At 32.5% G+C, this 53,819-nt stretch overlaps 4 protein-coding genes and 1 long non-coding RNA gene across 8 annotated transcripts; 2 read left to right on the top strand and 3 right to left on the bottom strand.

Moving 5' to 3' along the window:
• The first annotated feature begins 860 nt into the window (after nucleotides 1–860).
• On the top strand, nucleotides 861–1,598 carry LOC111420755 (complex III assembly factor LYRM7). The gene is made up of 4 exons (XM_023053794.2): nucleotides 861–947; nucleotides 998–1,141; nucleotides 1,195–1,276; nucleotides 1,328–1,598. The coding sequence occupies exons 1-4, from the start codon at nucleotides 924–926 to the stop codon at nucleotides 1,390–1,392; spliced, it is 315 nt and encodes a 104-aa protein (XP_022909562.1). The 5' UTR covers nucleotides 861–923; the 3' UTR covers nucleotides 1,393–1,598.
• LOC111420754 (uncharacterized) lies at nucleotides 1,416–21,250 on the bottom strand. 4 transcript variants are annotated; one of them, XM_023053793.2, is made up of 5 exons: nucleotides 20,863–20,954; nucleotides 1,963–2,270; nucleotides 1,869–1,909; nucleotides 1,614–1,813; nucleotides 1,416–1,566 (listed from the first exon to the last, which is right to left on the bottom strand). In XM_023053793.2, exons 2-5 carry the CDS (start codon nucleotides 2,042–2,044, stop codon nucleotides 1,533–1,535), a joined length of 357 nt encoding a protein of 118 aa, XP_022909561.1. In that variant the 5' UTR covers nucleotides 2,045–2,270; nucleotides 20,863–20,954; the 3' UTR covers nucleotides 1,416–1,532. The 4 variants fall into 4 exon arrangements, with proteins under 4 accessions (XP_022909561.1, XP_022909558.2, XP_022909559.2 ...); XM_023053791.2 differs by lacking the exons at nucleotides 1,416–1,566; nucleotides 1,614–1,813; nucleotides 1,869–1,909 and adding an exon at nucleotides 2,341–2,435 and having other exon boundaries at nucleotides 2,045–2,270; nucleotides 20,863–21,250; XM_023053790.2 differs by lacking the exons at nucleotides 1,416–1,566; nucleotides 1,614–1,813; nucleotides 1,869–1,909 and having other exon boundaries at nucleotides 2,039–2,270; nucleotides 20,863–21,250.
• A 70-nt stretch (nucleotides 21,251–21,320) lies between these two features.
• Nucleotides 21,321–22,105, top strand: LOC111420753 (Proteasome assembly chaperone 1). The gene is made up of 2 exons (XM_023053788.2): nucleotides 21,321–21,406; nucleotides 21,454–22,105. Exons 1-2 carry the CDS (start codon nucleotides 21,327–21,329, stop codon nucleotides 22,067–22,069), a joined length of 696 nt encoding a protein of 231 aa, XP_022909556.2. The 5' UTR covers nucleotides 21,321–21,326; the 3' UTR covers nucleotides 22,070–22,105.
• Nucleotides 22,106–36,777: 14,672 nt separating this feature from the next.
• On the bottom strand, nucleotides 36,778–38,760 carry LOC111421944 (humpty dumpty). The gene has a single exon (XM_023055137.2). The coding sequence runs from the start codon at nucleotides 38,511–38,513 to the stop codon at nucleotides 36,885–36,887; it is 1,629 nt and encodes a 542-aa protein (XP_022910905.2). The 5' UTR covers nucleotides 38,514–38,760; the 3' UTR covers nucleotides 36,778–36,884.
• A 12,496-nt stretch (nucleotides 38,761–51,256) lies between these two features.
• LOC139429393 (uncharacterized) lies at nucleotides 51,257–53,097 on the bottom strand. Its single transcript, XR_011640036.1, has 5 exons — nucleotides 52,563–53,097; nucleotides 52,037–52,160; nucleotides 51,866–51,981; nucleotides 51,584–51,761; nucleotides 51,257–51,523 (listed from the first exon to the last, which is right to left on the bottom strand). It is a non-coding gene; the product is annotated as an uncharacterized lncRNA (long non-coding RNA).
• Nucleotides 53,098–53,819: the final 722 nt, after the last annotated feature.

Below are 53,819 nucleotides of genomic sequence, written 5' to 3'. Positions count from 1 at the left end.
TTAATTTAAATCGATTCTAATTAAGAGAAATAAATTTTTTGATTCAATCCACTTACCTTGTTTATAATTCCTTAGATAAACCAATTTTGAGTGAAATACAGCCTTTTAAACCAATTAACTAAGACTTTTTCCTTAAAAAAACTTAAATTCAATTTCAATTTTGACAAGCACCTGCAATATTTGGATCTTAATCACCATGGTAACCGAGTCAAGTTGGATAACCTAACAATAATAAAATTATAACCGTTAATATTTCGCTTTATATTTTAATATTGGTTTTATTTTATTTTATATCTTTTTTTTATATTTTAATATTTTTGTGTATTGCTTCTTAAGTGAAATACACTGTATAAATAAAAACATAGAAATGTCAATTCATCCAATGACGTCACAGCAAAGCTTTTGCGGGGGGATACGTTCATAACGAACCTTGCGGTTGCCAAGCGATTTTAAAAACAATTGAATCTACAACAAACAATCGTCGCCATTATTGTAGCTGTTAAGTTGTGCCAAGAAGTGCTTCGATTTTTAGTGGTGTTAAGTGAAGTTCAACTTCGATTTTTTATTTGGTACTTCATTCGATTACAAAGTAAGTTTTTAAAATACAAAATCAACATAAAAAAACGAACCTATAAAAATAATCGTAAAGACGCGGTTTAAATTTTGATTGTCAAATCTCAGTGTAACCAACCTAAAATATTTTCTAACAAATTTTCTTTTTGCAATTAATTCATTTTAGTGAATTATTTATAAATAAATTTATTGTTATTTAAGAATTATCTTCTTTATTATATGTATAATTAATTTATTTAAAAATTGTATTAAGTTATATAATCAATAACGTTTCCTTAAAATGACGTTTAAGGTTATGTTCAAACATAACCTCAAATTTATTTGTCAACTTAACTTTTAAGATTAAATAAATGTCTCAAAATCTTCGAAAAGAAGTAAGTTAAGTGAGAATACTAATAAAGGTTGCTTTAACGTAGTAATAAAGGTACTTTTAGCGTTTAAACGATTGCATAAGGCGCGTAAAAAAGTGTTTGCAAACGACGATAATGCTTTAGAAAAGGGCAGGATTAAAATAAACGAGGAATTTAAGAAAAATAAGCACGTAAAAGACCCCGTAGCAATAGCAGAGGTGATATTAATGCTTTTATTGGTGTAATTTTTTTGTATAAAAATAATTTTTAGTTGACAAAATTAGCTAATGAAGTACAAAAGGAGCTTTTAACAACTGTTATACAAGCTGTAGAAGTATCACCTGGAAAATATGGTGTGGAATCTTATTATTTGATTTGTTTATATTTAATTCTTTTTATTTTAGAGATGAGGATTTTGCCAGAAACTTTAAAATTGGATAACGTTCCATTTAAAGATTGCCCGAATTAAAAAGCTTAAAGAAATTAGTCATGTTTAGTTTAAGTAGATGTTTTATTTATAATAATAATAATAATGTTTACTCCAAAGAAGACATTTTTACTGTTAACATGTAAATATCCCGCTGTCTTTATTAATGCTTTTTTTTTGTTTTAATGTGACGGTGGTGGATTATCCATATGATATCTTAAAGAAAATAAATTAATTTTGATTTAAAAGGAAGGATAACTTACTTGATTGCTCGTGCCATTTGAGTTATTTGTGTTATCGCAACAAAAACGTTTACTGCAAATAAGTTATAATTAACCGGATTAATAACTAGGGAATATCGGGACCAAATTAATCCGGTTGCTGCTAATGATATTGTTTGAGGTATGCTAATATCAGCTGGTTTTCGGGAAATTATATCGGCCAATCCAGCAAAAACCAATCCCTTTAACACAAAGAATAAATAATAAATAAGTAAAATTAAAATAAAAGTATTTTACCCATTTAAACGTTGGCGCCCAAAAAAATACTGTTTTTGGTCCTAAAATAACAAAGAATTGAATAATTTGCAGAAAGAACAAAAATAATTAAAACCTGCTGGATGATTCCACATAGGTTGTAAAGAAGCGGGTACAAGTTTATCAATTTGGCTCGAAATTGCTTTAATTACCCCCATTGTAGTCGAAATAAAAATATTCTTTTTTGCCTTTTTTTGAAGTGTTTATTTCACCATTTTTTGCGCGTCAATATGACACTAAATACATTGTCAAAGTATTAATTCAAATTTTATTTTTTGAACCAATTAAATTTGGTTTCTCTTTGCACCGGCCGGGACATGATTCGGCAAAGATAACCAGTTGGGCGTAATAATACGAAAAGTAAAACCAAAACGACCACAGCAACTATAATAAAAAAAAAAATTAATTTAAAATAAAATCAAAAAATTACAAAGTTTTATCTTTAATTTTGTACCTATTACAGCGGGTAAAGTAATAGTTTTCCAATAAGTCTCAACATTTTCGTAGTCATCGTCACTATAATCATCATCATCATCGTTTTTTGATGATCTGAAATCCCATTTGTTATAGTATGGTATTGAATTTTTTGATGTTTTATTTGAAACTTCTTGCTTTAACTTTGATATTATAGATTTTAAATTGTTTTCATCGTTTGTATCATTTAAAACTGATTTACTCGTTATTAACATTACCGGAAGGATTAAGAAAAAAATTATTGCGATTTGAGACATTTTAATTTGTTTTTAAACTCAACTTATTGTCAAAAATTGATTTATACTTATTAACCCATTTATATCATTCAAAAGATATGATAAAGTGGACCACACTTTTTTTTTATTAATAATAATTTATTGCTCTGCAAGAAAATAATATACAGTATGTCCCCGGATCGAGTTACAAAGAGGAAAAAAAATTTTATTACTGATTTTTCAAACTTATCTCAGCATAAATAATGCGTCGGATATGTTCAAACCACTAAATCGCACGAATTTTATATTCTAACTATAGAAGTTAACTAATTATTCCCGTTTTTATGTAAAAATTGGACTTTTTTTCGGGGGTAAATACACAAGAGCTTGTCTTTTAATCGGATAATTTTATTTTTACACGAACGTTTTGTTACCATCACAGGTTACCATTGAAATAACTCGAAATTAAAAGCATTCAGCTAAAGCTGTCGCGATTTTATCTTTTGATTTTGATTGAGAGTTATTTCCAAAGGGTAACAAAACTTGAGTAAATTAAAAATAAAATTATCCTGATTTAAAATCAAGCTCGAGCGTATTTTAGGGAGATTAATACACGACAATTGCACAATTTATTAACAATTTTTAATTATTTATTAACTATTTTTGACTTAATTACACGTGTCAAAAATGTGACAGGTAAACAAAAGTATACAGGTGTACAAAAAGTATGGAATAATGGTTCTACAGCCTAAACTTCAACTTATATTAAAAAAAGTTTTAAATAAAAGTTACTTGAAACTATTTTTCGCATATCATGGCGTAGAAATAAAATAAAAGTCTTGACGGCAGTCTGAGTTACGACATGGTGAGTGTTTTTTAAATGGAACACCTGTATATTTTAAGGCTTTTGGATTCCTTTTGACAATGTGTTGCAAAATGCCGTAAGGTTTTAATGCTTTAAACTGCATAGTTTTCGAGATATTGAAACTTTTATTTAAAAAGATTTGACGTAGCGACAACCTAAGCCTTGACGTCACAGAGGTGGGCGGAGCTTATATCCCAGTTGCTAAGATAAAACGCCATAAAAATGTCATCTAAAATGTCACTTAGTTTATTTTATTTTATCACTAATAGACAACCTGAGCCTTGACGTTATAAAGATGGGCGGAGCTTATACCGACTCCAAACATTTTCGTTGCTAATAGACAACCTAAGCCTTGACGTCACAGAGATGGGCGGTGCTTATAATGACTCCAAACATTTTCGTTGCTAACGGTAAATCACCATATGCAATTTTCAATTAGTAATAAAATAAACTAAGTGATGACATTTTTTGGCGATTTATCGTTAGCAACTGTGGTTAACAACGAAATTGTTTGGAGTATAAGCTCCGCCCATCTCTGTGACGTCAGACTTAGGCAGTCTATTGAAAAATTGCATATGGGGATTTTTTGTTAGCAACGAAATTGTTTGGAGTCAGTATAGGCTCCGCCCATCTCTGTGACGTCAAGGCTTAGGTTGTCTCTTCCATAATGACGCCATAACTTGGTTGTCGCTACATTAAATCTTTTTAAATAAAAGTTACAATATCTCGAAAACTATGCACTTTAAAGCATTAAAACCTTATGACATTTTGCAACACCTTGTCAAAAGGAATCCAAAAACTTTAAAATATACAGATGTTCTATTTAAAAAACACACTCATCATATTGTAACACAGACTGCCGTTATCATTTTTATTTTATTTCTACGTCAAGATATACGGAAAATAGTTTCAAGTAACTTTTATTTAAAACTTTTTTAATATAAGTTGAAGTTTAGGCTGTAGAACCATTATTCCATACTTTTTGTACACCCTGTATACAGTGTGTCCCCGGATAGGTGAAACAACTCTTATAAAAGGTAAATTTTTTTCGATATTAATTGTCATTTTTTGGGGTTTAGCCCTGCTTGATTAAAGACTAATTTTAAACATATTTTCAATTTTTTAAAAACAAATGAGCCTTGACAGTGAAAGAAAAACTTTTTTTGTGGCAGGTAAAGTACCTTTTCTGTTTACAGTACGTGAAAGTGTTACTAAGAAGTTTTGTTCAGATTGAAAAACTATTGCCATATGCAAATTTTCGGATTGATCGACCTACTTTGAAAAATCCATATCAATCAATTTTATTTTTAACAAAGACTGCCATGGAAAAACAAAATTGCTTTCTTGTCACTGTTAATCTGTCAAACTGTAATTTTGTAAATTTAAAGTGTTTTTCAAATACATGTTAACATTAGAGGAAAAAGTTTACGTGATTCAGTGTTATGGAACCGGGGAAAACCCGATAAATGTGGTTATTGCTTTATTTAGTGAAAAATTTCCAAATACTGGAATTAAAAGAAGTACTTGTTGGCGTTTAATCAAAAGATTTCTTACAGCAGGAAGTATTCATTTTAAGAAAAAAAAAATATGATGAAACTGATTAACTGTTAGTTATAATTAACTGTTTTCTTTGGGGGCGAACACACATTTAATTTTTTGTGAATATTTTAAGAACGGTTTGTTTATTTTTTCCGAATAATCTGATTCTCAAAACAAAAAATCGTAAGTTATTAAATTGACGAAAATAATAAAAAATGGGTTTTATCAAAGTAGGCCGATGATTCCGAAAATTTGCATATGGCCATAACTTTTCATTCTAAATAAAATTTCTGAGTAACATTTTACCATACTGTAAATAGAAAAGGTACTTTACCTGATACACAAGAAGTTTTCGTTTCAGTGTCAACAGTCACTTGTTTTTAAAAATTTTAAAATATGTTCAAAATTAGTCTTTAACCAAGCAGGGCTGAACCCCAAAAGATGACAATTAATATCAACAAAATTTTACATTTTATAAGAGTCGTTTCACCTATCCGGGGACACACTGTATATGGTAGTCGCGTTTTTATCAGTTATAAAATATCACGTGTGATTTATTCAGTTGAAAAACCTAGGTAACTTTTATCCACTTAGAAATTCACGTTATTGGTCGAAATTTTAAACGATCCTACTCTGATCGGTTGTATATTATTGGAGTGCATTAATCAAGTTTAATTTATGATATGTAACCATAGAAACCATAAAAGTTACTACTTATGTTAGTGAAAAATATACGGACAAATCAAATTAAAATATGGCTAAATAATTGAATAAAATATTTTAAATGTAAATTTTATGTAATAAGTAATAACACACTATGTAAGTAATAAATATTATTTATTTGTAACTGAACAAATCAACTATTCATTCAAACAAATCACCTCATAATTCGGCACACATTTGAAGACGACTTCTAAATTCTTTATAAGAATTACGAATTTCCGCCAGTGGTAGTGATTCTATCGCATTAATTATTCTTACTTTTAATAGTTTTGCATTGTCTTGAAGTGGTTCACTGTAAACAATTTATTTCAATCGTCCCCAAAAATAAAAATCCATAGTTGTAAGATCAGGACTACGTGCTGGTCATAAAATAGGGCCATCTCGTCCAATCCATTTTTGACGAAATTGTAAATTTAACCATTCGGTCACAATGTGTGAATGGTGAGCTGGGCAAGCGTCTTGCTGAAAATACATTTACAGACCGTATAAAATTTAAGGGTAATTCATCAAGTTGTTCATTAAAACAATTTTGTAAGATATGCAAATATTTCTGTTGATTTACATTTCCATCGAACAAATATGGCCCAATTACCCCGTGATATGTTATAACACACCACACATTTACTTTTTTGAAATGTTCACTTCGTCTAGTGAGTGTAAAATTTGGATTTACATCACTCCAATAACGGCAATCTGGGGAGAAATAATGCCATTTGTTGAAAAGGCGCTTTCATCCGAAAATACAATAAATTTATGAAAATTTCGGTTATTTAATATTTCATTACCAATCTCAAGACAGAAATCCAAACGTTTGGCATCATCGCCGGCATCCAAAGTCTGTCTAAATCGTGGTCTAAATGGTTTAATTTTATTTTCTTTGTAAATTTTGGAAAGGTGCGATTTACTAATTTCAGTTTATAACGGACTTCTTCGAAGTGTAAATTTTGGAGATTCTTGAACGGAGTTTAATGCTATTAGAGAAGCAGCGTCTTCCTCGTTTAGTCTCCTTTTCTGCTTCTTTATGGTTTTTATGGTTACATATCATAAATTGAACTTGAAAAATTTTCAATTTAGAAAAAAGTCCAATTTTTACATAAAAATGAGAATAATTTAGTTAACTTCTATAGTTAGAGTATAAAATTTATGCGATTTTTTATTACACCGTTTAATTGTACGTAAAAAAATAGGTTGACTTTGATAAAAGTTTATTTATTTATTTATTTCCAAAATAAACAGGGTTTCCCCTAATTACAGATTTCGGAATTACTACATAATAATTAAACAAAATTGAACTAAATATTAAACTAAGCCGTACTCGATTTGTAAGCAAACAATAAAAAAAGCAAATAAGTAAAAAGAAACAAAATGATACAAAATAAAACAATAACGTAAAACAGAACAGAGAAATGGAACAGAATGCGCGAAGAATTATGAACTATAATAAGATTCTATAAGATCAGCCACTGCACTGGGCGGTTGCAACGTTCATCACACACATTCTTTTTTACTGTTTTTACATCAACGCCAAATAGTGGGATGAAGGAAGCCATAGATAGTTTGTTATATAACAAGAGAATTCTAATAAAAGGAGAATTTCTTCTGAGTTCAGTGGTAAAGCGGGGAATGTAAAATAGATTTTTCAATCGTCCACAATATGCCGGCACGTAAAAACCAATCTTTTCCAAGATTAAAGGTGCATCTATTTTATTGTTTAATATTTTACATAGAAAACAAAGCGATATGATTTTCCTTCTAATAGATAACTTAGTTATATCAAATAATGTACGCGCATATTCGTACGATCTGAACCCGATAAAGGCATTAAATTGTTTGTAATAAGTATACCGAATAAACTTATTTTGAATAATTTCGATTAAGTTTGAATAAAGGTCTGATCCAGGATCCCATACAATTACCGCGTATTCTAATTTAGATCGCACCAATGAATTGAATAATAATTTTAACGTCTCCACATTTGAAAAACTATAAGCATTTCTTATAATAAATCCTAAGAGTCGAAGTGCTGCGGAAGTTATGGTTTTCACGTGCTCGGCAAAGCATAAATTGTTGGTAAAAATAAAAGATACACAAATTGGTCTCGACAGAGCGGTTAGGAATGAATCCGTGTTGGTCAATATGTAACGCAATTTTAACATGATTAAATATTCTGTGATAAATTATTTGCTCGAAAACTTTTGCGAAACAAGAAATTACCGAAATAGGTCTGTAATTCTTTATATCGCCCGTGTGGCCTGATTTATGAATTGGCGTAACCCTTGCAAGTTTCCATTGATTTGGAAATGTATTTGTTGAAATTGATAAGTTAAAGATGATATATAAGGGTGTTAGAAACGATTCTTTGCAGCCTTTAATAATATACGAGGGAACTCCGTCTGGCCCCTCTGTACGTTTTGATTTTAGCTTAATTATAGCATCATCAATCTCCTTCATTGAAATAGGTTGTAGACTAAATAAATTTAAAGCACTATTACTGATAATTTCGTCATAGAAAGAAAGAGAATAATTCGATGTAGGCCCATACACAGATTTAAAATAATCCGCAAAAGCAGAGCTGACGTCTTTAGCAGATGAGATATCCCCGTTAAGTTGAATCTGGCTTCGATTGAAACTATCTCTTTTGTTAGAAACATAGTTCCAGAATGCCTTTGGGTCTGCCTTAATATTGTTTTCCACACTTCGTGTATAATTGTCGTATGCTACCCCAATATTGCGCTTGACCCTGGCCCTAATTTCCTTATATTTATTTAAATGGTGATCTGACTCGTTTTTGCGCTTAAGAAGAGTGTTTTTCGTTCTAATATCTTTTATTATATCCCGGCTAAACCACACTGGGTATTTATTAACTCCGATTTGTTTTACCGGAACGCAAACAGCCAGAATCTCGTACAATATGCCATAGAACGCGGCAACTGTATTATCAACGTTATCATAGATGCTTAATTATCATCTTATCTAATCACCTTATCATAGGTGATGTAAAAGCAAGAAATTCGAGTTCTTATAATCATTAATGTAATGCGCTGGTACCGTTACCTTTTTACAAGATTTAAAAGAAAATTTAATTTCCAAGGAAGGATGATGATGGTCTTCCTCAACTAACGGGGAATCAAAAGGTCCAACGTCAAGCACAAAACTGGCTAAAATCAAATCTAAGGTTCTTCCATGCATATTAATTACATTATTGTAAGACCTACAATTACATATATCAAGAAGGTCACCAATTTTGTTATATTTAGTATTATTGACGGAATAAAAATCAAAGCCAGACTCATTCACCAGAGGTAAGTTAAAGTCTCCAAGAACTACCAATTCAGCGTTATGCGACATATGTAAATTGCTCATCAGCTCAACAAACTCGCGATACACCTCCAGCCCGCTAGACGGCTTTATATAAACAACCACTATAATTACCATTACGTTAAATAAATGTGTCTTAACGGCAACAACCTCCAAACCCTTGTCCAACGGAACCAATGATGACAACAATTTCGAATTGATAGCACCAAAACGCCGCCGCCCAGCGAACCGTGCCTGCTGTCAGTTCTAAACACATTATACCGCGAATCGAATAACTCAGTATTATGGATGGACTCATTTAACCATGTCTCAGTGAGACAAATTATGGAAAAATTATGACCAAGCACATTCAATAAAAAAGTAATTGTTTTTGTTCTCAGCCCTCGCACATTCTGATAATAAATTGAACATTGTTTCATCAAGGCAAAATTACGCAATAAAGAAATCAAATTTATTTAAATGTATTTATATAAAATAATAAACTAAATTAGCAAAACTCAAAGAATAGTATAAACAAATCGCGAAGTTATTGGTACCTGGCGTTTTTCGTTTTCGAGTTATTTTGGTTTTAAGCTTTTTTTGGTAAATTTCAATATGCTCTTTAAAACTCCATATCTCAGCCCAAGGACAGTAGAATCTAACAGGACTGCTACATCCATTGTATTTTTGTAGTCCACTAGGGATTGGTTGCCCGCACTCTACGTCACACTATTTGCCACGCCTGGTAACTCTCTGCGTTTTTAGAGGTTATATGATAGACATTAATACGTCTAAAAACATAAAACTTCAAAAATAATATGAATACGTCTAGGATAACCTCTAAAAATACACAGCAAACGCATAGACCATAACAACAGCTGGGCGTGGAAAATGGTGTGACGTAGTTTGCGGGCAGGTTGTCACAACAATGGATGTAGCAGTCCTGTTAGGTTCTACTGTCCTTGATCTCAGCCAACATTCATTCAAAAAAGATCTACGTTGGCACGATTACTCTTCAGATGTTGTCAAATAGATTGTCATTTGTTGTATCGAAGTATCTTATACAGGGTGGTCAAAAATTGAATTACTGTTTCTCCATATTCAATGGCGAGAAAGTCGAATATTTTAAATGGAACGCCCCATATTTTTTTAGCCTATCAGATAGAGAATTTAATTCTCTACAAACATTCCCATACCTATTTATTGTAGTTTGCCTCATATTGCGAAATTTATTAAAACATGCACGAAATGCAGGTTTTTTTATTAGAAAGCTATGGAATTTTGACAATTTTTGGTCCATGTTTGTATTATTGTTGTCATTAGTTACATTTGACGCCGTCATTGAACATCATGGTAAATTATTCCAACGCCGATATTTGAAATTTATTTTGTATTGATGGCGAATATCATAAACTTTTGGACAGTACGTGTCGAACACTTAATGAGAGATGCTTAACAAACCTAACGCCCATCACAAGGAAAAATTTCAAAAAATTGATAAAGAATTTCTTAGTTCTGGATATATCGAGACCAAAAGAAATCGCATATTTCCGGTCACCAGTGATGAAGACAACGAAATAAATATTTTATCGTATTTTATTGCATTTCCAAATTCAATTTAATAACAAATTTATATTATAAATTTATATTTTTATTCAAATCTAATTTTTGTCATTAACCTTTTTATCTGTTTATTATTTTTGGCAAGTAAAAGCTAGTAAAGTAAAAGATTATCAATCGTAGTTAACAGTACAAATAATAATAGAAATAAATTAAACAAAAAACTATCAAAGTGTCATGGCCTTCTAATAAAAATACAAACGGTTCCTGCATTTCCTGCAGGTTTTGATAAATTTACGAATATGAGAGAAACTACAATAAACACGTATAGGAATGTTTATAGATAAATTGTAGAGAATTAAATTCCCTTTCGTGTAGGCTAATAAAATATGGGGTATTCCATTTAAAATTTTCGACTTTCTCCCCAGTGAATATGGAGAAACGGTAATTCAATTTTTGACCAATCTGTATAAGATACTCTGATACAATATATGACAATCTATTTGAGAGCTTCTGGAGAGTAATCGTGCCAATTTAGAGCTTTTTTGAATGAACGTTGGCTGGGGTTTTAAAGAGCATGGTGAAATTTGCCAAAAAAACCTTAAAATCAAAATAACTCGAAAACAAAAACGCTAGGTAATAATAACTTTTATGAAAGTCAACATATTTTTTTACGTACAATTAAAAGGTGCAATAAAAACTATAGCAGTCCATTTAAAATAACGAAGTTATAGTCTACTTCCGGTAGACCGGAAGTTGCAGCCATCTTGAAAATATTTTAGATCGAAAGTTCCGACTGAACAACTCATACTACTAAAATTTCAAAACTGTACGAATATTGGAACCTAAAAAAAGTTCTAACGAACCAGTTACGTGAGACACCTTTATTTAAAGAATACCATTTGAATGTGACAGCGTTCATGATTGAGGCTTACAAAAATTACTTTGGTCACACACTAGAAATGAAAGACAAGTCTTGGATTCCGCGAAAGGTATGCAAAATGTGCGTTGAGTTTCTACGTTTGTGGACAAATAAGAAAAGGAATAGCTTTAGGTACGAAACCGCTATGATCTGGACTAAACCCTTGAACCACCGCGACGACTGTTATTTTTGTTTGGTGACCATAACTGGCATTAACCGAAAAAATCGAGCCAAATGGGAATATCCTTCCATACGGTCGGTACATAGACGTGTTTTGAGCCTAAAATATCACTTGAACCTCAAACTGATGCTTCACAGGAGGAGCCTATGCATTTTGAGGCGAAAACAGACAGTAGTGATAGTGACTCTGAATGTGACCTGAAAGCGCCAAAAATATTCAACCAAGATGATTTAATCCAGCTTGTCAGAGATCTGGGACTGTCAAAGGCTGCTTCAGAAATTTTGCCTTCTACACAGGAAAAAATCGTGACGTGTAAAAATTTTAGAGTAGTTGGTAAAAAGAATTAGAGTAAAAATTGTAATATCACATGGTAAAAATAACTCTAATGTACACTATATTTAATATTAATATAGAGTTCATATATTATTCACTTAATAGAGTAGTTTTTACAGTTCTCTAAAGGAGAGTTCTTTTTTACTTATGTTAGTGAAGTTATGTAATATATAAAACATTTTAACCTATAGGTTAAAATTTCTTATTACCGCACAAGAGAACAAAATCTCCTCAAATATTTTGCTGAAGAAAATAAGTTCGTATTTTGTAAAGATGTACCTGGTTTAATGCCTGCAATGGGACTTCAAAATTACGTTTCTAATTAGTGGCGTCTATTTATAGACTCATCAAAACGTAGTCTAAAATGTGTTCTCTTATACAATGGGAATAAATTAGGGTCGTTGCCTATTGCACATTCCACAGTTCCTGTTTTCTTTACTTATGGGACAGTAGAGCTAAATATCAAAAAGTTTCCAAAACTGAGTGCAGAAAAGATAATATCGGAAATTTTTGACGGGTCACAAATAAGATCATGAATAAAAGACTCAAATTTTACGGACACTATGACAGAGATTGACAAACGGCATGGAATGAATTAAACTAAAATTAGAACTAACACTAGAAACTTTCGGGTTTTGCCGTGCGTCTTTTATTAAAAGGTTTGACGTTTCGGATGCCATGTTGCAACCTTCTTCAGAAACTGGTTCGAAGTGAACTTTTTCTTTGTCTTTAGTTATTTGAGTTTTTTATGAAAACGACAATGTTTTTTAAAAAATAATAAGAGTAAAAAAAGTTTTAGAATTAAATTCCACATGAAATGAGGTAATAATGTAGTAAATCCACCAAAAGGTGAAAAAAATCTGTCAAAATTTAGGGGATCATCACTCTTAATCAACCCTTTGAAATGCCTCAATTGGCCTCAATTTGCTACCAATTAATACCTTCGGTACACTCATAACGTATACCAAATTTGGTTTTTCTAGCTTAATGTATTACGAAGATATGTAATGTTTTAAAAATTTAAGAGCCAACTTTGAAGACCTACAGGTGTTCATTTCAAAACTTTCCACCTCAATTTCTGTAAATCCGGAAGTTTAAAAAGAATATCGCTGTAATAGGTAAAGAATAAAACCAAGGGGGACAACTTTTTATGCAAAAATTGACTCACTCACTTCAACCCCCCGCCGCCAGAAACCAACCCCTTAAAAATCTTACATGGAAAGGGGTGTCAAGTGATACCTCATTTTAAAGGTCTTTTAAGGTACTACATGTTAGCATTTATTTTTTTAAATTGATCGATTCGTTTTCGAAATTTTTGCGAAAATCTTTGTTTTGTATTTCCCGCTTTAATTAATATTAAAAACTTTAATCACCTTCTTAAAAGCAAGAATAAGTAATCTTTTATTATTAATTTATAAAATTAAATTACCATGTTCGTTTTTACAACGACCATTAAACCTTTATTGTTTCGGAGCAATCCGAAATCTTTGATATTTAGGTTATTTTGACAATGATATACCTACGTTGGCTAGCTTGCCTGGCGTCTGTCAGAGATATTTAGAAAAAACGATTTCTGTTTCATTTTTCTTATCTTTTAGGTTTATTTGGTTATTACTTAAACAACTTTTAACTGCTTGAAACGTTCTATTTTATTTTCAGTTATTTAATTATTTACAAAAACTTTTTGCAGAGAAAATCAACTTAATAATTGTTCAAAGTGTTGTCCGTTATTAGCTAAACAATGGTACAACCGTTGTTCAAAACTACGGCGCACATTTTCAAAAACTTCCCTTTGAATTCCACGGCAAGCTGCAGTAATTCTCTGACGAAGTTCTTCTAAATTTTGAGGTTGAGGGGTAAATACAACAGACTTTAAATGACCCCATAAAAAAAGTCTAATGGCGTCAAATCTGGTGATCTGGCTGGCAATTGCTCTTCGTCCTATCCATCTGTTTGGAAACGTATTATCTAACCACTGTCGTACTGGGAGAACATAGTGAGGAGGAGCTCCGTCTTGTTGAAAATGTAATTTATTCTCATCAAGTAAGGCATTTTCTTCTCTATCCAACTGATTCTCGAGAGCTTCCGCAATTAGTGGATTGATAGTATTTTCTAACATATCCAAGTACACTTCGCCGTTTAAATTTCCATCGATAAACACTGGACCAATCACTTGGTCTCCCAAAATGCCGGCCCATACATTAACTTTTTCAGGATATTGTGTATGCCTTTCTACAGTCAGATGAGGGTTTTCATTACTCCAATATCTGCAGTTATGTTTATTTACAAATCCATTTAAAGAAAAAGTGCATTCATCACTAAAGCAGATATTTTTCACAAAAACGTTGTTATTATTAATAATAGTGGTCACTTCTTCACAAAACTGTATTCTCCTGTCAAAATCGTCTTCAGTTAGCTCTTGATGTATTTTCAGTTTATAAGGATGGAATTTGTGAAGTTTTACAACTTTATGAACAGAACCCAAGGATATACCAGTTGCACGAGATACCTGACGCAATGAAGTATTGGGGTTGATACCGAAATGACCCAACACTTCCAGTTGAGCGGTTTCATTCAAAACTCTCGACTCATTATGTTTTATGTTGGCAACGGACCCAGTCTGAGTGAATTTCTTCATGAGATTCAGGACGTATGTATGAGATACGTTCTTATCTGGATGCCTTTCATTAACAACTGCGGCAGTTCGTCGAGCACATTCATTTTGGGATCCATACATTAATACAATTTCAATCCTTTCCTGCAAACTGTAAACCATTATTGCTGTTTTATTTAAATAACATTGTTAAGTGGATAACACAAAGTTGTTTAAGTAATAACCAAATAAACTTATGTTTAGAATTGCACTTTTATTTTATTCTTTTCTCGCACTGTGAGCCTGCCTATAACTCGTTTATAGAAAGAGAAAAATTTCGTCTCTTTTTTCCTTTTTTTGGCCATTCGAGTCAAGAGTAATTTTCATACAGGTTTAATGTAAAATACTTTCAATAAAATTTAGTTTAATTCATAGTTTGTCTGGACGCGTGATTGTAGAGTTTACGTCCGTAAGAATGAAACTGCGCGCCCTATACTAATTAGGAAAGTCACCGATGTTGATAAACTTTAATTTTTCTGCTTTTTACTGTATATTTTTTTCTCGATGATATTATTAGTACAATGGCTTTATCTTTTTATTATCAGAACGTTCGGGGTCTTCGCACCAAACTGCAATCTTTGCATAATAACCTCTTGAATGCGGATTTTGATGTCGTGTGCCTCACTGAAACGTGGCTACATCCCGGTATTTATTCGTCTGAAGGGTTTCCTTTCTCCTTTAATGTTTTTAGATGCGATCGCCCGAACGTCGCCGACAACAGTTTGCGCGGTGGGGGAGTTCTTATTGGAGTTGCAGCGTATCTTCCTGCAATTCTTCAGTCCGCTTGGTTCACTGGTGTTGACGCTGTCGGTGTAACGTTGCGCTCGGGATGCACGACGATTCATATTTGTTGCGTTTATATTCCCCCTCACGATATTACTTCCCTAAATAATTTTTTAAATCAATTAACATTAATTATCGAAAGTAAACCTAATGATCGTTTTATAATTTGTGGAGACTTTAATTTGCCTGAATTAAACTGGTCACTTGACCTGGATTCCGGTTTTGCCACTGCTTCCGGATCCGTCAGCGCCCGCTCCAGTGTATTTCTGGATGTTCTTTCCCTTTGCGGACTTAACCAACTAAATTATCATAAAAATTCTTATGTAAACACACTTGATCTTGTTATTACGAATTCTGCCGATGTACATCAATTATCTCTTTGTAGTGATCCATTGCTTCCTGAGGACAGTGCACACTCCACTCTAAAGTTTTCCTGCTCAATTTCATTTACTCGTTCATTATCTATACATCATGGTGATGCTTTTTGTTTTAGAAAAGCCCGGTTTCCTGAATTGAATGAGTACTTTAATGGAATTGACTGGGAATCAGAGCTCGCTGGTCGTGATATCAATGACGCTGTTCAAATTTTTTATAACTATGTTAATACTGCTATTCGCGAATTTGTCCCTTTAAAACGAAAAGCTATGACGGGTTTTCCCAGTTGGTTTTCATACAGTACCATTAAAGTAATTCGAGAGAAAAGGAGGGTGCACTGTAGATGGAAGCGTTTTAGAAACCGACTTGACTACCTTACTTTTTCAATTCTAAGGAGTCGTGCAAAGTATCTAATCCATCACAATTACATGGAGTATGTTAGAAGAGCTGAAAGTAATATGCAATCTGATCCAAAGGTGTTTTGGGCTTTTACTAAGTCTAAGAAGCGTGCGGATGTCATTCCTTCTACGATGTCATGGAATGAAACTGTTGTCGGCGATGGTGTCGGAGTATGCTCATTGTTTGCTGATTTCTTTTCTTCGGTTTTTGTGGATCCTGCTCCAATCCAGCAGAATGTAGATTGTATAGAAATGGATACCCTTCCTTTGAGTCAGATGCAGTTTGACAGAATTGAGGTTGAGGAGGCCCTGATGGGCATCAGGGTTACAGACAGTATAGGTACTGATGGTATTCCATCAATTTTAATCAAGGAATGTTCACACTCTCTGTCCCTTCCTTTAACCATTTTATTTAATGCTTCATTGATAATGGGTGTCTTTCCTTTATTGTGGAAGCGGGCTTTTGTTCTTCCCATTTTTAAATCTGGCGACCGTGGTGCTATATCCGATTACCGCCCCATATCTATTTTGCCAGCATTTGGTAAAGTGTTTGAGAAAGTAGTTCATGCACGTCTATTCTTTGCCCTTAATCAATTCTAGACAACATGGTTTTTTTGCTGGTCGCTCGGTGGAGAGTAACTTGCTTCAATATACCCAGTATATTTTATCTACTCTGGATGATTCTTGTCAGGTTGATTCAGTTTATACGGATTTTAGTAAAGCTTTCGACCGGGTGGATCACAACTTACTTCTGTTCAAACTAAAGAAGTTTGGTGTTCAGGGAAATCTTTTGCAATGGCTTGCTTCCTATCTGAAGGAGAGATGCCAGATTGTTTCGGTTAATGGTTTTTTCTCTAATCCTGTGTCGGTTCCTTCTGGTGTTCCGCAGGGTAGCCATCTGGGTCCTTTACTGTTTAATATTTATGTTAACGACATATTTGACGTCGTTAATTATGCCCAATGTTTAATGTATGCTAATGATTTAAAACTCTTTCTCCGTATCTCCTCACCTCTTGATTGTTCTAAGCTGCAATCTGACTTAAACAATCTACATGCTTTTTGCTTAAATAATCGCCTTTCATTAAACTTATAAAAGTGTAATGTTATTTCCTTCTCTAGGAAGGTGAACACAATCCACTACAATTATAGCGTCGCTGGTGAGAGGTTGCAACGTGTCTCATTTATTAGAGATTTGGGTGTTACATTTGATTATAAATTATTATTTGATAAACATATCGATACTGTTGTCTCCAAAGCCTGGCGTATGTTAGGATTTATTATGAGATCAACGGTAGCTTTTTCAAACATTGCTGCAATTAGAAATCTCTATTTTGCCTATGTTTACAGCACACTTAACTTCTGCAGCGTCGTTTGGAATCCTCAGTATCTCTCGTATAAATCTAGAATTGAGCGTATTCAATCTAAATTCCTCAAACACCTTTGTTTTAAATTTTCCATTCAATACATTGATTACGAATCAACTTGCACTTCTTTTCGTATGTTAACCCTCAACCAGCGTCGCTCAACTTTTGAACAACAAGTGTGATTCTCCAATGCTTGGTGGTTCTATATGTGTTCACGTTCCTCCGAGATTACTTCGCTTTGATTTTCTATTTATGACACCTACTCCTAGAACCAATGCCTGTCAAAACTCTCCTTTATTGAGAATGGCAAGATCGGCGAATCGTGTTAACATAGATCTGTTTCAGCATTCGTTCTATGCATTTAAAAAACTGCTCTTTGCTGCAGTTGGTGTGTTGCCTCGAGCGTTCATTTGATATTTGATATATGATATATTTATATCACCTAAACTTTGTTTTATTTTTTTTTCCTTTTGAATCACTTTTGTACCATTAATGTTAATTCATTATTATTAGTATTGTGAACTGTAATTCTATTTTATTTGTATACAATTGGTTGTTTGTGGTACTGTATTATTGGGTTCGACCTGTTTCTGTACCCACATGAAATAAATAAATAAATAAATAAATTATACGTGTTTAGTTTTCTTAAATATTTCCGATTGCTCCGAAATAATAAAGGTGTAATGGTCGTTGTAAAAACGAACATGGTAATTTAATTTTATAAATTAATAATAAAAGATTATTTATTCTTGCTTTTAAGAAGGTGATTAAAGTTTTTAATATTAATTAAAGCGGGAAATACAAAACAAAGATTTTCGCAAAAATTTCGAAAACGAATCGATCAATTTAAAAAAAATAAATACTAACATGTAGTACCTTAAAAGACCTTTAAAATGAGGTATCACTTGACACCCCTTTCCATTTAAGATTTTTAAGGGGTTGGTTTCTGGCGGCGGGGGGTTGAAGTGAGTGAGTCAATTTTTGCAAAAAAACTTGTCCCCCTTGGTTTTATTCTTTACCTATTTCAGCGATTTTCTTTTTAAACTTCCGGATTTACAGAAATTGAGGTGGAAAGTTTTGAAATGAACACCTGTATATACAATTTCTTTGGCTAGATTGCTATCAACTTTTAGATAGATAGATAGCCATACTTTAGTAAATTAATACCAAAATCAAAAATTTAACAAATTAAAATTTCATCTTCGCTCCTTTTTTTGTTTTAGTGACTTTTTCGGTGTTAACCGTGGCTTTCCCATAATGGAACTGAGTTCGTATGCTCTTGATATTAGTCCGTGTAAAGCCATACTTCCTTGTATATCTCCTTTATTCTCTTCCATTCTTGTCGGTCCCAAGCTACCCTGTGCCATGTTATTCCTCCACAACTCCTCTTAAACTCATCTTCCCAGCTGGTGGTTGGTCTTCGTTTCCTTCTCTTTTTGTCTATTGGGTACCATTCTAAGATTGTCTTGGTCCATCTCTCATCTTGTACTCTTATAATATGAGCCGCCCAATTCCATTTTCGATCCAATACTATTCTTCCAATATCCTCGATGTTTGACTTTTCCCTTATCCATTCTTTTGTTTTTTTATCTTTCTTCGTAATGCCAATCATCCTTCTATGCATTGCCCTTGCTGTTACCCTAATCTTTTTAATTATTTTGTTTGTTAATATCCATGTCTCGCATCCATAAATCATGACAGGGAGGACACACATTTCCCACAATTTTTTTTTCCATTTCTATGTTTGATTTCCATATATTTTTGTATTTGTTAAACATTTGCCTTCCCATTGCCATTCTCCGTGTTATTTCTTCTCCTGTGTTTTTAGTTGTAATCTTTTGTCCTAGATATACGAAATGCTCTACTTTGTCGATTTCCTTTCCATTAGCAATTATTTTATTTTTTTGTTCACAATTTACGTACATTGCTTTTGTCTTGCTCATATTTATCTCCATACCAGTTTACTTTCCTCTTCTCGATATTGTTTCCAGCATTTTCCTTGCTTCCGTTTTGTTTTTTCCTATAAGGACTATGTCTCTGCAAACTTTAGCCTGTTCAACCATAGCCTATTTATTCTTATTCCCAGGTCTTACCATTCTTCTTCTACAAACATTGTTTCCAATACTGCATTGAATAGCTTTGCAGAAGTCACATCACCTTGAGTCACTATGAACTTTTATTGAACTAAAACTAAAACTAACACTAGATGTAGAACTAGAAACAGTCGGGTTTAGCTGTCTTAAGCACGCAGACCCGAATGTTCCTAGGTCTAGTGTTAGTTTGTTTTACTTGTTATTTAGTGCCAGCTTGTTGTATATTTGTATTAAACTCTAGACCTAGAACTTGAAACATTCGGGTTTAACCGTACATCTCTAAAGACGACTAAACCCGATTGTTTCTAGTTCTAGGTCTAGTGTTAGTTCTACTTGTGGTTCAATAAAAGTTATACCAGTGGTATCCACTTATTTTTGACCAAGATTGATTTTTTATATAAATGTTTTGCCAAGAACGACCGAAGGGTTTAAAATCTTTTTTTACATTTTAAAACTAACCTTTCTTTTTTGGCTCTTAAGACACGTTTAGTAATTTAGTCGAGTAGCGACGGAGTAGCCACTTACCACTGGAACGTTTAGTAGATTGCAACCATTGCAACTGTCCACATTTAATACGCTCAAGACACTTTAGTGGTACTCAAAATAAACAGACGACGTCATCGCGCGCAATACAATTGCTAATTCACTGGCAGTTGTGAGTAGTGGGGGTACGCTACTCGACCGAAAAAATAGAATCAAATGGATCTACTCGACTAAATCGTTTTAGTAAACTACTCGACTAAATAGTACTGTCCGCACATAGCGAGTTACTAAATTACTCGCTACTCGACTAAATTACTAAACGTGTCTGTACGGGCCTTAAGGCCCAGATATAGATATTTCAAATTCATGATTTTATTGGCGATCGACCAGTCGATGGCGATCGACGTTATGGACACCACTGCTGTATACAATAACCTGACTATCTAGTACTACTTAGCGCAACTTAGCATTGTTACTAGAACTAACACTATATAGACCTAGAAACATTTGGGTTTAGTTGTCTTTAGAAATGTACAGCTAAACCTGAATGTTTATAGTGTTAGTTCAATATAAATATACAACCATCAAAAACTAGAACCAATCCTAAAAAACGGATTATAGATTCGGATTCAGCTTCTCTAATTGCTTTAGAAGTAATATTTAGTTGATCAGTTCCAAAACTGATAGCTTACGATGCAAATTAACGTTTAAGACGTACCTAAAATTGTTGGTAAAGTTATCGTAATCCATCGAGATAGTGGTCTCTTTTTCTCTTCGTGTTCACTTTCTGCTTCCGGTTGTTCATCTTCGTAGTAATAATCTTCATCCAACGGTTTTGGTATTCGTAAAGTTTTTGATACCTTGTTGAGTGCTCCTTCTCTAACGCGAATTCTTTGCTTGGGGTTATTTAAAACTTCCTCAAAATCTAGATTAATATCCGGATCTTTCGATTCTCCCGCTTGATAAAGTCTTAATAAAACGTTTGGATCTTCGTCATATTCGAATTCGGATTTTTGTATTGCAGGGTTGTTATTAGATGCTTCTAAAGAAAATTGTAAAAGAAATGTGATAATAAAGATTATTTTATCGTTTAAAAGAACTGTCATTTTTAATGTCAAGTTGTTTGAGGTTATGTTGTGGTTGTAATCGTATCGTTTAAATTAAAATTAACGTCTTTCAAAAATGGTTTTTGGTGAAATAATAATTCCTTCGAGTAGATCACTATACGGTGATGACTTCCATGATGTGGAACCTTACACCCCGTAAGTTAAAATAATGGAAAAATTAAAATTAATTGTAATTTTTGTAGAAATCCGTTTAGATGGGACGATGACTCAACATTAAACCTCTCTAAAATTAAAATAGATGTTTTAATAATAATAAACACGAAATCAATTATAGAAGTATTTAAACAATGCGTCTACGAGAATTTAAGACCATTCAAAGTATCGACAGAACAAGGATTAAGTTTATATAATTTAAATATTAATACTTACTTGCTTGTGTGTGAAAATAAACCCAATTATAGTAGTGGAGAGATTTTTTTGAACATTATGGACATAGTTGGGAAATCAACGAAGATATATGGAGTAACTTCTTCTGCATTGACTATGTTTGAGGGAGATCAACCTTTGCAAGAGGAAAGTTGCACAATATTTACATTGAAAACTCCTCAAATTAATGATACATTTTTTTATGAAAAACTACCAATCCCAAATTTTATAACGGGAATTTGCGCTGATTTACTCACTTACAGTTTATGTAACAATAAATCTTGTGCTGTTTTCATTGGATTTTTAGATACAGCTTCATTAGATTCAAAAAACACACTTAACCTAATCCAATTGATGAGACAAATAGGGATACAAGGAGTTAAAGGATTTTCGTTAAAAATAAGAACCCCAGAAAATAATTTATATGCATAAATACGAAATATTAATAAAATATAATTAAAAAAAGAACTTTTTTCATAACTTTAATATTATTTGACAGTTATAACCTTAAATAAATGAAAAAGTGTATAATACATAAATTAATTCATATCCAATTATACAACTTAGAATAATTACAATACTTTAAATTATCACAATTAGCGGTACATTCTGATTTATCACAACAAAAAATTTCAAAAATCTCCTTCAGAAATCTACAATCGCCTAAATTTTGAGTGCGGGAAGTTAGCCCCCATTTTTTGATTTTTAAATTTTTTATTGTTGTTCTAGTTATTGTTCTAGAAAACCAAAATTAAGGGATACAGCATTACGAAGTTATAACTAAAAATAGGTTTGGCCGCCGAAATGTCTAGTTGATTGCTGTGACCATAGTTTTTCTATTATCAATTCCATATTACAAATATATACTTATTATAGCTCACGCAATCTGGAACAGCTATTATTTTCACTAGAACAACTCTCTAAAAGGCACTTTACTCTTTGAAAATTAAAGTTTCTGAAAGTTTCAATCAGTAATTCTGGTGTCAGCGGTTTTATATTACACAATAAGAATTAAAAAAACATAGAACAATCTAAAATAACTCAAACTTTGCCGATTCAAATTGTTCTAGATGTGTTTTACGTTTAACACCGACATTAATTTTGCAAAATCACATATTTTTTGTTACTCTAAATTGTTCTTGTTGTACTAGGTACTTAAAATGTTTATTTATTCACTGCGGCCTTAGTTCTATTAAAGTTTCATATTAAAAGTTAGTACTTATAACAATTAAAACAATTCAGAACAGCTGTTATTTTCACTAGAAAAACCTTAAATTTGAATTATTGTGATATCAGACAGGTTTTGTTGAATCAGTGAACCCAACCTTTAATATAATAATACATAGTTTTAAAAAATTAAAAAATATGGAATAATCTGACCATCTAATTTTCTAAAAATCACCTTTCTCTTCAAACTTATAATAATAACATATAAGTTGCGATTTAAAGTGTATTTTATTTTGTAAAACTAAGTAATAAATTATTAAATAAACTAAACTAACAAAACAATAACCATTTTTTCACAAAAACTGTACAAAAATTTATTCTAAAGTAACGTATAACTAAATAAATTAAATCATCTAATAGACTAATATCACGGAACTTATTTACACGCATATATGCACATTTGTGCATTTATTTCTGTTGCTTCTTCAACTTGTATGGATTTTTTCTTAAATCATTAAATAATAACCAATTGTGTTATACAAAATAAAATACACTTTAAATCGCAACTTATGTTTTACTATTATAAGTTTAAAGAGAAAGGTGAAGCTTGTGATTTTTAGAAAATTAGGATGGTCAGATTATTCCATATTTTTTTAGTTTTTTAAAACTACTATTATATTAAAGGTTGGATTCACCGATTCAACAAAACCTGTCCAATATCACAACAACTCAAATTTAAGGTTTTTCTAGTGATGTTCTGAATTGTTTTAATTGGTGTAAGTACTAATTTTTAATATAAAACTTTAAAAGAACTAAAGCCGCAGTGATTAAATAAACATTTTAAGTACCTACAACAACAAGAACAATTTAGAGCAACAAAAAAAAGGGCGATTTTGCAAAATTAATGTCCGTGTTAAACGTAAAACACATCTAGAACAATTTGAATCAGCAAAGTTTGACCGGTGTGAAGATAGCAGTAAAAATTTCCGATGATACCCGAACGCCCATAGACGTCCGTAATACCGGACAGACGGGGGCTCAATTTTTTCGAACAAAATAACATTACATTATCAACTTAAGAAGTTAATTACAGTATATTAAAAGTAATTAATATATTTATCACTAATATCTAGGTACAATCAGCAATTTTAATTAAAATAACTGGCTCCAGCTCCCTTATTGGTTCGAAGATCCGCACCAAACTTTATATACGCCTTCTAGACATGATAAGAAATATATTTATCGAAAGAAGTTCCACTTGCAAAGGGTCCGCGGGGGTGAACTCCCCCGCAGTAGATTATAATTTGCTCTACCGCCCTTATTCGGTCAAAGATCCGAACCAAACTTTACACAAGTGATCTAGACTACCTTAGAATCAAATATCCGTTAACAATTTCCACTTGCATAGGGACCGCGGGGGTGAACTACCCACCAGTAGATTTTAATTACCCCTACCGCCCTTATTGGGTCGAAGATCCGAACCAAACTTTACACAAATCTTCTAAACTACATTAGAATCAAATATCCGTTAACAATTTCCACTTGCATAGGGAACGCGGGGGTGAACTACCCACCAGTAGATTTTAATTACCCCTACCGCCCTTATTCGGTCGAAGATCCGAACCAAACTTTACACAAATCTTCTAAACGACATTAGAATCAAATATCCGTTAACAATTTCCACTTGCATAGGGACCGCGGGGGTGAACTACCCACCAGTAGATTTTAATTATCTCTACCGCCCTTATTCGGGCGAAGATCCGAACCAAACTTTACACAAGTGATCTAGACTAACTTAGAATCAAATATCCGTTAACAATTTCCACTTGCATAGGGACCGCGGGGGTGAACTACCCACCAGTAGATTTTAATTACCCTTACCGCCCTTATTCGGTCGAAGATCCAAACCAAACTTTACACAAATCTTCTAGACTACGTTAGAATCAAATATCCGTTAACAATTTTCACTTGCATAGACTTTATCCTTTCGGGTAAAATTATATGGGAAATAATTAATAATTAATTAATGTTGCTGATTGTGGGTTTTCCATTGATCAAGCAACATTTATTGAGGTTCGTAACATAATAAACTCGCTAACATACATGGATGATTGCCGTAGGTCCTTTACAAACCATAATATACTGACCTTTCCGGCATTGTACATTTTGGAATGTGTAATATTTGTAAGGCGAAATCTCGACGACTTTATTAGTCATGACTCATGACACTTTACATAAATATCGGACTAGAAACGGTACCCAACTGAGACCGACCTTTTGTAGACTAGGTCGAAGTCAGTGCCATTTTAAATTTCTTTGAGTAAAATTCTATAACAAAATACCGAACGACATTGCTCGGTTGCCTCCTGAACTGTTCAAGAATAAAATTAAAACTTTTTTAATTCGGAAGGCCTACTATTCGTACTCTGACCATTTGTGCGACACCATACACTTGCGTGACTTTGGTGGTTAATGTTAATGTTTTTGTTCTGTAAACAACTGGATGTTCGATGATTTTTTTGTTAAGTACTAAAGTTAAGACTGCTGACGTATTTATATAAATATTGTTAATATTTATACTAAATAAATTCGAATTTGAATCCTCGTTTTTTTCAACAATAAATATGGCAGGAATAAATGCCCATATTTTGTACAGTTTCAGCGACAAAATAAAAGCAAAGCCGCAATTTAGAAAAGATTTTCTAAATAATTTGGCATTGAAGATGAACGGATTTTTGATTGAAAGAAGCCAAATAACTACCCTGAACCAACAGGGTAGTTAAAACCCAAAAGGGAAAGCTCCAAGAACCAACAGATATAGACACTCCATCGACATCGCAGCAAACAGATCCACGTTCAAGTAAAATCAGAGAACGATGCCAATTATGTGGTAGGGCTAAAAATAATTATACAACAAAAAAATGTGATGAGTGCTATGAATTTATGTGCAAAAAGCATCTGATTAGAAAACAAGTTTATCTCAAATGTAATGATCCCAATAATTCAGATGACTCATAATAATATTAATTTTTTTTTAAATTATTTTAGAATGTCTTAAAATTGTTAACGGATATTTGATTCTAATGTAGTCTAGATCACTTGTGTAAAGTTTGGTTCGGATCTTCGCCCGAATAAGGGCGGTAGGGGTAATTAAAATCTACTGGTGGGTAGTTCACCCCCGCGGTCCCTATGCAAGTGGAAATTGTTAACGGATATTTGATTCTAACGTAGTCTAGAAGATTCGTGTAAAGTTTGGTTCGGATCTTCGACCGAATAAGGGCGGTAGGGGTAATTAAAATCTACTGGTGGGTAGTTCACCCCCGCGGTCCCTATGCAAGTAGAAATTGTTAACGGATATTTGATTCTAAGGTAGTCTAGATCACTTGTGTAAAGTTTGGTTCGGATCTTTGACCGAATAAGGGCGGTAGAGCAAATTATAATCTACTGCGGGGTAGTTCCCCCCTGCGGACCCTTTGCAAGTGGAATTTCTTTCGATAAATATATTTCTTATCATGTCTAGAAGGCGTATATAAAGTTTGGTGCGGATCTTCGAACCAATAAGGGAGCTGGAGCCAGTTATTTTAATTAAAATTGCTGATTGTACCTAGATATTAGTGATAAATATATTAATTACTTTTAATATACTGTAATTAACTTCTTAAGTTGATAATGTAATGTTTTTTTGTTCGAAAAAATTGAGCCCCCGTCTGTCCGGTATTACGGACGTCTATGGGCGTTCGGGTATCATCGGAAATTTTTACTGCTATCTTTTACTGCTGTCTTCACACCGGTCAAAGTTTGAGTTATTTTAGATTGTTCTATGTTTTTTAATTCTTATTGTGTAATATAAAACCGGTGACACAAGAATTACTGACTGATACTTCCAGAAACTTAAATTTTCAAAGAGTAAAGTGCCCTTAAGAGAATTGTTCTAGTGAAAATAATAGCTGTTCCAGATTGACTAAAAACTAATGGTCACAGCAATCAACTAGACATTTCGGTGGCCAAACCTATTTTTAGTTATAACTTCGTAATGCTGTATCCCATAATTTTGATTTTCTAGAACAATAACTAGAACAACTAGAACAACCCAGAACAACAAAGAAAATTTGATATTTCCAAAAATGGGGGGCTAGTCAAAAAACCCGTTTTTTCGGTTTTCTCTCGGAGTTTTTATTTTTTCGATTTGCCGCTTTGGAACAATGTAGAACAACTCTAGAACAATCTAGAACAACAATAAAAAATTTAAAAATCAAAAATGGGGGCTAACTTCCCGCATTCCAGACGGACGCCTTTGAATTTTCTTGTTCCGTCCAACATAAAAGAGCCGTATTCGTCCAACTACCGAAGTAGGCGACAAAAAGTCGATCTGTTTCTAAACAAGTCGATTCTTGTCAACGCTTCCTATATACACAATATACCTACAGGTCTGCTTGACGACGAGACAGCTCGCATCTCGGGGTACAATAAGTAGGTTCGGATATAAGAGGCGTTGTTCTTGTTCATTATAATTATTAATTAAATTAGATTTAGTTTAAATAAAAGTAGTAGTAAATTAAAAAAAATATATAAAAATACACATTTTCTTTATTCTGGGGGGTAATTACCCTCTTTACCCCCCTTATCTACGCCCTTGCAAGCTTGCCAAAGAGGCAGCGAACACGCTCTTCATTGGACCCCAACCTGGTTGTGGATTACAAAAAAGCCACCTAAAACAAATAATTAACAACTGGGAGGTTTCAAAGATAGCCTTACGCTGGAAAGAACTTCCAGGTTACAGACAAGCGAAGAGTATGATAACTCCGTCGCAAAACAAAACCAAAGAGGTTTTATGCCTCAGCAAAGGGGATCTAAGAACGCTCTCAAGCTACCTGACCGGCCATGCACCCCTAAAGGTGCATCCATATCAAGCGAACGAATACCGAACTCCGAATAACGAACGTTTGTTGTTCGTTTGTTCAACATTTGCAAGTTTGTACACTCTAAGCACACGAATAACAAATCCGGCTACACCAAAATCCGATTTTCTTTGATGTACCACTCTCGGAGCGAACGCATGCGAAGGCGAACCAAACGTTTGATTCGCCTGAGTATTAACGTAAGTAGATATTGGTCGAATTCGCTTTCGGTGTTCGGCATTTGTTCGCTGTTCGGCGTTCGTTCGCTTGATGTGTATGCACCTTAAAATACTACCTCTTCCACATTGGACAAGCTGAGGATCAAACTTGTCGACTATGCAACAACGAGTCAGAAACTGCTGAACATATACTGTGCAATTGCGTCGCCAGAGGCCGTCTAAGACACAACATTTTCGGTAAAACTCCCTTGTTACCTACCGACATAAAGGTTCAAGACCTCAGGACAATACTAAGGTTCATTAAGGACCTACATTTGCCCTAAACCTTTGGAGGGCTAAAGTTACAATAGATCTTATAGGTCGCGGTAATGAGAGGGGTCGCTCTCGTCAGCCCGGCAGCAATAATAATAATAATAAGCAGAAATTGTTAGAAACTATTAGAAATAAGAGAATAATATTATGATTGAGAGATTGTAAAATTTATTTCACGAATTGTTAAATGTTTTTTTATTTTGTTTTGTTTTTGCTTTGTAAATTATACAGTGTGTCCCCGGATTGTGTCCCCGTAAGGTATAATTGACGATACATTTTTGAATTCAAATTCCATCTTTTGCAATTAAAGTCTGGATGTCATAAAACGAAATATAACCAAGTTTTACGTCAAATATCCTCAAAGTACCAAAGTTAACGCAAGAAGTTTGTTAACCGTTGCAGGTAAAGTGGTCTTTCTTAGCAATGTACAAGAAAAATTGATTAAGATAAAATGTTTGTTATGTTAAATTATAGCAATATGCCGAATTTTATTAATTTAGCATATAAAAGTTTTTTCTTGAACATTTTTTTGTAATATTCCGTTTTACAATAAAAACAAATGATCTGAGTAAACTAACAATTATCATTTGATAGGTTACCTTTAGCCTATTGTCAAATATTAATTGATCATGTTTACATTACAACATAAAATATTTATAGTGCAGTAGTATGGATTGTGGAACATTAGTTACAATGCAGTTTTAAGGCAATTTAAGGAAAAATTTGGAATTTTAGTAGATAAAAAAACAATTAAGAGAGTTGTTTTTGGAAACGGGCAATGTGGAAAATAAAAGGAAGGAAAAAAAGCTTTTAGATGAACATTATGCCGACCCCGCATCATGTTCATCTAAAATTGTTGCAGTAACGAACGCAATGGATGCAAAGAGCAGTTCAAGTCGGTATTAGTAAATGGGTCATTCTCAAAAAGGGTGGAAAAAAGGTTTATAAGAAAAAAATTCGTGTAATTAGTTTTCTAGGTTATATATTTATCGAAGAAAACATATTAGTATAACAAAAGTTTTGTACTTTGAGAATCTAATTAAATAATGAAAATAATGTTAAGTTTAGAGGTAACGGAGTTGACAAATAATAATTTAATTCTAAGTTTTGTTCCTAACATCTCAACTTATTGCGTACTAAACTCAATGGCATATCATATTCATCATCCAATGATGATGAATCTGTATATACAACGCTATAACGTAGAGCTGTTCTATACACCTTAGATCCAAGTTATAGTGTGAGCAAAGCTGGCCGGGTTCACAACACAGACATGTCAGTTCTCTGTAAGTCTATTCCTTAGTTTATTGATCCAGGCTACTTTCATCGTACCTTTAACGTAGGAATATTTTCTGGGATCAGTTCGTCGATCATAGGGATTAGTTTTTCATCCATACGAAAGATCTTGATCCCTTTTATTGATTTTTGTAAGACTTTTACTAAAGTATCGTAATCTGGTGTGGATACTTTTAATATACAACTAAGGTATGAAAAGTGTGGTAAGGTTGCTTGACAGACTTTACCACGCCACAATTATATCTAATTGTAAGATATCTGATGCTTTAAAGAGCCAAAGTGTGCAGATTGTACTTTTTCAGTATATTTACAGAAGTAATTTTTAGAAAAATCCATATGGATCAAGATTTTATCAACAGACAGATTCTTTTTCACTATATTTATACACCGATACTGATGGGATATATTCCTGAGGTGCAACATATATGTATCTCGGAATAGATTGTATCAATTCTGTAACTACTTGGTGTTTTTCTAGCTGCCTTTTTTGCTTGGTAAGTTTCTTACTATGTTCCCTAAATTCTTCCCTTTTACGTCTTTTATCTGGATCTGTTAACATTGATATCTTTTTTATTTTATCGTAATTAACTCTGCGATGATACCGCTCTCTTTCCTTCAATTTAGCAATTTCATAAGCCTCAGGATCATTTTTTCGTTGCGCTCTCAGTTTTCTCAAAGCATTCCTCTTCTTTTAATTGCATATTTTCTTTTACTTTGATGTTGTAACCGCAGCCTCACTTAAGACCTTACCTCTAGTTTTCACATTTTGGAACAAAAGAATCCGAAAGAACGGAGTTGAAATTCACGGAGTTGAGAAAACGAGCTTTCAAAAATATTCAAAATTAAACTAAATTAGATTTTATGCTGATAGTTGCATACCGTGTTCGTATATTTTTTAGTAATTTACTTAATGTAATTACAGTAAGAAATCACTTAAACTTTACCTTTCACGACAGGTAACGGAGTTAAGAAACCGAATAGCCAGAAAATATTTGTAGAAATCAATCAAAATCTTGAATATATTCAGCGTGTCAATTTTATATTTTTTAACAGTTATAGTGTCATACTAATATTAACTTCCCTATGCAGTGTTAACAATGAGCCGGGTAACCATGGCGACACGAATATTTATATTAGAAGATGTGGTAACGGAGTTGAGATTAAAACGAGGGACACAACATTTTCGAGATTAATTTAAAACTAAAATGTATAAGAAATTGCAAACCATCTTCAAATCGATTTGTTAATTACCCCATATAAAAAAGACAGTAATAAAATGATATAATACTATTTTATTTCCGATTTAGAAATAGTTTTAGTTGCAATTTTACCAGAGGGACACCTGAATATTTAATGAAGTGCGAACCAACTTTTAAAAATTTTTGAATTTTGTGTACATAAAATATTTGTTACTTTAATGTAACTTAATGAAGTAATACTAATGAGTCTCACCATATAGCTTTTTGCTCGAATGAATGTACTTATCTCAGTATATAAGATTTGATATTAGAGGGACACTTTTTTAGCCCTTCTGAGAACGACCCAAATCCTATTTACAAAGAATTTAAAATTTTGTTTAAAACAAAAAATTGAAACTGTTATTAGAGAAATTCCGTTGGACCATATTAGAAAAAGTTATAAATAATGTCGGAAAAGGGCTGAATTATGTGTTAGTGTTGGTGGTGATATCATTGAATAAGCTTTTATGTTAATTTAGATTAGATCGAAAATATTTTGTTAATCTTATGATTTAAAAATCTGCACATTTTGCTTTTATATCCTACATTAATAAAATTCGGCATATCGCTATAATTTAACATAACAAACATTTTATCTTAATCAACTTTTGTTGTACAGGGTGGGCAAATTTGGGTGTTATTATAGACTATCTCAGAAACTATAAGAGATACAAAAAAAGTAGGTGCCATGTCCCGGTCTCTTTTTCCGAGACTAATTCAATCCCGTAAAGACCAAATCTCTATCTTCTTTTGTTTTTAAGTTATAGTCAAAAAGTCAAATTTTAGTGATTTCAAAAAATGCTCATATTTCGTTTATTTTTGAAATTAGAGAAATGGGGTTAATACATTCTTAAGACATTTTTTTGAGTAGAATATACTGCCGTTGAAATATTTTAAACATACTTGATGATTTTAGAGATACAGCACAAAGTTGTATTTTTTTAAATATAAACTATAGTTTGTTATAATGTTACTGAAAACAGCATATTTTTAGCTTTCCAATGATGTATCGCACGCATGATGTTTCTGCGGAAAATAAGCGTTATTTTTAAATTTTTTAAATATTAAAGATTGAAATTCAAATTTTTAATTATAGTAGGCGAGGAAAACGCTAAATACTACTTAGTTACTATAGCAACGTGAGTTTACTTGTCATTTCATTCATGAATTTTGCGAAACGAGTTTCCCGTTTAAGAAGTTCCGCATTATCTTTAAATAAAACGATAAAATTAAATATAGAATATATTGGAGTCCGCTTTGAAGATGATACATAAGTCTTCATATCCCCATTCAAACGGTGTTTCAATGGAAAGCACACTCCCAATTTATGATTCCTAATTTTCCTCTATCTCACCCAATTTCAAAAGAATCTTTTCTTTCTGCTGATATCAAAAAACTTCTACATCTTATGTTTGGGGAAAACTGGGAAAATACTACCGAAGATTTCATTCATTGATACCGAACTGTTCTAATCTTACAACCAGTAAGTTGAGTAGAAGAAGATGACAGTTTATGACTCTTTAGTTCCTGAAGTTGTCCATATTTAATTATTCATTAATTAATACATTTTTTGTGTTTTTAATAAACAAACTTTAAATGCTAATTGTTATAGATTTATAGAATTTAATTTGATTTGTTTTGCATCTTAGCGTTCTGAGTTTGCGTGTTGTGTATACTGTTTATATAAAAGATGTAAATTTGGGAAACCAGTTTCAGTTCTAAATAAATTTTTAGTTAAACACATCTTCGTACTTTTATAAAGTAAAGACGTAGCACTAATCATTTTTTATTAGTGAACAAAGTCAGGGATAAGATGCTGAGAAATTTAAATTAACTATTCAAAGTTTTTATTCGTTGGTACAAAACCAACTTATCCTGAATAATGGTACAAAACCAACTTTATTCTGTCATATTCGTGCAAAACCATATATTATAGCCACTAGGTAGTATTTACTGTCCGGACCCGCCTACTATAATCAAAATTTTGAACATTAGCGCTTACTATTTTCGAATTGAAATTTAACGCTTATTTTCTGCAAATACACCATACATGCGATACATCATTGGAAAGCTAAAAATATGCTCTTTTCTTTAACATCATAGTCAAGTATAGTTTGTATTTAAAAAAACACAACTTTGTGTTGTATCTCAAAAATCATCAAGTATATTTAAAACTTTTCAACGGCAGTATATTCCACTTAAAAAAGTGTCTTAAGACGTATCAACCCCATTCCTATAATTTGTATAATTTGAAAAATAAACGAAATATGAGCATTTTTTGAAATCACGAAAATTTGACTTTTTGGCTGTAACTTAAAAACAAAAGAATATAGAGGTTTTATGTTTGCGGGATTGAATTACAGGGACATGGCACCTACTTTTTTCGTATCTCTTATAGTTTCTGAGATAGCCTATAATAACACCCAAATTTGCCCACCCTGTACATTGCTCAGAAAGGGGTCAAAGTTTCTTTAAAATTAAACATTATCTGCAATAAAAAGCCCTTTTTTAAAAATATTTTCAACTCCACTGCTAATTTTGTCAAACGGGCAGTATTTTCGTGTAAAGTAATCAATTATCTATCAATTGGTCTCTTACAAAAGTTTGATTAAAGCAACAGTTTTTGATTGGATTAACACATTTTCTACAAACGCGTTTTTCTTAAAAACTATTGCTTTTATCAAAGTTTTGTAAAGGACCAATTGATAGATAATTGATCACTTTACACGCGTAGAGAGCAATGGCGTAGACAATATTTTTTAAAAAGTGCTTTTTATTGCAGATAATGTTTAATTTTAAAGAAACTTTGATCCGCTATATCTCGCCAACGAGGCATTTGCGACCCATGTATATTCAGACTATTCATCTAAATTTTTCGTGTATTATCTACTTTAGAAGTCTGTCAGCGGTTTTTTGAATCACCTGTATATTTTTATACTTTTCATTCCATCTTATCTCATGGAAAATTGTAAAAAAACTATTTTTTTTAATATAAAGCAGCGTGGGACGTATAAATAGTTAAGAAATCTTTGAGATAACCAAGGAATCTAGGGATTTTTTGGTCTATTATGTTAAATTGACAGCTCTATGTGGTCAAAAAACCTACTATTAGGTATTTTGACGATATTCTAACCTGTTCTAACCTTAAACTTAAAATTTGGAAATGGAGACTGAGAAAAGGCGACGAACCACCAATTTCATCAAAGAAGAATGCGAACTCCTTGAATTTGTTATCAAACATAAAAACGTAATAGAAAACAAAAAAAGTGATGCAGTTACATGACAAGGAAAGCAAAAAATATGTATATCTCGTATTATTGTATGTTAAAATGTGATGGTAAACAATAATGGCACAACTAACATGATGAACGACTGAAGATGCCAATTGTACACTCACTCCTACAAAATCTGCTATGGATAGCAACATGTTACTCATTGCATAAAACCGAAGAGTCAGCAACAAACGGTTTGAAGGAGGTACAGCATTATTACTAAAATTTTGATGAATTTTACATTAAATAATAGCAATCAACAAATTACTTACGTCATGGATGGAGGTTATATTACATCTTCTATTTGATTCAAAAGGCGATGAAAACTTTTTTTGAGAGACGAAATCTCATTTATCGTCATAAATTCAATATAGAATGAATATTTAAATGGTCAACTCTACTCCTTATTATCCTTTCGCTTCTTATAGGAAATAATTCATTGATTTCTTCAAAAATTTGTTCTTCATCTCCAATATCGAAGACAGAGGCAGCGCTACTGGGGGGTGCAAGGGGTGCACTGCACCCGGGCTCTGTCTAAAAGGGGGCGCCGGCGCCTTTTTTAATATTTTCTCCAACAATATCTTATCTTTCTTTTGCAGTATTTAGACCTGTCAGCAGTAGCTAGTCTTCAGAAAGCAGTATTTATTCTCCACAAAGCAATTTTAGTCTTTAGAAAGCAGTATTTAGTGTTCCAGATGCTGTATTTAGACCTGTCTTCAGTATCTAGTCTAAGCAGTATTTAGTCTTCTAGAAGCAGTATCTAGTCTTCTGCCAAAGTTATGTATGTTTTCTCCAAAATATTTTATCTTTCTTTTGCAGTATTTAGACCTGTTAGCAGTATCTAGTTTTCAGAAAGCAGTATTTAGTCTTCTAGAAGCAGTATCTAGTCTTCTGCCAAAGTTATGTATGTTTTCTCCAAAATATTTTATCTTTCTTTTGCAGTATTTAGACCTGTTAGCAGTATCTAGTTTTCAGAAAGCAGTATTTAGTCTTCTAGAAGCAGTATCTAGTCTTCTGTCAAAGTTATGTATGTTTTCTCCAAAATATTTTATCTTTCTTTTGCAGTATTTAGACCTGTTAGCAGTATCTAGTTTTCAGAAAGCAGTATTTAGTCTTCTAGAAGCAGTATCTAGTCTTCTGCCAAAGTTATGTATGTTTTCTCCAAAATATTTTATCTTTCTTTTGCAGTATTTAGACCTGTTAGCAGTATCTAGTTTTCAGAAAGCAGCATTTAGTCTTCTAGAAGCAGTATCTAGTCTTCTGCCAAAGTTATGTATGTTTTCTCCAAAATATTTTATCTTTCTTTTGCAGTATTTAGACCTGTTAGCAGTATCTAGTTTTCAGAAAGCAGTATTTAGTCTTCTAGAAGCAGTATCTAGTCTTCTGCCAAAGTTATGTATGTTTTCTCCAAAATATTTTATCTTTCTTTTGCAGTATTTAGACCTGTTAGCAGTATCTAGTCTTCAGAAAGCAGTATTTAGTCTCCACAAAGCAATTTTAGTCTTTAGAAAGTAGTATTTAGTGTTTTAGATGCTGTATTTAGACCTGTCGGCAGTATCTAGTCTTCAGAAAGCAGTATTTAATCTTCCAGAGCAGTATCTAGTCTTCAGAAAGCAGTATTTAATTTTTTAGAAGCATTAGATCTTTTTCTTGGGAGCCTCTTGTTATCTATACGGATCTTCTACCACCCGGTACCTCATTTCTGCAGCTATTACTTTGCTTTTGTGCTTATTGGCAAAGTTTCCGTATTGGTGATTTCCTGTCCTGTGCAATAACAAGACAAGTCTATTGGTTTATTGTTCATATTCTTCGCATTCTTTTATTGAACACATAACTATTGACATGAAAAATCATGTTTGGTTTATAATCAATTTTTTGTTTTCTCTGAACAGTAATTTCAGACTTCATGTAGACTTTGAACAATGTAATTCCTGTTTTTTGCTGAAGTCTAGTTTATAACTATTGCAATTTCAGACTTTTTCTTGCAAATTAATCTTCTGACCAGAGTATTCTTGACTATTCCCTTAAGTTTGGTTTTTCACCAGTATAATTCTTAAATTTTTGCTGAAGTATGGATTATGATTATTCCAGTCTTTCTTAAGTTTATTTATATTTCTTTGATTATATATATTATGCATTTTTTAATTTTTTTAAATTAAAATGAATTTTTAATTTTTGGCCCGCATTTAGGGCGCTCCCTCCCCGCATTCCGCCCAAAATGCTTGGGGGGGGCCACTCCGGTTCCCGCACCCTGGCGCTTCATTTGCTAGCGCCGGCACTGATCGAAGAAATTATCCATGATGATTTTATCTAATGTTAATTATTAATAGTTTTTTATTTAAGTTTGTATTACTTTTCTTGTTTTAACCGAAATAGTAAAGCGGTCGAATTTTATACGTCAGTATAAATTCTATTTGAGGTTAGGTATCCGCAGTTATCCCTTAGATAGCAACTTATCCGACACCCAATCCACGGGTTACAGATATTTCAAAAGTTATCCGTTGGATAGCGGTATCTATAAGATAAATACAGTGGTAGTAACCAATTTTTAAGCTATCCGATAGATAACGCTACCAGAGACTTTAACTATGAGTGGTAGTAGTGGGCCTAAACCCGAATGTTTCTAGTCCTACTGTTAGTTTAGATTTTTAGATACGGCTTCCTTAGATTCGAAAAACACACTTAACCTAGTCCAATTACTGAGACAATTAGGGATACAAGAAGTTAAAGGATTTTCGTAAAAAATGGGAACCCCAAAAAATAATTTGTACGCACAAATACGAAATATCAATAAAATATAATTAAAAAAAGAACTCGTTGCATAACTTAAATGTTATTTGATAGTTATAATCTTAAATAAATGAAAAAGTCTATAATAAATTAATTCATATCCAATTATACAACTTAGAATCATCACAATACTTTAAATTATCATAATTAACAGTACAGTCTGATTTATCAGAACAAAAAATTTCTAAAATTTCCTTGGGAAATCCACAATCGCCTAAATTTTCCCGTTTAAAAACGGCACTTCCACTTCGATTCATAACATTTTCTCCTTCATTTTTCGTCTCATTACTTTTAAACTTAATTTTACTAAAAGGTTGCGTGCTTTTTAAATCGGAGAATGAAGCTGTCACACTCATTTCCGGTCGACAAAAGTGATATAAATTATGAATAAGATGTGGTAAAATCGGTCCTTGTAATTCGATCGAAAAGAACGTTTCGTTATCAACATTCACTTTATTTTCGCGCACTTTTAACGAATTTACCGTACCTCCGTTGAATGCGACTGGTGATAAAAGCGTTGGAGGAACACCCGCTAAAGAACTAACAGTTGGTACAATACTTTTCGAGTTCATTAGGAAGTTATAAAACGCTGAAACTTCAACGCCTTCAATAAAAATTAAACTTTCTGCGCCGTTATCTATTTCGCTTTCAATTTTTCTACGAATTTTTTCTTGTTTGAAATTAATTTTTTTGATATCTTCTTGGCCAATACCCATTTGTTTTAACCATTCTTCGTCGGTTATTTCATCTTCTTCGTTATCATTAACAACTTCTTCTGTGTTAGCATCGAGGGTGTCATTTTCGTGATCTATTTCTTGACTGTTGGTACTTTTTTTTAATGGTGTTTTAAATTCAATATCTTCGTTCCGTAGAACTTGACGAAATCCTCGTGTTGTCGGCGTCACCATAACGTTCATTTCGGCAAATCCACTAATTCCAGCAGCACGAAATAATGCGGTGAAATTATTTGTACATAAATAAAAATACGGACATTGTCTTGTACGTAATAATTGAAGTAACGATTTTAATCCATCAGTAAACGATTGATGTAGACTTTCTTTAATTGCGTTATGTGTTGTTATTGTTGATGTTGAAGATGATTTTTGGGAAGTTCTTGGAAATAATGATAACCATGGTAAATGGGGTTGTATCCAATATAAACAACATTGATGAAATTTTGAGTTTGATGAGGTATCTAAAGAAGTCGATGTTGTTTTGGTATCTAAACATCGTACGAACCCGGTCATTGCTGAAGCTTCTTCACTTATCCTTAATTTTTGGCTCCATTGAAACGGTTTTGAAGCGAAAAACCGGACTTTAGTCTTCAAAGTCCAATCCACAGGCAAAAAAGTTTCACCTCGAACAATTTCTACATCACTTTTAGAAGATTCCGATTCATCGAGCTTCAATATATTATTAAAATTAACTTTATTCTCTTTATTATTAACTTGTACGGTTAATGGATTTGAGGTGCAATTTAGTAATTTAAAAAGAGTGTCTGAATCGTCGAAACATTCACTTTTTAATCGTTTATTTTCGCTCGTTTCGATTGCGAAGGGATTTTTTCGTTTTTCTGGCACAAAATTGTTCACGGTCGTTTTATTTTGTTTATTCGCTTTTATCCTAGCTTGTAAAGCGTTTTTTCGCTTTTTTAATTGATGTAATCTCATTACCTCTTCTGGTTTGGTCCATTTAAATCCGTTTGTATCCATTTTTTCTTCCATTTAGTTCAATTTAGTTTTCAATTAGTTTAAGGTTATGTTATTTGCTTTATAGGTTATGTATACGGATTGATTAAATTTATAATAGATGGCGACACTTAATTTATTTTTTAGTATCTAGGTCCGTTGAATAAACATACTGTATAAGTGTGTATAAAGTTATCCAACTCCATAATCTCCATATCCTCCATATGATGATATGAACGCTGTTGTTATGAACGTATCCCCCCGCAAAGACCTTGCTGTGACGTCATTGGAAGAATTGACATTTATATGTTTTTATTTATACAGTGTATTTCACTTAAGAAGCAATATACAAAAATTTTTTAAAAACAGATAAAATACAATTAAAAAAATATTGAAATATAAAGCGAAATACGGTTATAATTTTATTATTGTTAGGTTATCCAACTTGACTCTGTTACCATGGTGATTAAGATCCAAATATTACAGGTGCTTGTCAAAATTGAAATTGAATTTAAGTTTTTTTAAGGAAAAAGTCTTATTTAATTGGTTTAAAGCTGTATTCAACTCAAAATTGGTTTATCTAGGGAATTATAAACAAGGTAAGTGGATTGAACCAAAAAATTTATTTCTCTTAATTAGAATCGATTTAAATGAACTACAATTAACGAATTTCTTATGAATGCGAGATAATCGTAAGGAATTCGAATTGTTTTAAAATTAATAAAAATTAGGTTAGAATTGATAAAAAAATCGGAATAAAATTTTATTATTTTAAGGTTATCCAACTTGACTCGGTTACCATGGCGATTAAGAGGCTACTTTACCATACAGCTCGGCAAATTACAAAAAACATACATTATTTATGAAAATATTTGGATGAAATTTTGTACATAGCTTCTTCTAACAATTCTACATAACGCATGGTGAAAATTTTTAAAGTTTTCCAAAAAAAGGGGTTTTTTTCCTCAATATTATACAATTTGGTCGTTCTTTTTTAGCTTGCATGATAGTATACTTGAAAATAGTAATATTTTTCAAATCAATTTTTTCAAAATTTTTAGTTATAAAGGAATAGTTTGTAATTTGCTAAAATTGCAAAAAGGTAGCGTAAAAATGAATATTTTCCGTCAAGATTCCCACGAAGTATTACCACCGCGTTAGTCCCGCCTCTTGCCGACTGAGCGGCGCTTACATCGACTCTCTTCATCGAAGCTCCTTGTTTTATCTATTACTTTTTAATGTGGTAGAGAAAATAATCATTTCCAAAAGTACGTTTTGAACTTTATTTTCCGTGATTTTCTACTAATGATTGTGTAATTTAACAAAATTTTTGAATTTATAGTCAATAGTTGTTATTTTATTGTGTACTATAGTGTTAGTTTAATTTAGTTTGTAAAGTTTTTATAAACAATGGGTAAGTATGTTCATCTAAAAAACTACCCCTTAGCATTTAAAGATATTCTCGAAAAAGGAGTAATAGACGGTAATAATTTACGATATAAATTTTTATACAATCTAAAATTTCATATTTTATAGTCCGAGATTCAATTGAAAAATGTATTCATTCAGAAAGGTAAGTTAAATTTTATTAATTTTATTGTATAAACTGTGGCACACATAAAAAGGACTTATTTAAAAAGAATAAACCATCACAGTAAAAATTAAAACGATACATTATTTGAAGCGATACCATAAGATAAATAATACAAATGATGCAGAACCAAATACTGATGGTGGAGAATAATTCATTCAACTGCAACAAAACTCGCATTAAATTTATTAATGAGTCAAAAGCAGGGCTTAGCAGCTCATTTCTTTTATGTTTTATGTGCGGGATAAAAAAGAAGCTTACACTGAAGAAAGCAAAGAGTCTATTGAGATAAACTCTGCTGTTGTTTCTGTTATCTGTCGGTACCGGATATACACAGGCTGAAGAATTATTGTTATGTGTTTGTTATTTATGTTAACAAAAACATTCCAAAAATATCAAGAAACCGCAAGTGACATGGCATAGCAGTTTATGAAGAACGCAGGTAAAGAAGAATTAATTTAGTTACAGCTTCAGGAAAAGTAAATAAAGACTGAATAAAGACTGTAAACGCTAAACGCTCGAACAACATCAATTACGATGCATCATCCGGAGTGGTACTGCTATAAAATAATTGTATACAATAAAATAAAATACTCGTGTATACAGAGTAATTCAGGTAGGTAGCGAAAGCCGATCAGGGTAATGATAGCAATTCGGTTATAATTTATGAGTGACATTTCACACGAAGAATATAAAAGAAAGAAGAATTTATTGGAAACTTGCAAGATGGATGCATTAACAGAAATAAAATACAAATTCTTACCAGAAGCTAAAGTACCAATCAGATATGGATCCAAGAAAGGTATCTGTGCCTAACTGCATCGAGATTTGGTGATGTATGTAGGATGAGAAATGACACGTCTTGCTTAAATAAAGTTAAATCAATCTTGTACTCGAAATTTGCTAGAAATAATAACACTAAACATGGCCAAGCCTATGAATGGCTTGCATTAAAAAAATTTGAAAGTAAATATAACTTGCCAGCAAACTCTTCAGCTCTATTCATCCGTAGGATGTATGGATTCTTAGTTGCAAGTCCAAATGAAACAATAAAAAACGAAAATGCCATCTTCGAGGTGAAGTGTCCAGCGAATTTCAAGAGCTTACATCTATTCAACGATGGCAAATTAAAATTTTCTAAAGATTTTTCTAGTCAGGGCTGTTTTATTTATTACACTATTAGCCATATTTTGTATACTTCAATCATTATTTAATATTATTATTAATTAGGTATTACATATTATTTCATTTACTTATACAAGGTGATGCAGACCATGCAGTCCATTTTTTAAACAGAAATATTAAAAAAGTTCGAATGAAAAGTAATAATATTCATAAAGGAACCACATTTATTCAGCTATTTTTTCTTTAATTTTTGTAACTACCTGTGTTTTCAAATAAAATTACTTACACGGTTACTCTGAGACACCTGTACATCAAACGAACGCATAATAATACAACAAAGATATAATTTATAAATGTTGTACCGAACTTTTCACATTCCCTGTATTGCAAATATATCTATTTTAATATAAAATGAAGTTATAAATGTTATTTTCGTTTCAAAATGATATAAATGTTTTATTGTTGTGAACCAAAATACTTAAAAAAACAAACGTAGTAAAAAGGTGGGCTACGACTACGATTATTAATAAAAAATCAAAATAATAAATAAATTGGAAAGTCAATAAAAAGATTGATTGTAATTCGTAATTAAGAAAAATTGTTAATAAACAATAATATTTAGAAGAAGTCGTTTAATTTCTTCATTAACAACATCGACGAGAAAAAGAATCGTAATAAAATAAACACGATGTTTTTTTAATCTATAAAGGGTCGGGCCTAGTAGAAAATAAACTCCGCCTCGTTGCTTCCGAACGTCCGTCGTCTGCGCCCCTCAGAAACTGACCGACCTGGTAAAGTGGGCTCTTAAGATCCAAATATTGCAGTTGCTTGTCAAAATTGACGTTGAATTTAAGTTTTTTTTAATGTAATTAATTCGATTTAAAGGTTGTATTTAATTCAAAATGGGTAAATGGATGAAATTATAAGCAAGGTAAGTGGATAGAGTAAAAAAAAAATATTTTTAGATCAATTAAAATGTACAAGAATTTAGGGTTAAATAACATTTAAAGCTAGAACTAACACTAGGCCTAGAAAGTTTTAGGTTTAGCCGGGCGTCTTAGACAAGAACTTAGAAAAGCTGAAGACGCGCGGCTAAACCCGAATATTTCTAGTTCTAGGTCTAGTGTTAGTTCTAGTTTTACACTAGCACTATCACTAGAACTAATATAAGACCTAAAACTAGAAACAGTCGGGTTTAGTCGTGAAAAAAATTTTCAGTTGTCAATGTCAACTTTAATTTTATTATTATATTAATAATAATAATTAATAATAACTTTTAATTTTGACATATTTGTCAACTTCATAAAAAATCCTTTAAAATGAGTCCAAACTCGACATTTAACTTTAATATTAATGGAAATACAATTACTTCCGGTTTGAAACGTCAACGTCAATTTTGACATATTTGTCATCTTCATTAAAAAACTTTTAAAATTAGTCCAAAGATGACGCACTTATCTCATAAAACAAAAAAGTTAGAATAAAAAAACGCTAAACCCGAGTTAGTTAGCAACAATGAAGATAGCAATTTAATTTTTAAATATTAATATTTTTTTTCTTCAAACGTCATTAAATGACAACTTTGTTGTCGTGTTTACTCGCGGTAGAAGTAAGTCATTGTTGCATAACGACGGTTGGTAAGATCAACATAGCAAAAAAGTACTTCAGCGTTATGGCGCTAAAGTAAATTTCACTTTAGCGCCATAGCGCTGAAGCACATGTCACTTTAGCGCCGTATTGGAAAATAAGTTAATTGTCATTTTATTAAATTTATTAAAATTTATATTGCAATTATTTGCAACGTTTGAAGAAAAAATACTATGTTTTATTCGGAAGAGAAGCAGATTCGTTTGTGGCTGGTCCGTCATTGCCGGACTCACTTCGTTCGTCCGGCAAACTGTCGGACACGCCACAATTTTAACGGCTCATCTGTCATTAGCGACTCACTGCGTTCGTCTCTAAGCGACAGACCACGCCATAAAAAGCACTGCTTCTCTTCCATATAAAACAATATACTATTTTCTTCAAACGTCATTAAATGACAACTTTGTTGTCGTGTTTACTCGCGGTAGAAGTAAGTCATTGTTGCATAACGACGGTTGGTAAGATCAACATAGCAAAAAGTACTTCAGCGTTATGGCGCTAAAGTAAATTTCACTTTAGCGCCATAGCGCTGAAGCACATGTCACTTTAGCGCCGTATTGGAAAAATAAATTTAACTAACAGTTAAAAGTTAAAATTCGCGCAAAACTGTTTACTTTTTTTTATTGGTTGTCAAATTTACGTCGTCGTTGCTAACGTTATTTTGTCATGACGTCCTTCGATTTCTCATTAATACATAATAAGTTAATTGTCATTTTATTAAATTTATTAAAATTTATATTGCAATTATTTGCAACGTTTGAAGAAAAAATACTATGTTTTATTCGGAAGAGAAGCAGATTCGTTTGTGGCTGGTCCGTCATTGCCGGACTCACTTCGTTCGTCCGGCAAACTGTCGGACACGCCACAATTTTAACGGCTCATCTGTCATTAGCGACTCACTGCGTTCGTCGCTAAGCGACAGACCACGCCATAAAAAGCACTGCTTCTCTTCCATATAAAACAATATACTATTTTCTTCAAACGTCATTAAATGACAACTTTGTTGTCGTGTTTACTCGCGGTAGAAGTAAGTCATTGTTGCATAACGACGGTTGGTAAGATCAACATAGCAAAAAGTACTTCAGCGTTATGGCGCTAAAGTAAATTTCACTTTAGCGCCATAGCGCTGAAGCACATGTCACTTTAGCGCCGTATTGGAAAATAAGTTAATTGTCATTTTATTAAATTTATTAAAATTTATATTGCAATTATTTGCAACGTTTGAAGAAAAAATACTATGTTTTATTCGGAAGAGAAGCAGATTCGTTTGTGGCTGGTCCGTCATTGCCGGACTCACTTCGTTCGTCCGGCAAACTGTCGGACACGCCACAATTTTAACGGCTCATCTGTCATTAGCGACTCACTGCGTTCGTCTCTAAGCGACAGACCACGCCATAAAAAGCACTGCTTCTCTTCCATATAAAACAATATACTATTTTCTTCAAACGTCATTAAATGACAACTTTGTTGTCGTGTTTACTCGCGGTAGAAGTAAGTCATTGTTGCATAACGACGGTTGGTAAGATCAACATAGCAAAAAGTACTTCAGCGTTATGGCGCTAAAGTAAATTTCACTTTAGCGCCATAGCGCTGAAGCACATGTCACTTTAGCGCCGTATTGGAAAAATAAATTTAACTAACAGTTAAAAGTTAAAATTCGCGCAAAACTGTTTACTTTTTTTTATTGGTTGTCAAATTTACGTCGTCGTTGCTAACGTTATTTTGTCATGACGTCCTTCGATTTCTCATTAATACATAATAAGTTAATTGTCATTTTATTAAATTTATTAAAATTTATATTGCAATTATTTGCAACGTTTGAAGAAAAAATACTATGTTTTATTCGGAAGAGAAGCAGATTCGTTTGTGGCTGGTCCGTCATTGCCGGACTCACTTCGTTCGTCCGGCAAACTGTCGGACACGCCACAATTTTAACGGCTCATCTGTCATTAGCGACTCACTGCGTTCGTCGCTAAGCGACAGACCACGCCATAAAAAGCACTGCTTCTCTTCCATATAAAACAATATACTATTTTCTTCAAACGTCATTAAATGACAACTTTGTTGTCGTGTTTACTCGCGGTAGAAGTAAGTCATTGTTGCATAACGACGGTTGGTAAGATCAACATAGCAAAAAGTACTTCAGCGTTATGGCGCTAAAGTAAATTTCACTTTAGCGCCATAGCGCTGAAGCACATGTCACTTTAGCGCCATATTGGAAAAATAAATTTAACTAACAGTTAAAAGTTAAAATTCGCGCAAAACTGTTTACTTTTTTTTATTGGTTGTCAAATTTACGTCGTCGTTGCTAACGTTATTTTGTCATGACGTCCTTCGATTTCTCATTAATACATAATAAGTTAATTGTCATTTTATTAAATTTATTAAAATTTATATTGCAATTATTTGCAACGTTTGAAGAAAAAATACTATGTTTTATTCGGAAGAGAAGCAGATTCGTTTGTGGCTGGTCCGTCATTGCCGGACTCACTTCGTTCGTCCGGCAAACTGTCGGACACGCCACAATTTTAACGGCTCATCTGTCATTAGCGACTCACTGCGTTCGTCGCTAAGCGACAGACCACGCCATAAAAAGCACTGCTTCTCTTCCATATAAAACAATATACTATTTTCTTCAAACGTCATTAAATGACAACTTTGTTGTCGTGTTTACTCGCGGTAGAAGTAAGTCATTGTTGCATAACGACGGTTGGTAAGATCAACATAGCAAAAAGTACTTCAGCGTTATGGCGCTAAAGTAAATTTCACTTTAGCGCCATAGCGCTGAAGCACATGTCACTTTAGCGCCATATTGGAAAAATAAATTTAACTAACAGTTAAAAGTTAAAATTCGCGCAAAACTGTTTACTTTTTTTTATTGGTTGTCAAATTTACGTCGTCGTTGCTAACGTTATTTTGTCATGACGTCCTTCGATTTCTCATTAATACATAATAAGTTAATTGTCATTTTATTAAATTTATTAAAATTTATATTGCAATTATTTGCAACGTTTGAAGAAAAAATACTATGTTTTATTCGGAAGAGAAGCAGATTCGTTTGTGGCTGGTCCGTCATTGCCGGACTCACTTCGTTCGTCCGGCAAACTGTCGGACACGCCACAATTTTAACGGCTCATCTGTCATTAGCGACTCACTGCGTTCGTCGCTAAGCGACAGACCACGCCATAAAAAGCACTGCTTCTCTTCCATATAAAACAATATACTATTTTCTTCAAACGTCATTAAATGACAACTTTGTTGTCGTGTTTACTCGCGGTAGAAGTAAGTCATTGTTGCATAACGACGGTTGGTAAGATCAACATAGCAAAAAGTACTTCAGCGTTATGGCGCTAAAGTAAATTTCACTTTAGCGCCATAGCGCTGAAGCACATGTCACTTTAGCGCCGTATTGGAAAATAAGTTAATTGTCATTTTATTAAATTTATTAAAATTTATATTGCAATTATTTGCAACGTTTGAAGAAAAAATACTATGTTTTATTCGGAAGAGAAGCAGATTCGTTTGTGGCTGGTCCGTCATTGCCGGACTCACTTCGTTCGTCCGGCAAACTGTCGGACACGCCACAATTTTAACGGCTCATCTGTCATTAGCGACTCACTGCGTTCGTCTCTAAGCGACAGACCACGCCATAAAAAGCACTGCTTCTCTTCCATATAAAACAATATACTATTTTCTTCAAACGTCATTAAATGACAACTTTGTTGTCGTGTTTACTCGCGGTAGAAGTAAGTCATTGTTGCATAACGACGGTTGGTAAGATCAACATAGCAAAAAGTACTTCAGCGTTATGGCGCTAAAGTAAATTTCACTTTAGCGCCATAGCGCTGAAGCACATGTCACTTTAGCGCCGTATTGGAAAAATAAATTTAACTAACAGTTAAAAGTTAAAATTCGCGCAAAACTGTTTACTTTTTTTTATTGGTTGTCAAATTTACGTCGTCGTTGCTAACGTTATTTTGTCATGACGTCCTTCGATTTCTCATTAATACATAATAAGTTAATTGTCATTTTATTAAATTTATTAAAATTTATATTGCAATTATTTGCAACGTTTGAAGAAAAAATACTATGTTTTATTCGGAAGAGAAGCAGATTCGTTTGTGGCTGGTCCGTCATTGCCGGACTCACTTCGTTCGTCCGGCAAACTGTCGGACACGCCACAATTTTAACGGCTCATCTGTCATTAGCGACTCACTGCGTTCGTCGCTAAGCGACAGACCACGCCATAAAAAGCACTGCTTCTCTTCCATATAAAACAATATACTATTTTCTTCAAACGTCATTAAATGACAACTTTGTTGTCGTGTTTACTCGCGGTAGAAGTAAGTCATTGTTGCATAACGACGGTTGGTAAGATCAACATAGCAAAAAGTACTTCAGCGTTATGGCGCTAAAGTAAATTTCACTTTAGCGCCATAGCGCTGAAGCACATGTCACTTTAGCGCCATATTGGAAAAATAAATTTAACTAACAGTTAAAAGTTAAAATTCGCGCAAAACTGTTTACTTTTTTTTATTGGTTGTCAAATTTACGTCGTCGTTGCTAACGTTATTTTGTCATGACGTCCTTCGATTTCTCATTAATACATAATAAGTTAATTGTCATTTTATTAAATTTATTAAAATTTATATTGCAATTATTTGCAACGTTTGAAGAAAAAATACTATGTTTTATTCGGAAGAGAAGCAGATTCGTTTGTGGCTGGTCCGTCATTGCCGGACTCACTTCGTTCGTCCGGCAAACTGTCGGACACGCCACAATTTTAACGGCTCATCTGTCATTAGCGACTCACTGCGTTCGTCGCTAAGCGACAGACCACGCCATAAAAAGCACTGCTTCTCTTCCATATAAAACAATATACTATTTTCTTCAAACGTCATTAAATGACAACTTTGTTGTCGTGTTTACTCGCGGTAGAAGTAAGTCATTGTTGCATAACGACGGTTGGTAAGATCAACATAGCAAAAAGTACTTCAGCGTTATGGCGCTAAAGTAAATTTCACTTTAGCGCCATAGCGCTGAAGCACATGTCACTTTAGCGCCATATTGGAAAAATAAATTTAACTAACAGTTAAAAGTTAAAATTCGCGCAAAACTGTTTACTTTTTTTTATTGGTTGTCAAATTTACGTCGTCGTTGCTAACGTTATTTTGTCATGACGTCCTTCGATTTCTCATTAATACATAATAAGTTAATTGTCATTTTATTAAATTTATTAAAATTTATATTGCAATTATTTGCAACGTTTGAAGAAAAAATACTATGTTTTATTCGGAAGAGAAGCAGATTCGTTTGTGGCTGGTCCGTCATTGCCGGACTCACTTCGTTCGTCCGGAAAACTGTCGGACACGCCACAATTTTAACGGCTCATCTGTCATTAGCGACTCACTGCGTTCGTCGCTAAGCGACAGACCACGCCATAAAAAGCACTGCTTCTCTTCCATATAAAACAATATACTATTATTATATTTTTGTTTTTGTGACAAATATTAAGACATTTTATAAAAATTAAGAGTATGTCAAAATGACATTGACATTTCAAATCAGAAGTTGCTTTGGGCTCATTTTAAAGTATTTTTCACGACGATTACAAATATGTCAAAATTGACGTTGACATTTCTAACCGGAAGTTGACCATAACTTCATTAATATTGAAGATAAATATGTTGTGTTTGTACTCATTTTAAAGGATTTTTAATGAAGATTACAAATATGTCAAAATTGAGGTTGACATTTGAATCTGAAGTTAGTTATCGTATAATAGACAAACGGACAACTTCATGGTGTTCTTTTATGATGTATTTTTTATTTAAAAAAAACCATTAAAATGAGTCCAAACATGATGTTGTTAGATATCACTATGTTGTATGTTTTTATTGTACTAAAACTAGAACTAGCACTAGACCTAGAATCAAAAAAAAGTCAGGTTTAGCCGAATTTTGTCTGAATACGCACGGCTAAACCCGAATTTTTCTAGTTCTAGTGTTACTTCTAGTTTTAATTGTTACTAAGCGTTAAATTGTTGTCTATTTTTACTGAAGTAGAACTAACTTTAGAACTAGAATCATTCAGGTTTAGCCGCACGTATCTAAAGACGGCTAAACCCGAATGTTTCTAGTTCTATATCTAGTGTTCGGAATTCGAGATACTTCGAGGTACTTAACGATCTCGGATATCTAGATTCATGTTATTAGTTAAATTTTCTTAATAAACAATTTTTAAATTTTTTGCAAAATCTCTATCAAATGAGCCTAACGAAAGGATACATTGCCATTTAAAAAACTTCAAGTGTTATTCGTTGCTCATTTGTTTTCTGAAATAAAAACAATTGAATGCCTTATTATGGCAAACAAAATATTAAATAACTTTTGTATAAATTGTTTTTTTATAAAATTGATATTTGCCAAGATATACAGTGTGTCCCCGGATTATGTCCCCGTAAGGTATAATTGACGATAAATTTTTGAATTCAAATTCCATTTTTTGTAATTAAAGTCTGGATTATAAAACGAAATATAACCAAGTTTTACGTCAAATGTCCTCAAAGTACCGAAGTTAACGCAAGAAGTTTGTTAGCCGTTGCAGGTAAAGTGGTCTTTCTGAGCAATGTACAGGTGGGCAAATTTGGGTGTTATTATAGGCTATCTCAGAAACTATAAGAGATACGAAAAAAATAGGTGCCATGTCTCGGTCTCTTTTTCCAAGACTAATCCTATCCCGCAAAGAACAAATCTCTATCTTCTTTCGTTTTTAAGTTATAGCCGAAAAGTCAAATTTTAGCGATTTCAAAAAATGCTCATATTACGTTTATTTTTGAAATTAGAGAAATGGGGGATTAATACATTCTACAGGCACTTTTTTGAGTAGAATATACTGCCGTTGAAAAATTTTAAACATAGCTGATAATTTTTGAGATATAACATAATAGTATGTTATTATATGAGCATATAATGAGGGCTATTATTCACGAAGGTTAAGTTTATGTCACGAGCGTAGCGAGTGGCATAATTAACCTGAGTGAATAATAGCTCATTATATGCGAGTAGAATACTATACTTTGTCCACGACTATTGAAATTGATTCCATAAATTTATTTTTTAAATAAATTTTTGAATAAAGGTTAAACGTCAATGTGACACAAATTCAATGTTACTAACTGTAACCAACTTCACAACAATTTGTCAAAATTAAATGTCAGTTTTATAAAACGTCGTTTTCTTTAGGAAAATTAATTAATTTATGCTTAAATCGTACGAAAAAAGTAATTTGTTTAGGTTTTTTTAATGTCAAACATTTAGAAACTCCTAAAAAATTGAATTAAATTGTCGTTTTTTGAACTTTTAACGTTTCAAATAATTATTATTAGTCTGGTCAAGATGGCTACCCGTGGATAATGATTATTATTCACCGCTATTATTCACTCCGTGAAAAATGACTACCATTTTGGTTTAGAAAACTCATTCATAAGGTATATATTATAAGGTAGTCGTGGACAAAGTTGTATTTTTTTAAATACAAACTATAGTTGATTATGATGTTATTGAAAAGAGCATATTTTTAGCTTTCCAATGATATATCGCACGCATAATGTATCTGCAGAAAATAAGCGTTATTTTTCAATTTAAAAATATTAAAGATTAAAATTAAAATTTTTAATTATAGTAGGCGAGGAAAACGCTAAATGCTACTTAGTTACTATAGCAACGTGAGTTTACTTGTCATTTCATTCATGAATTTTACGAAACAAGTTTCCCGTTTAAGAAGTTCCGCATTATCTTTAAATAAAACGATAAAATTAAATAAGACTATTTCATTCCTAACGTTAACAGCCAATAAGAAATCGCGCTTTTCCGTCAATTGCGAGTATTTCAGCGGTTATTTGGCCGTAACCATGGAGAACGATAATACGAACCTTTGTACACTGTTAAAAATAGGACCTAAATTTAACTCTTTTTCAACTAAATCGCGAGGGAACTTCCCCTCGCGACCATCCGTTTTGGAGACAAATTTTACGAAGTTAGAAATTTAACAAATATAAATTGCCAAGTGTAGTTAAATTCTTCCTAAAACGTAGTTATAGGTTATACATAAGGTGGAGGAATGCAACTAATAATAATTGTTAATTAACTGATTCTATGTTGTTGAAACGACACCTTTACGGATATTCTGAACTCTTTATACATAGTTAAACTAATCTTGTTTTAGTTAAAAATATCCTCGAAGGAGGTAAATCTAACACCTTACCGGATAACTTCAACTATTCATTTGTAGTTAAATTAATCTTTTTTTTAGTTAATGATAGCCTTGAAGGAGGTAAATATAACACTTTACCGGATAAGTTTAACTGTTTCCTTGTAGTTAAATTAATCTGTTTTCTACTTAAAGGTATCCTTGAAGGAGATAAATGTGACACCTAACCGGATAACTTCAACTATTATTTTTTAGTAAAATTTTGTGTTAAAAAACTCTCAGGGGAGTTTCATTTCAGTATTACACTTGGGTTTTAAGGATTCTTGAACAGGGCCACATCAAAATCAGAACAAATTTGTTTGCGTTTTAATAATCTATTAATAAACATAAGAACTTAATTCATATTTTGTAGAAATATAATGTGCCTAAAAACAATAATTTGACACTTAAAACATTTATACATGTTAAATTCTATCTGAAAACACAATGGGATAATTATTATAAAAACCCAAAGTTATACTTAACTGCAACTTACTGTAAATTTGAAGTTTCCCCCTTAAGAACATTTGGCTTCTACTGGTAACATAATACCATCGATTGCTAATACATAATTGATAATAGTCTTGTATATTTAATTTTGATTTACCAACAGCTACAAGAAACGGTTGATCAGTCTTCTTTCCATCAATAGCTTCATCTAAAGTTTTAGATAACTAAAAATTCAATAATAAATTAGGCATTAATGTAGTAGGTATCTAATGTAATAAATTAGGCAGTTGTGTTAATAAGAAACCAAATTTGTATAGTAAAAACTTACATCATGAAAACATATTAGTTTTTGAGCCTCAGTAATTGATACCTTTTTCGAACATCTTATTCCCCGTGGTAATAAGTGAAATAATGTTAAAATCGCATTTCTATCCTTATCTCAACCTGAAAAATAACATTTACAGAACTCATAAACAGTTCATTTGTTATTAGTTATTACCTTTCGGTAGTTCTTTTTGAATGTTAGAAGTGTACGTTTTAAATACTTTATCGATATATTTCGGAAAGTTGCTTTTATTATACCTTCCAAAATTTTGAAATTTTAATCGAAAATCTAAAGCAACCTAAAAATTCAAAATGTTTATTATTATTCAACCTAAATTCACAATAGAAAGAAAAAAATGATTTGAAAAATTCAAACGGTTAATGTTGTGGTGAGTGAATTTAGAACAATAATTATTATTTTTTGATGTAAAATCAATTCTTGAACCACCAACTCCCAAGCCACATGCTTAACAAGCCATAGTGCTTAACATTCAAACCAGCGGTGGCGCCAACAAATAACGGCGTGTGGAGCGATGTTTAGGCACCAACATTTAATTAAATAAAATGTAATATGTAAAACTTACAGTAATAATGCAAATAGTATGAATTTATCGAGCAATTCTATCTAATAGGTAGAGTATTTATAAAATAATGATTTGTACAAATAAACAAAATCTAACAATAAATAAAATATACTTAACCGCTTCATCAATCAATTGTTTAGCCAATTCTTGACCACTTAACTTAACCCTCTTCTTTCGGTCGTACTTTACGCGAATGCACCAATCATACATTTTAACAAAAATATAGAAAATATTTAAAAATTAATGTACCACGATTTAATAACGTTTGTGCACGCTGCGACTTGCTTCGACTAAAAATTGCCAATACTGTAGAAGAATCACGTGATAGATCATGTGACCACAACGAAACCTACATAGCGGGGTAAATACAATTTAAAATTTAGTTAGTTTACACCGAATTATTTGTATTTTACTTTTAATCATAATGCAGAGTTGAAAAGTGTAAAGTTACAGTGTGAGGAGTAAACAGATTAACACCGTATTTTTAACATCTTTTAACAAAGTTATTTTGACTCTGAAAAGTGTTGCAACCTACTAGAATTTAGTTAGGTTTACCACTTTTTCGCGGTAATATTTCACCTTATACCGAAAGAGTTAAATCACTCCGTAAAATTTTTAACAGTGTATTATCGCTTGTTTGACATTTAATTAATTTCCAGACATCCATGCATGTTTCCATAACAATCAATGTAATTTATTAAAAAAATATAAAAAATCTAAAAATATGTATATTTTTTATTCATGAAATAGTCTAGCCATATACAACACGACAATCGAAAATACTCGAATCTCGACGTATTGCCTTAAAAAAGGCAATACGTCTCGTATTATCGAGTATTTTCGATCGTCTTGTTGTATAATATATGAATATATTGGAGTTCGCTTTGAAGATGATACATAAGTCTTCATATCCCCATTGAAACGGTGTTTCAATGGAAAGTCCGCTCAAAGTTTATGATCCCTAATGTTCCTCTATCTCACCCAATTTCAAAAGAAAAGATTGCTGATATCAAAAAACTTCTAAATCTTATGTTTGGGGAAAACTGGGAAAATACTACCGAAGATTTCATTCATTGATTCCGAACTGTTGTTCCGAACCTTACAACCAGTAAGTTTAGTAGAAGAAGATGACAGTTTGTGCTTGTTCAGTTCCTGAAGTTGTCCATAATTAATTATTCGTTCATTAATATATTTCTTGTATTTTTAATAAACAAACATTACTTGCTAACCATTTTTTATTGGTGAACAAAGTCAGGGATAAGATGCTGAGAAATTTAAATTAACAATTCAAAGTTTTTATTCGTTGGTACAAAACCAACTTTATTCTGTCCAAACCATATATTATAGCCACTAGGTAGTATTTATTGTTCGGAT

Source organism: Onthophagus taurus, chromosome 3 (genome assembly GCF_036711975.1).
Source record: "Onthophagus taurus isolate NC chromosome 3, IU_Otau_3.0, whole genome shotgun sequence".
Taxonomy (NCBI): domain Eukaryota; kingdom Metazoa; phylum Arthropoda; class Insecta; order Coleoptera; family Scarabaeidae; genus Onthophagus; species Onthophagus taurus.
This window is presented reverse-complemented; position numbering and strand designations above follow the sequence as displayed.

Coding starts and splice junctions, on each gene's coding strand:
- LOC111420755 (XM_023053794.2), top strand. CDS start 924: ATGTCTCAAAATCTTCGAAAAGAA. Junction 1,142..1,194: donor ACCCCGTAGCAATAGCAGAG/GTGATATTAATG, acceptor AATAATTTTTAG/TTGACAAAATTAGCTAATGA. Junction 1,277..1,327: donor AGTATCACCTGGAAAATATG/GTGTGGAATCTT, acceptor TTTTTATTTTAG/AGATGAGGATTTTGCCAGAA.
- LOC111420754 (XM_023053790.2), bottom strand. CDS start 21,250: ATGACAGTTCTTTTAAACGATAAAATAATCTTTATTATCACATTTCTT. Junction 2,271..20,862: donor AACTTTACCAACAATTTTAG/GTACGTCTTAAA, acceptor TTTTTATTATAG/TTGCTGTGGTCGTTTTGGTT.
- LOC111420753 (XM_023053788.2), top strand. CDS start 21,327: ATGGTTTTTGGTGAAATAATAATTCCTTCGAGTAGATCACTATACGGT. Junction 21,407..21,453: donor GATGTGGAACCTTACACCCC/GTAAGTTAAAAT, acceptor TAATTTTTGTAG/AAATCCGTTTAGATGGGACG.
- LOC111421944 (XM_023055137.2), bottom strand. CDS start 38,513: ATGGAAGAAAAAATGGATACAAACGGATTTAAATGGACCAAACCAGAA.